The following is a 72,089-nucleotide window of genomic DNA, read 5'->3' on the forward strand; positions in this document are numbered from 1 at the left end:
CACGTAAACAGTAGTACACTGTCTAAAGTAGACTGATGTAGTGTCATACTTGGGAGATAAGATGTCTTGATATGATCAAGTTCAGTTCAGGTAAATAGTAGTACGCTGTCTAAAGTGAACTAATATAGTGTCTTACCTTGGAGATAAGATGTCGTAATATGATCTTGTTCAGTTTAGGTAAACTATAGTATGCTGTCTAACGTGGACTTATATAGTGTCGTAGGTGGGAGATAAGATGTCTTAATATGATCATGTTTAGTTCAGTTAAAATGTAGTACACTATCTAAAGTGAACTTATATAGATGTGTTTTGGGTTTTTGTTTTAGCCATGGTCACTAAAGCATATCAAAGTCCTTCTAAATTATACCATGATGGTGATTATGAAAAGACTCAAGAGAGGAATTATTATAGAATGAAAGCCCACTATTCGTGGAAAAGTCATATAGAGATGGGCACATTTGATGACTACTAAATTATTGGCAAGAGACCAGAAGCAGTTGTGGCTATATGTAACAATGATGGATACCTTCATTTCCATAGTTACCATCCCCAGACCCCTCACTGTTCGGATCTAGAGACTTTGGCCCATTTTATGGAGATTTTCGTGGTGACAATTAACAAGTTGTACAACTTCGAGCTCAATATGGAGGCGGTGGTGAAATGAGAATTTCACAAGTTAGTTTTGGACATAAACTTGCTCAGGAATTGGCGTTTCGATGTACATTTCATGGCTAGGTATCTGTATGAGATGGGATGTAACTATAAAACCATGTTTTATACTAATGTAAAAAAGGCCAAAGAAATGAGGTTTATTCTATTCCCAAGCGTGGTTTATGCGCTTAAGTTCCTGGGCAAATTCGAAAGTCCAAGAGTGGTTCATTACGTGAGGGGAGGCATGTGGATGTATATGTTCGGCGTTAGAGAGCGATTGTGGTAGCTAAGGAAACTAGGTAAAATATAGAGACGACGTGATTCTAGAGACACTTGAAGAAACTCTAAACGTAATTGTGATGATATATCAAAGTGTACGTTAAATCTATAATAAATGATTATTATGGTTATGAAATGGGTCATTGAGATTGTTCTTGTTGGTTCAATGAGATGATTGGAATTATGTATATGATATGTTTGTTTTATTGTAATTTATTTTGCATTCACAATGGTTTTGCAGAATGGTGAGTTGAATTGATTATTTATGCAGGTGTGACCCACTCTGTGATTAGGCCTACACCAGTGTAAGTATATAGTAAGTTTTAGTTTTGTTATTTTATTAGATGAAGTTGATCTAGTACGGTTTGAAGCTAAGGCGTCTTGGTGGAGGAACTAAATGCCTTATTACTATTGAATTGGAAGTTAATGCGCCTCAGTGGAGGAACTACCTACCTTAATTATTGTATTTAAGAATGTTGTATTATTCATTGGAAGTTAAAGCGCCTCGGTGGAGGAACTAACTGCCTTATTGTTTGTGTATATATATGTATAAGTATGATTTGTAACTTATGGCTACTCATACCAGCATTGTTTATAATGCTGACCCGATTTGCATGTTTGCTTATCGGGTGTGTTCATAAAATGAACATAGTCGATAAGTCTTGACAGGATTAGTGTTGAAGAAGGTTGATTACGGTTTGTGATTTGTGTTAGCATCTCATTACATAATATGATTTGTTTTCCCTTAAGGTGCAATAGATTTTTAGTTGAGATAATATTTTGTATTTTCAATTGTAATTATAATTAAATCGTTGTTGAAAGGAAATTTGTAACTTAATCATATTGGTAAGTTTTTGTAATGTAGAGGACTTCTGTTTATTTAAACAAATTTATTAGTTTCAAATTATTGGAATAGTTAAACGGATAATGGGTTTTCGGAAGTTGAGAATGCATCACACCTCGAAAATCGAAGAGTCGGGAACAAATATAGTTTTTCCGATTTTATCGAAATTCGGGGTGTGACACATACTGAACCAATAAATTTCCGTATATAAAAAACACACCTTTTAGGGTTTGGCATTGTAGTGAGGAACCTTAAAAAAAGGGCTAAAAAAAAATGGAGCAAAGTTATGGAAATAACAGATAGATTGCTCAAACCCTTGCTTAAATTGGGTGAAGGATTAAGGAAAAGAAAGTAATGAAAAGGTCGAGTATTTTATCTTAATTTGGGATGAGAACTTAGATGTCAGAGTTTATAAGGTGAGAAGTGAACGTCAGTTGAAATTGAGCTTAATGTTTCCAATGCAAATTCCAATTCACAAAACTTTTCCCCCAAAAATCACAAAAATTAAGTGCTCTGCTACACGAGACATACTATAAGTGAAGTGGTGGGAAGTTACCAGTTGACCACATGTCCGCGTGAAATTAGATTTCTAGAAGTGCCATAGATGTGCATTTAAGTTAGGGATGTGTACAAATGGGTACATGTGTCTTAATCCTAGATGATAAAATAAGAATTAAAACTCCATCGAACGGTGGAAGTTAAATTTTAGGTGACAAGTGAAATACACTTTAAATTCAACAGAGAAAATAAAAATAAGGGTTAAAAATAATAATCGAAGACATAACTAGTATACTGCATAGCAGTGGGGGTGTGAGCGGAGAATCAGAGAACTGGAGATGAAGGGTTGGAGATGGAGAATTGGAGAGGGAGGAGGGCATGGAGGGCATGGAGAGAAGAGAAATGAGGACAGGCAGAAACCAACCAAATCATTTTTTTGGCGACATAACCCCCCTCGGCCCAGAACGTTCGCTCCACTCACTTGATAAACAAAGTTCTGGCAAAGTCCCCATTAACCAAGTGTCTGCATCATATTATAGTTCAAGGAATAACCAATAACAATATGCTATGATAATATAACTAGGCTATATGACATTACTAATTCCCCTCTTACGTTAATACAGAAAACGAATTTTCTATTCATAAAGTAAGCGGTTAGATTGAAATCAGAGTTAGACGAAATGTACATGTCTAATCAATGACAAAATAACAAAATTATAAGCCATTATAGTTAGCCTTAATAGGTCTAAATAGAAAATATTTTTTGTGTTCATTAAGCGGTTAGATTTAAATTTCAAATATATCAAACTATTTTTTATTTTGCTAAACGGGTATATTCAAGTTCAAATGTAGTTATCCAACTTATTTGGTAAGTTCAAACCTTCTCATGGAGACACCATTCAACAGTTATAAAACCTGAAACACAGTAAAGGATGTCATGAAAACTTCCTTGGAAACCAATTAAATACCAGCTGAAACCAAAAACATACAAAGGTGGCATCCTCTTCAATAAGTGACACCAACAACAACAACAAAGGATATGACATTATCCTGGAAATGTATGAAGTGATTGTCAAACGTACTCCACTTCATAAATAAGCAAGCGTTGAAAACGGGATCATTTCTCGGTTCCATTTATAATATGGAAAAGAAATTGAAATCCATGATATCTTTTGCATCCAGCATTGCAAACAATGCACCAATTCCAGGCAATACTATGCACTTCAAACAGTATGGCACGTCGGTCATGGCGTCCTCAAAATCTGTAGATCTACTCTCAACAGACATTGGCATTGTTTTTAGTTGGAACAACAGGATCATATGGTATGACTTCATAGACAGGAAAGTTCTATCATAATACCAAATCCCAACAAGTTGCCTTCACTCTGTTTGCCATTCAAGTCCGACTTCGCCGGAACTCAATTTAACTACTAATTCGTGTGTCTGTTATTTCTTTTGACTAAATTAATGTGTTGTCATAGAATGAATACATATAGTTTTATGAATAAATATCTATCAACTATATTTGATAGTTTTATGAATAAATATGTATCAACTGCATTTCATTGACCAAATGGGCAAATCCCTGGGCCGATGTGGGGAATCACTTGCTGTCACTTCGTTGACCAAATGGGCAAATCACATTGAAGGTACCACCCGATAAAAAATGTTAAAACAGTTATGTGTAACCTTATATCTAACACATCAAGCGTTTTTGCGTTAAAAATGGTTACCCATCTGTTTAGTGAAAAGAATAATGGTTGTTCTATTTTGTTATTCCATGCCATATATATTGTCTTTAGGGCCTTATATGATGTCTTATATGGGTTATGTGTATCAGTCGATTTTGATTGTGAGACATGGCTAACGTCGACCATGACAACAATTTCTTGATTTGTAATAGGTCACAGTGTCCCAGATCAGTTACATTTAGTTTTGGGGGGAAAAAAGTTTGGGAACTGGGATGGGAGCCCTCTCAGTTTTACCTCAACTTCTACTTCCTCTTCTTCCATTTATAATCTGAAATATCTCCCCCTCATTTCAGTCATTGCATATCACTGTGACCAAATTTTGTTGTTAATTTTGTCATCCATATATTTATTCAGATTCATGTATATCATGAGAAACCCTAAAAGGTATGTTTCTTATATACATATGAAATTGGTGAGTATTATTACAGTACTTGAGTTGGATTTAAGTAATCTGATAATATTGACCCAAATATTTATTTATTGCATAACCAATTGTTTGGTAAGTTATATTTGCTGAGAATATTTTCCTTTGTTTCCGTCTGATATTATTTAGTCACTGCTAGATTGCACTGTTGTGATATTAAAGTGCAACTTCAAATGGCAATAACTGTCTTAGTTGTTATGAAATATGTAGAATATATGTGGTTACAATTAAAGGGTATTAGTATGCTTACACATTGGCTTGTTTTGTTTTGAGTACTGGTAAGAAGAAGTGGCCCCAAGCTACTGCTGGGCCAGCCAAAAAGATAACTTCCCGCTGCTGTCCAAAAATGCTTCGTGAGAAGCTGTTCTCAGTGTTTGATGCCGAGGAAAAGGAAAGGTTTTAGTCATCTCCGTTTGGGTTTTTGTAGAGTGTCGTTGGAAATGCGGATGCTACATATCCAAACAGCACGTCCTACACTCATTTTGCCCACCTCAACTGGTTGTAGAGGTTCTGAAAAAGCGAATAGTTCCCGTCACTTACCAAATTGGAGACAAATTCTTAAGTTTCAAGATGTTCGATGTGGCACAACACACCGGGCTTTCCACAGACTCTCCATCCGAATGGTATTACAGAATGAAGCCCAAGAACATTAGTGATTTCATAAAGAGATTTTTTACAGGCACTCGTGGTTCCGTACGTGGTCAAATTCGACTAACAAATATTATGCGAGCTAGGGAGGCGGTGAAGGAAAATGCATTACTTGATGCAAATATGGATGATGATATCCATCACCTCAATAGGCTATACGTGCTTGGAACTTTTCTCTTACTAACTGGGTTGAAAGGAGTCGATGTCATATGGGTTGACATTGCCAAAAATTTGAACAAGTTTGATAGTTTTCCTTGAGGATATCTTGCGTATAAGCTGCTTAAGCAGACGTTGGAGTCGCTATATGTCGCCATCGGTAAACATAACGAGTATAAGGCTGGCCACCCGTATACTGGCACCCTCCATGGTTGTGCCCTAGCATTCACCCTGTGGATATTCCTCCATGTGCCATCTCTAGAAGCGACAAGGTTAGAACCAAATAGCTTCCCATGGTTCATAGGGTGGGTGAAAGCTCCCGAAAAAAGTTGTCGGTGTAGTACATGGGAGAAAAAGTTGAGTGACTTGAAGAAACTACAAGTTCTCACTCCCTTACGTATTCCCTATGAGGTTAGGGAGAAAATCATGGTCAGAGATGCTTTGGAGGTTAGTATTTATGAGGTTATTACTGCTTGTACAATTTTTTAGTATATTATTGACAATTTTCCTATATTTTTATATGCTTATTATGACAGTGGGAGAGGAACGATCCTAGTCAGTCATACAATATCATCACGGAAAATCATGTCATAGCCTGGGAGACAGTAACGGTATAATTTTCACGCCTCAGACGTTTGGGACAATATCTCAACCACGACTCCATTTTCACAATCTTCTGCTTTAAGCACAGGCAAAATCCTATCTTGCATATGTCTGCCCCTTCCTTGATGGAAAGAACCGACGTCAAAGCTCTTCTGAGGCCAGGCATCCCCTTCTCTTTAAAGACAAGCACATAATGAAGTTGTTCATCGACAGCAAGCGCAGAGAGCGTCTAATCATTGGTGAGGTCATGAAACACTTGAGGGAAACTAAGGCACAGATGGAACAGGAGGAAGAAGCAAACCAAGAGATGGAAAATCTTAGGTATGAAATGTTCAAGTTGAAACATTTGCGGTATATGTTGGCTCAGGAGTTTGAACCCATGCCATGGCCTCCTAGGTGCCCTTGTATGTGCCATTCAGATGAAAGCATTTTAGTTTAGTTGTGGCTTCTTTGCCGTTTCTTATTTTGTTTTGTTATGTGTATATGCGTCTTTGTTCTGTTGTTCTAGGTCATTTAACAGTTGTGCTAGTGACTACCCTTATCTTCTTACTAAGTTAGACAACTTTTTTCTGTATATGTCAAGAGTTATTAGTTTATCCATGTGTTCTGGCCTGTGTTAATTTATATTTAATAGTTCATCTTTGATCATGTGTTGTAGTCTTTTTGTGATGAACGAAATCTTACAAGTAGACAGCACAAATGGTGAATCGCGTAGACCATTATAATGTTCTATCTGGTTGATACACTGTCTTAGGATGGGTAATCATAAATAAGTATTGATCATTTTCTTAGAATGAACAAATCCATCATTGATCACACCATTGTCGAGGACTATCAATAGTTTAATAAAACATATCATCATGTAATCTAACCGTAACAAAATGAGTATCCTAATGATGCTCAATAGTACGAATTGTGTTTTCATTAGGCTCAATAGTACAAGTTTTTTTTTTCGTTGGGCTCAACAGTATGAATTTTGCATTAGTTGGGCTCAATTGAGTATCCCTATTCCCAATCTCTGAAGTAAATAAGAATACCCTAACAAAAATTCCCAATTTTTAGGGCATTATCTCTCTCACAATCTCTTGGTTACTGTTTCGAAATGGGTGGAGGGAAAGAAAATGAATCTTCGAACGCGAGGTAAACCTTATATGTCTGTTTTCACATTCACTTTTGGACTAATTAACCTAATTAAATATCGAAACAATTTTGGAATGTTGGAATTTTGAAAAAAAAAATCTGTAGCATGCACACCATGAATTTGTTGCGATTTTATAGGTACAAGGTTGCTTTCTTTGTGCTGATATGGTCCATAGCAAGAGAGACTGTTCTTATTTGCACTACTCATGTGTGGGTGAAAGTTAAACAATATGACTCTATATTTCTGTAAGCAAGGAATAAACAAAGTTCATAGGTTTCTAAAGTGCAGAAGTTAAACTAGATGCAGTGCCTTCAAATGGATTGATCTTCTGGATGAAGAAAGCTATGAAGCCAGCTGTAAGACCCCAAATTATTTTTACATTATTTCATAACAATATTTAGTATTTCGGAATTTTGATATTTATTTCTTGGTCAACGGGCGATTAAATGTGGGCTTGACTTTTTGATAGAAAATAGAAAAGAGGGAAAACAAGTATTTTGTATTTTGAATTTTTGTGTAGAGGTTTTTAATAGTTGGAAAGTTTTCAAAAGAGATATTAATATAAGGTATGTAATAAATAGAATATTTTTAATAGAAAATAATATTTTATATTAGGAATAGAGATAGTTGGTAAAATAGGAAGTTTCAAAAAAAAATTAAGCATAATATATGGTAGATAATTATTGGAATGGAATGATTTATCATAAGTTTAGGGTTTTTAGAAAAACAACGTTTTCTTAAGAATTTAACAATTTTAACTAAAAGAAAGAAGAACGGAGACAGAGCGGATTGTGCAAGCTAGCTTGGGATTGGTTTTCTCGCATAATTTTTCTATATTCTTTTTCACGGTACGAGCGAGGTGAGTAGTTTAGTTTTCTATTTCACGTCTATATAGAGATACAAAGACAACTTTACTGTAGCACAATGTTTTTGTTCATTTTTTTTGCTCCTTCTCTTTTGTTATTATTTTTCTCGTTATTGTTAAAAATGATTCACTGTTGTTATATTGTTTGCTGAACTGCGAAACTCAATTGAACTGTCGAAGCTTTATGGCTGTTAATGGTTGCGTAAGCTAGGCCCAGAGAACAAAGAAATCGTCCCTATATATGGTTTGAATTTTTATTATGTGTATGATGTGGTTTTGGGTTGGTGTATGATTTATGCTTGGTTGTTGCTGTGAAATGTTTGGTATGTATTGACGTTGGTTTGAGTGATGTCGAAGCTTTGAAGAAGCTGTTAATGGCGGCGAGATCGCCCAGCCTAGGATTAGTAATATATATTTGAATCTTGATGTTGTGAATTATGTTTTGATTTTTGGTTGGATGATGTTTGGTGGTGGTGGGGATGATTGGGTGCTGGACATTAGGGTGGATTGAAGCTTTGAATCCGGCGTTAAAGGCAGCGCAAATCCAGATCTAGTTTCGATGAAGATGATTGATTTAATGATTTAAGGTTTCTATTTTTATTAAAGTTGTAGGGGTTTGGATGGGGATTAAAATCGTTAGGATGAGGGTGGCGGACGAGTGGTGGCTGGTGGTGGAGGAGAGCTGCTCACCAGGTGAAGAATACGACCTGTTGGGCCTTAGTTGGGCTTGGGCCTGAACAACTCATTTTGTTTGGTTGGGCTAGTTTCATTTTAGTGGTTTGTGGGCCGGACCAATTTGTTTGTTTTCTTCGGCCGGAACAAAGTTGGTTTGTTTCCTTTGGGCCGGTTTTCTAATTTTATGTGGGCTGGTTCTTATGTCCCCAATTGGATCAAGTTGAATAAATGGGTTGGTTTTAGACTTGTGGGCCTTGGTTTTGGGCTTTTCCCTTTGTTTTGTTTTGGATAATTGGGTTAGGACCATGGGTTGAACTGCTTTAAACATGGATTGGGTTAGGACTATGGGTTGAACTGTTTTCAACACGAATTTGGGTTAGACCTGTTTGGATGACCACCGGTTTAGGACTGTTGATTGTTGGGCTTGACCTGTTAGCTAGTCAACCTTTTGACTGTTGACTGTTGACTTTGCTTATTTTATATATATTAAATTGTATGGACAAGTTAAATGGTAGAATGTTATGGAAGCCAGTATAAACTTGATTGTCATTATCTAAGAAAGATTTGACGTTGATGTTGTATATTTATTGACACGTGACGAGAGTGAAATTTTAAGAAACATGATATTCTTAAAACGTTATAAAAATGTTATGCAATACGTTTTGAGAAATTGTGACATTTTGTTGTATACTGAAAATTTGTTGTTCTGTTAAATAAAATGATATGATAGGATATCTATTAAATGCAATATCTTTGAGAAATAAATGTAAATGCTCCATCATTATAACTGTGAGATGCTATTATGATGTAGTATAATATTTGTGGATATTTCCCAAGGGATTGTGGCTTAGTGCAATAATTTATTTGGCACGTGAAAGAATGAAAGCCGTTATAAGATATATTGAGATATTTCTAAATATTGTGGCTTAGTGCAATAATGTATTTGGCATGCACGTGATAAAGTGAAATAGTTATTAGATATAGATGTATGATACCTAAATAAATTACATAACGAAAATCCTGGAACCTAGCTACCACAACTCATGTGATTGGCCCCTATGAAAGGCGTCTGTGATTTGATTGGCCCTTCTGGCGTTTTAGTGAATCTGAATGGCCCTTTAGGCATAGCCGAATAGTGGCTTGATTATCTCGTTCGCAAACTTTAGAACAAGACACGCATTATATTTTATGCCCAATAGTGACAGTACCCGCGTAATGACGTTCGTGTGGGGGTTACTTGGTATGCGATATCCCGCTTAAGGTAATTACGTACGGAGTGGTTCATTATGTGAGGGGAGGCATGTGGATGTACATGTTCGACGTTGGGAAGCAATTATGGTAGCTAGGGAAACTAGGTAAGACATAGAGACGACATGATTCTAGGGACACTTGAAGAAACTCTAAACAATAATGGTGATGATATATCAAAGTATACATTAAATCTATAATAAATGATTTATTATAATTTATGTTGCGCTCATAATGGTTTGCAGAAGGGTGGGTTGAATTGATTATTAATGCAGGTGTGACCCACTCTATGATTAGGCTTATACCTGTGTAAGTATATAGTAAGTTTTAGTTTTGTTCTTTTATTATTAGATATAGTTGATCTAGTACGGTTTGAAGCTGAGGCACCTCAGTGGAGAAACTAAATGCTTTATTATTATTGAATTGGAAGCTAAGGCGCCTCAGTGGAGGAACTACCTGCCTTAATTATTGTAAGTAAGAATGTTGTATTAGTCGTTAGAAGTTAAGGCGCTTCGGTGGAGGAACTAACTGCCTTATTAATTGTGTATGTTTATGTCTAAGTATATTTTGTGTTTTAATGCTACTCATACCAGTATTGTTTATAATGTTGACCCGATTTGCATGTTTGCTTATCAGGTGTATTCATTAAATGAACCCAGTTGATAAGTCTTGATAGGATTAGTGTTAAAGAAGGTGGATTGCTGCTTGTGGTTCGCGTTAGCGTCTCATTTCAGGATATGTTTTGTTTTCCCTTGAGGTGCAATAGATTTTAATTAAGGCAATGTTGTTTTGTATTTTCTGTTGTAATTATAATTAAAGAGTTGTTGAAAGGAGATTTGTAACTTAATCATATTTGAGAATTTTTGTAATAAAGAGAATTTTTTTTATTTAAAAATTTTATTGGTTTCAAATTATTAGAATAAATAAATAGATGATGGGTTTTTGGAAGTGGAGAGTGCATCACACCTCGAAAATTGAAGAGTCGAGAACAAATATTGTTTTTTCGATTTTGTCGAAATTCAGGGTGTGACAGTTTAGTATTAGAGCATTTGGTTATCTTAGGCTTATGTGAGTGTAAGTGATCATCGGATCATAGTTTATGGGTAGTGTTTAGGAAGTATTATTTTCAAAACTATTTCCGCTAGTCGTTTTATTTTTACAAAGAAAAAAAAATGATACATAAATAAAGCGAGTCAATATTTTTCTTGATTTGTTTGTATGTGTAATATGTATATTTATATTAGTTACTTTTGTAGAGTGCATATGAAATGTTTTTCATTTTCCTTATCATATGAGGAGTAGTTATATTTGTTAGATGTTAATTATTAGCAGTCATTTCCAAAATGATGTGTGCTGTTATAATGTTATTTTATTGTTGGTGTTTATTTTTTCATATGGAGTATGGATTAAGTACGACAACATTTTTGTGAACTTTTTATTTGAGTGTTATATTATTATTCAAGAAATAAGGAGATATTTTAATCTATATTGAATGAGCTGCATTAACTGATGACTTTGTGACATACTAAGTGAGGAACTAATTGTCTATGTGTTGGAGGAACTATCTCGCCCCACTCGTATAATTTTAATTGATGAATATTATTATAAAATATAAGAGATTAATTTGTTAGATGTGATTAGTTAGAAATAGGATAAAATAAAATAAAATATATGTGTATTCCTTTTGAAATGTGTATACTTGTGTATACACGCTTTCTTTTATTATTGTATATAGATGAACTATTACCGTGTGTATATGATGATAATATTGTTTCACCAACAAGACATGCATGTGTAGGTTGTTTTCTTAATGCTGCGTTATTAATGATTAATTAAAACAGTTGTGATAATTGGTAGTCGTAAACCATAGTAGAATTTATGTAAAGGATGTCTTAATATAATGATGATCTTACTTCAACAACAAACAAATTTTTTATTTTGTCTTCTAAGTGTGTTTCGTGCCTATAAATTATGACATGATTGATTAATATTGTTTCACATTGATTTTTACATATTCGAGTATTCTTAAACATATACCTTGATTTTTTGTTCATAAATATTATATTGAGAATATAACTTGTTGTTGGAGATATATTAGATGTGGGTATATATTATCCTAATTTTTTTTTAAAATTTGTATTATATGGTAGCATATCTTATTTTAATTGTCATTGTATATGGAGATTAATTTTTGAACATTTTCACCGTTTAAAATAATTAGTAATAATAATAATAACAATGAACGTCAAGTATTTCTTCTTAATTATTTTGTTTCAGTCTATATAATTTTGATAGATGAATATGGAAAAAAATATATTTTTTTGAATGCGTAGTATATTTGATCTAGTTGTATTCTTGAATTAGGATTCGATGGTTGTTTTCATGTTCATGATTTATATAGTTTTAAATGATTTATTTTTGCTTTCTTGAATGAGAGTAGTATATATTTGATTGTTTATCTTTCTCTCATGTTGCTAAATTATAATTGCATAAACTTGAGTTATAATTCTTTAATATTTTGTTTAACAATGCAAAGAAATAATATTTGTGGATACAATAAAATAATAAAATAAAAGAGTTTCTGATAGCATGACTAAAGTAAATATAAAGTTTATTGTTTGAGGTTGTTACTATCATGTGACATTTCAATAAATTTCACATGCATAATAATTAGTGTAATTCTTCCGTTTTCTATAACTTTTGCCGACTAATTAATTTTATTCTTGTGTGATTAAAATGGGTTAGTGTGTCGAAGTTTTCTTATACTTTTAGATCCATGGTTTATCATAGTGAGCAGTCATGAAATAAACTACAAATTATATGCATTTTGTTGTTTCAATTTTTCTTATGAAATACGTAGTATGTCCGTTGCTTAGATTGTCATCCATGATAATAAGAGAAACTTGATTTGCCTGTTTAGTAAGAAAAAAATATAGTTTATTAGTAAAAGAAAATAAATTTTGATATATTCATGAGAAGAAATTGATGTAAAAAAAATTGGATAAGAGTGTTTTAATGCGTTATTGACGACAATACATTGGTGTTTAGAGTAGTGAACGTTATTGATTCATATTATTATTTGTATTTATTTAGATATTTCCCTTTCGATTTGACTCATACGCTTAATTAAAATATTTGAGATTTTTATTGTAGTTTCAATGACATGAGTGATTTTTGTTTTAAGTGTATTAGGACACTAATTTTCTTTTGTGCATGATAATGAAAAACTCCTTAATGTTTTATGCAGGGATGAACTTACCCCACATTATTGATTAGTTTAAGTAGAATATTATTTTTTGTAGAGGTTGCTACATGTTGATAAAACATAAAAATTGATATAGTTTACCTATGAAATGAACGATAAAACTCAAAACGTAAGTAAACTAAAACTAATCTATGTGCCTATATTTTATCAAATATTCTACTCTCAATCCTATGAGATATAGTGGAGTAGAGTGATTCGTTCCACTCCTAGTCCTTCCACATGTTAATGTTCTCTAAGTATAAGTACTCTTAACTCTAAAGTCTAATGAGAGATTTACGAAGTGGCAACTAGACTACGATGCAACTACCCACAAGATGCAACTAGTCGATTATCAAAATAACTATGGGAATGCTACATTGATTCGATGATAACGAGTTAGAGGGGGATTGATTCCACCGTAACTCAACTTAATCTTATTAACGACGAATCGTCGAAATCCGACTTGAACTGCTTCGCAGAACAATTGGTTCTTCCTAATCCCTAATTACACATGGCATTCCTACCAATTCATAACTAGCATGTGAACGATTAAACCCATTCTCATGGTGAACAAATCATTTCTAGAGTGGAATGGAATTTACGACGACTCTACGATAATCGGAATCAAGCTTTCATCAAGGCTTCTCAACCCCCTCTAATGGAGGTTTAGCCGAGAATCATTACGCAATCATTTCCGATTAAATTAAAACTAAACATAATATAAAGAATTGAATTTACTAATCTAAATTAAACAATAATTAAAATCTAATTAATAACTAAGAATTGAATAACAAGTAATAAATGAAATCAGATCTAACACAAATGTAAATGACAAGAATCGAAATTAACAAACTAGCTATTTTATTAATCAAACTAATTAAGAGTAATGATTCTAAGAGTTTAATCTAAAACAAGAATTGGATTTGAAACTAAACTTAATTAAAAACAATTAAATCTAGATCTAGAAGCTATTCTAATGGCTACTTTCTATTCTAAGCTATTTTTTATTTTTTAACCTCCTATCTACCATTAACAAAGAGCTAAGCTTTTGTTTTTATACTTTCAGATCCAAAAATCGTGCATGGGCTTGGATCCATGTTTTGGGCCAAAGAATCAGGCCCAAAACCCAATTCTTTCAGTCCAAAAAGGCCTCTTCAGCTGCAGTTGGCTTCAACAAACTTTTCGTCTTCTTTTGCTCCTCTGATTGGATCAAGGCTTAGACCATTGGAAAGCTCTTTCCGAGCCGGTCGTTTTGACATAAGGTAGGCCCCATTCCGAGGTCTTAGTCCAAAGATATGGCCTTTGGAAGTTCTCAACGACTTTGTGTGTCAAGCTTTTACCGCGTCGACTTTTCAGCTTTTGACCGGGCTTTAGAAAGGCTTTGTCTTCTTGAATCTTGGCCTTTAATCACGGAACTCCTTATTAACCGACCTTTGCTCCTTTATCTCGCTAAAGTGGCACATTTCTGCACATAATGGACTTAGAAACCTGAAATGCATAAAAGCACGTAATCAATGTTAACTCTTAATTATTACTCACATAATTGGTCTAATAGTATGATTGTTACAGGGTTAAAACTACAGTTTTTGGCTCTTATCAAACCACCCCCAAACAGCATTTTGCTTGTCCTCAAGCAAAGATGAGAAATTAGAATAAGTGACCAAAAATGGAGTTCTATCTACTCTCGTTTCGCTGAGTGCGATTGCATTGACCATATGCAACAAGGCCTTAAACCACTAGGAATTCCCTAGTGGACGAAGTTATAGCCTCGCGAGAGAGTTTTCGGTGAAGGTACTCACAAACTTCATCTATACTACAACGACTAAGAAATAAAGCTATTGTTTCCTTATTCATGCTCTAAATTAACAATACCTCTCACTAGCAATGCATATAGAGTAATCAAGTCGAAACCTAAGCTAATATATGCATAATAATCAGTCATCTACAATAAACATATATACAATGAGTAATACTATGAAATGCCTAGCAGGTTCGTTTTTGAAACTCGGAATAGCGTCCTTAAATAGGTTCTCACAATAATAGTCAAGATACAACACTCTGATTTTTCCACTCAAGTTCGGCTACTCCAGTGTGCAGTGGGCACACTTTACCTTACAATCTCAATGACAACAAGAAAGCCGGAGTCGATCAAACACATCTGCCACTTACTATCACACTAACCTATTCCTAATTGAGCTAGAGGTCTTTATTAGGTGTTGCGGGGATTATGAGATGGTTTAAGAAGGAAAGAAATGGATATTCAAAAAGGACAAGTCTGAGATAATAGAGTTTTCATATTATGTAACTTAGAGAAAACCTTGTTATTTTCTTTTGCTTCTATACTTTGTTTCCATCCTTAGCCATATTTTTTTTCTTTTTCTTTGGCTTTTGACTCCTTTTATTCTATTTTTTTTTTTTTTTTTTAGTTTTTATTTTATTTCTATTTTTATTTTTCTTTTCTTTGGATGGAAACTTCTATTCTTTATTTTCTGAAGCAATTAACTAACTTTTGTTTACACAGGTTTTTCTCTTCTTCTTTCTTCCTCATTCTATTCTCAGACTTATTCTAGATTGGGTAAGTTGAATTTTTTATTTTGTTTTGTTTTTGTAACAGGGTAAAGGATTTGTGGTTTATGAAAGGCTAAAGAAAGGCTCGAGGGGCTTAATTAGCGGAAAATAATTCATAGGTTTGAATTTCTAGCTATATCGATCCAAAAGAGGGCCTAAATTCTCGCTTAGGATATGGTTTAGTGATCAAGCAAGTGGGACGTGTGATTTCTCTATCCGGATTTTACTTCTCCCTTGTGTCATTTCTCAAATGTTTCGGCTTCATATAAGCTTTTTAGGCTATATTCTCACAGGATTTGTAGAATAAGTACTCTAGCCTAGATTTCATAAACTTCATCGCTAACAATCATAGATACTCATGTAATATATTTATAGATAGATGCAAAGATTATTACCTATATATTAACCTAAGTTTCTAACAATTATTCTGATGCAAAAGCTACATGAGACTTCTAGATTGTTAAGAACATAGAGAAGGAAAACAATACCAATATTCATAAGTGTATAGCATGAACTTATTTATTTATATTTTTGAATTTTTGAAATTTTAACTAGAAAACAAATGCATATTATACATATCTATATCCTAACAGATGCATTAATTACACGTGTTTCTATGCCCCCCCCCCCAAAACAAAAAGCATGCTTTGTCCTCAAAGTATTGTAAATAAAGAGGGTAGGAAAAATACCATTGAAACGTGTGAAATTCAGGAACATCTGCAAAATAAAGTTAGAATGTACTAACATAGGAAATAAAAACTGACGCAACTCTATACGAGTTATACCCATTATGGGGTTAACAAGAATGAAATTGCTTGGGACATAAGCAGACACTAACTAGAATGAAAACTTACCTTATCTCCCCGCGATTACTCATCATCATCTTCCTCATCCTCTTCTTCTATAAAGAAGTGAGGTTCCTTTGCGCCCCGCCATGCCATGATAATTTGCCAGGCTTCCCGCCATTTATCATCTATTATTGCTAACGAAATAAGAGCCACTTGGTCTGACGGGTGTAGGGTGCAACCTCGATGAGGTTGTATCCTCCACCCGCGCCAAGTCATTGCACGGAAAGATCGAATAATACTATTGGTGGGTCGCAATGCGATTGTCGGCCGTAATCCAATCCGTGAAACGCGGTACAAAAAATAGGAAAGAAACATAGCATAATACGGGAAACTAGAGCGGGCATAAGAAGGAACTTATGCCTCATGCTATGGGATCGAGCTAAACTAGACATCAAGGTTCGGGGAGGTCCAGGCCCATACGGCCCGTGGCTAAAGCAAGGAAGACGCTGCAAGTGGCATCATTCACAGAAGGAAAAACGCCATTCCCCTAAAATGTTTAGCATGATCCAAAACATAACAGTTCCTATGTTCATGGACAGGCTACCAAAGGTGACATTATAGTCCCCTTGGTCCTCGATACGGAAAATGCTTGCCCCATAGGACTCATGCAAAAACTCATAAAGTGTAGATATACATATTATCTACCCAATAGCACCATGGGTCTTGTATTTCAGTGGGCATAGCAAGTCCAAGAACAAATGCTAGCAAGAACCTGGTAATTTCCATTGGTTCATTATCAATGTTGATGGAGAACACTTGTTCTCCATCTGGTCTTTCAAAGAAAATGCAGTTATCGTAAAAATAAGATGCTAGTGTTGGAGAATAAAGTGCATCCCCCCATAAGCGGCTCCCAGCCAACGTATGTGATTGATAAGAGCCCAAAGCTGTAGTTTTAACCCTTTAACAGTCATACTTTTAGACCAATTATGTGAGTAATAATTAAGAGTTAACACCGACACGTGTTTTATGCATTTCAGGCTTCAAAGTCCATTATGTGCAGAAATGTGCCACTTTAGCGAGATAGAGGAGCAAAGGTCGGTTACTAAGGAGTTTCGTGATTAAAGGTCAAGATTCAAGAAGACAAAGCCTTTCTAAAGCCCGGTCAAAAGCTGAAAAGTCGACGCGGGCAGAAACAGCACACAAAGTCAGCAGAACTTCCGAAAGCCGTATCTTTGGACTCAGACCTCGGAATGGGGCCTACCATATGTCAAACCGACCGACTCGGAAAGAGCTTTCCAATGGTCTAAGCCTTGACACAATCAGAGGAGCAGAAGTGGACGAAAAGTCTGTTGAAGCCAACTGCAGCTGAAGAGGCCGTTTTGGACTGAAAGAATTGGGTTTTGGGCCAGAGAATCAGGCCCAAAACATGGCTCCAAGCCCATGCACGATTTTTGGATCTGAAAAGGATAAAAACAAAAGCTTAACTCTTGGTTAAGGGTAGATAGTTAATGGTAGATAGGTTAGAGTAAAAAGTAGCCATTAAAATAGCTTCTAGATCTAGTTTTTATTTAATTGTTTTTAATTAAGTTTAATTTCAAATCCAACTCTTGTTTTAGATTAAATTCTTAGAATCATTGTTCTTAATTAGTTTGATAAATAAAATAGCTAGTTTGTCAATTTCGATTCTTGTCATTTACATTTGTGTTAGATCTAATTTCATTTATTACTTGTTATTCAATTCTTAGTTATTAATTATATTTTAATTATTGTTTAAATTAGATTAGTAAATTGCAATTCCTTATATTATGTTTAGTTTAAATTTAATCGGAAATGATTGCGTGATGATTCTCGGCTAAACTTCCATTAGAGGAGGTTGAGAAGTCTTGATGAAAGCTTGATTTCGACTATCGTAGGGTCGTCGTAATTTCCTTTCCACTCTAGAAACGATTAGTTCACCATGAGAATGGGTTTAATACTTCACATGCTAGTTATGAATTGGTAGGAATGCCATGTGTAATTAGGGATTAGGAAGAACCAATTGTTCTGCAAAGCAGTTCAATTCGGTTTACGACGATTCGTCGTTAATAGGATTAAGTCGAGTCAAGGTGGAATCAATCCCCCTCTAACTCCTTATCATAGAATCAACGTAGCATTCCCATAGTTGTTCGGATAGTCGACTAGTGCATCTTGTGGGTAGTTGCATCATAGTCTAGTTGCCTTTTCATAAATCTCTCATTAGACTTTAGAGTTAGAATACTTATACTTAGAGAACATTAACATGCGGAAGGACTAGGAGTGGAACGAATCACTCTACTCCACTATATCTCATAGGATTGAGAGTAGAACTCAGTGATCGCCTCGCGAAACTAAGCACCATAAGTAGTGCTTTGGAACAAATCCTCGAAAGACTGTTCCGGTATCAATGTTGGAGATGTCATCTCAAAATTACGCTCTGGAATATCTGCGAATGAACCGGAAACTACCCGCAGAAAACTGGAATTTTTCTGGTCCACGGAAGTCGGTAGCCGAGCGCTCTCAAGATTTGAATTCCAGTGTTTGAGCTGGTCGCCACCTTTGGGCTTGAAAGTGCACTCGACAAAAAATCTGAAAAATTGCAGAGCGAAAAGCGCATTTCGGAGTTCTTGAAACTCGAAAATGAGGCTAAACGGGAATCGTGGGAGTGAAAGGTGAGTGATGGAGGTTAGGTGTAGTGTGAGTTGTGAGTGTAGAATGTATGAAGTTTATATAGGTTTTAAGTTGCTAAAACGGATCGAAAAGTTGTCCAAAAGTTTTTACGGCAGTTTCCGAAAATACCAAGATTTCCAAACCCAAAACGTTTAAAAACAACTCATTTTCTTGATTCTAAAACAAACCTAGTATCTTTTAGGTTGAATTTATGATAGAATCTACCTATTTAATCGAGATTTCATCCTACAATGATACTTATTCATAGATATGCCTAAACGGCCATATTTTCACCTTGACTCCATAATAAATTCTAAGGCGAGGGTCATATAAAAATCATCTTTGGAATAGATAAAACCACCCCCAAACAATTTGGAAAGGTGGGATCAATATTAAACAACCACGCATAATGAAAATAACCGCATTATATTAAAAATTTCATTCGAAGTACATTTCACTACAAAATTCAAATTACGGAAATAAAACTTACATTAAAATAAATGGCAATAATGAAACTACAAATAGAAATAGAAATATCAAACGATACTATCCCTAACCACTCCAGTACTGGTAGTGGAGGGCACACGCTCGGGAGATGGCTCCTGAGCTCCCGATGGGCCAGCACCATTCGTCTTTCGGCGACGACGCTCGTGCCTCGATGGTGTGTCCTCAGAAGGAGAATCCCCGTGAGGTGGGAATCGTGCAAGCATGTCGGTCCGGAACTGGCGCTGAGCTTCTAGCTCGTCCCTCATCTGTTCCCACCTCTCATCCTCTCTCTGGGTACGAATCTCAAAGTTATGATGGATAGTTGCCTGTCGAGTCCGGAGGTCTTCGCAGATAGTGTTGAGCGAACGCATGCCACGATGAATCACAGCCATGCTCGTGATCCGACCAACACCTCTCCGGGGCATCCGTGATCAAAACAAGTCAAGTCCTCCTCATCCTCCGAGGCATTCTGATTTCCCCATCCTCCTCGGCATTCTCGTTTCCACCATCCTCCTCCTCCTTCTTTCTCTATCCTCGGGCAGCCTCCAAACTCGTTGGACACACTCCTTATAGATGCGAGGGTTTTCGTGTAGGGTGATGTAAGACCTATCGACGCCCGAGCCGCTCTCAACTTCAAAGATGATCTTGGTTATCAACACGGGGAGAGGTGCAAAGACTTCCCTACTCCCCTAATCATGCTAGAAAAACTCCAAGATACGTAACTTCGTACTTTCGCTCCCGGAGTATCCATAAGATGTGGAGGCGATTCGAGGCCGATGTCGCGGACCTTCTCCTTCCCCAGGACGTTCCGACCAATCCACTGAGCTGCAGCCAGTTGGTTGGTTCTAAGGGATGCCTGACGAACACAATGCGATCTCGCATTGTAGTTCCCTTCGGTAACTGTCACATTCATCAATGGCTCTACCCCATTATATTGGGACTCCTGCAACGTGACAGTTAGATGGATTCTACGCGGAATGCCTAGAATCTCCACCAACAACCCAGTAGTCACTTCATTCCTCCTCTTTGCCACCGTAACAAAAATCCTAGTCCCCTCCAACTCCCTCGTATTGTAGAACCGTCTAACTAAGTGTTCGTGGTAATAGGCTTTAGTCGAGTACCACAAGCTATTCCAGTCTCTACTGATCATTTCATCACCGTAAAACGGCGCGAAGTGGTCGCCAGTAAAAGCTTGTGATAAACATAAAATGAATAGTTTACCTAGGAAATGAACGATGAGCTCAAAACGTAAGTAAACTAAAACTATTTATGTTGCTATGTTTATCAAAGTTTCTACTCTCAATTCTATCGAAATAGAGTGGAGTAACAAATTCGTTCCACTCCTAGTGCTCTAGCATGGAATGTTTTCTAATCTAATTAGTCGGTCTTAAGTCAATGAGAGCTTTACGAATGGGAATTATACTACGATACAATATAAAAAGCAATATGTTGAATGTCACTACGAAATATATGGAAATACTAATGTTCTTGAATCTAGATAAAGAATTAGGGGAATTGAATCCACCTCGAATCCAACTTAATCACCTAGAATAGGATCTTGTAATCCAATTCTTTACGCGTTCTTACGGTAAGAATTGCTCGCTCTAATCCCTAATTAACATGGCATTTCTACCAATTATAACTAGCATGTGAGGTCGCCCACCCATTCTCATGGCTAAACACTCGACCTTCTAGAATGGAATAGACTCTACAACGCTTCTACACTATACAACTAAGTTTTCATCAAGGCTTCATCAACCCCTCTAATGGAGGTTTTAGCCTTGATTCATCAAACCATCATTTCCCATTGAAATTGAATACAACATATTACAAAGATTCTAACTTTATGAAATTTAACTAAACAATAATCAAAATCTAATTAATAACTAAGAATTGAATGATAACAAGAATTGAAATTAGATCTAATAAATTGTAAATGACAAAAATCGAAATTGAATAATAATAACTATTTTATTTATCTAATTAAATGGCGAACAATCATTCAAGGAATTAAATAAAAATAGGATATGAAACTAATTAAATTAAACTAATTAAATCTAAGGAAAACTAGATCTAGAATTAATTAATGGAGGCTACTAATCTAATCTTTAATCTAGGTCTAACTATCTACCATTAACAAAGAGTGAAGCTTTGATTTTTATACATTCAGATCCAAAAATCGTGCATGGGCTTGGAGCCATGTTTTGGGCCAGAGAATCAGGCCCAAAACCCAATTCTTTCAGTCCAAAAAGGCCTCTTCAGCTGCAGTTCGCTTCAACAGACTTTTCGTCCACTTTTGCTCCTCTGATTGGGTCAAGGCTTGGACCATTGGAAATCTCTTTCCGAGCCGGTCGTTTTAAAATAAGATAGGCCCAATTCCGAGGTTTGAGTCCAAAGATATGGTCTTCAAAAGTTTTGTTGACTTTGTGCACTGTTTCTGCCTGCGTGGACTTTGACTTTTCAGCTTTGACCGGGCTTTAGAAAGGCTTTGTCTTCTTGAATCTTGGCATTTAATCACGGAACTCCTTAGTAACCGACCTTTGCTCCTTTATCTCGCTAAAGTGGCACATTTCTGCACATAATGGACTTTGAAGCCCGAAATGCATAAAAACACGTAATCAGTGTTAACTCTTAATTATTACTCACATAATTGGTCTAAAAGTATGATTATTAAGGGGTTAAAACTACAGTTTTGGGCTCTTATCAACCTGTGGATAACGTGCATTGATAAGAGTGACTGTTACAGGGTTAAAACTACAGTTTTGGGCTCTTATCAGCTTGTTCTGGTAAAATTCGGCGTTGTTGAGGCATTGGAAGTTTGAATACGGTTTGAGGTTTGTAGAAGGTAGGGGGAAGCAATGAGGGATACCTCACTAAAAAGAACGATGGTGGTGGTGGTGGTGGTGTGGTGGCATTTTTTTTTTTTTTTTTTTTTTTTTAATTTTGATTTTTCGGTGGTTTTTGTTGATGGAAATTGGTGGAGGTTGTGGGTGTCGCGGTTGGAGTTGATTTGGGTTGGGTATTGGATTGTGGGCGTGGTAATTTGGTTTTGTTTTTTTTTTTTTTAGGTTTTTGGAAGCTTTGGCGCGTTAATGGCGGTTCCGAAGATGACCGAGACTGTGGAAGGCCAAAAGGTAAGGGCGCTGAAAGTCTTATTTGTCGGTGGGCTGGTTGGGCCCAAGCCCAAATCGAAATTTGTGAATTTTTCAATTTTTTTGCGGAACTTCAAATCAAAATTGCTACTTCGTTACCGGTCCGATTTTTGCGAATGAGATATGGAAATGATAAGGAGAGAATTTCCAATCCAATGATCTATAAAACACTCTATTCTGACTGTAGATGACATATAAGATAGTGGAAAATACCTCGAAGTGCGTGCATGCAGTACGTTATGCGAACGACTAATCTCTAAATTCAAGATTATGTCAACCCGGATCGTAATACAATTAAACGGCCTAAGCAACTGTAATGGGACATAAACATTCTAGTACGAAAACACGAACACCCCACCCCCAAACAAATTTTTTTTACAACGGAGCTCAGAAAATTTGTTTTTAGCAGTGGGTCTTTTAAAGTCAGATTCCCGAGACTTCCTAGATTACTATGTTTATATTATATATATATATATATATATATATATATATATATATATATATATATATATATATATATAGTAATTTTAAAGTATATATATATATATAAAAAAAAAAAAAACAATAAACAAGAAAGACATAATTCACCCCATAGAGAAACATGACTCAAAAATCCGAGAAAAACATGCAAGAGTGGAAAACGTGAATTATGTTAAACGTGGACTTAGGATCCGGTACTTACAGCCACACACTCCGTAGGGAGGGCCCGGTTACCTTAATGGTGCACTCACCAATATATGGAAATGAAAGGAAATGCACCAAACACAAAAGTTGAGTCGTTTATAGTCAGATACTCGAGACTTTATCTAAACATATGTATGAACATGCAGTTTATCTTATATCAACAACCGAAATAGTTGTGGATCATTCCATAAATAAATATCACATAAAACATATCCAAACACAATCAAGCACCAAGATTTCCTATGACGCAACCTAGTGAAATGAAAGTGAAGTCGGTCACCCTATTACGTAACCTAGCATGCACCTTCTTTTTCATTTTTGAACGAGTGGGTGTTCTAGTAAATAAGTTTGGAAAAGTGAATGGTTGTGGAGAATATGGTGGATATGGATAAGTTGTAGAAGGATAGCATGTAAAAAATGAGGATGTGGGTTTAGCACAAAACTCATTCATGGTGTGTGTAGGGACTGTCTCAAATCTGAAAATGAAGGTGTCAAACGCTTTTGTCTTCTGAAGTATTTGTTTACTAGGTGAATTTAAAAAATTATGAAGCACAGAAGAAACAAAAGGATCGAGTGCAAACTCGAGATTCCTTTGAAAGGGTGGAAGGAGGGAAGTCGAGGTGGATGTTGTGGAAAGTAGTTCTTGATAGGATGAATTAACACCTGCTCTAAGAAACTCATCGAATTGCTCATCTAGATTGGTCATATCCTCCTTACTATGATAGTCCTCTACATCTTTGAGAAAGTCATCTATCTCATCCTCATCCGTAATATGTGTATCGACTAGAGTAGGGATGGAAATGTTGGAGTCTGAACTTCTAAAGGAAAGAAATTTGGGCATATGATTATCAGGGAACGTGTTGTTGAAATAATCTCGAGCAAAGCTTTCGATCATGCTAACCTTTCCATCCATAGACGAATCGGGTAACTGTGTCTTTGTTTTAAAAATATTGACTTCAACAAAGAAGATGGCCAAAAGACATGGACATTGAACCATCGCGCAATTAATGAGCGCATTGGCGGTTGCCGTGAAAGGGACGCCCTAAGATGATCGACAGAGTCGTTAATCGACTTCTGATCGAGGATGACAAAATCAGCCGATAGTAAAAATCTTGAACTTTACCGTAACATTTTAGACCACACCCCTTAGGATAATTAATAAACCGATCGCCTAATTGCAACGCCATTTCAGATTGGGTTGCATCTCGCCTAGACCTATTTGTCTATACAAATAAAAGCGGGAGTAAGTTAACACTAGCCCCCAAGTCTAATAACACGGTCCGTCGATAAGAATCTCCTAAGGTGCATTCAGACAAGAGGACTACCGTGGTCCTTGTACTTAACAATTCCATTATGTTCAGATAGAGTTGGGAATTGTTCTGTTAAAAAGGCGTCTTTTGGTATATTTCTCTTATGCCTAGTAGTACACAATTCCTTAAGAAACTTAACATAGTGTGGTAGCTTTTTAATAGCTTCGAGGAAGGGAAGGTTTATAGTTAGATTATTGAAAACATCCCTAATCTCCTCATAATTTGTATTCCTAGTTAACACGGCTAATTTTTGTGGAAACGGTGGTTTCTGTCTATATTTAGCAATAGTATCACCTGGATGTTTAAACGTGGCTTTCTGTTTCTTAGGTTGTGTTGTAACTGGTACCTCTACAGTGGTAGGGTTTTCAGTTTCTATTTCGGTATCTAGTAAAATAGCAGGTGTAGGGTTATTGGTGGGGTAACTATAGGCATAGTTACTTTTGTTATCAACCACTCTGCCTAACGACGGAGTGGTGATGGCCTTTAGCTCACCTACATTTTCATATTCATTACTAGTATTATCGGTTACCTCAAAGGCTGTATTTGTTGTTTTAGGATTAGGTATTTCGTGACTTGGAAACACACCTTTGGGTTGGGCTTTATCTTGAGCCAACTGTTGGGTTAAATTATTAATGGATTGTAGAAGCTGTTGGTTAGATTGAGCCATGGTTTGGAAAAGTTTTTGGCTTACTTGTATGAAGGTGTCAAGAAGATCCGGTTGTGTGGGTGTAGTAGTCACGGTTGGTGTGATTGGAACTATTTCACATGAATTATTTATTGGTGGATTTTGATAGTTATTATTTACCGGAACGATACCTCTATTAGCATTATAATTATTATAACTACCTTGCCTTTGTGCTTGACCTTGTCGAGATTGCACTTGGTTGTTATAATTATTAAAATTACCCTGACCGTGTCCTTGTCGTGGTGGAGCTTGGTTAAAACTTTGTGTTGGCCTAACATATTGATTATTGTACCCTGGAGGTGTGACGTGTTGGTTATTTCTCCAACCGAAGTTGGGATTTTGTCTCCAAGGGGCGTTAGGTTCACTATTAATGGAACAAGCATGTTCATAGGCTATAGGACAGTGGGAGTCGGGATGCTCAGGGCTCCAACAGAAACTACATGGATTTGAATTTACGTTCATGACGGGGATAGGCTTTTGTTGAACAGAAATGGCCTCTACCTTTTAGTGAGTGATTCGATTAGAGTTTTAAGCTCGGGATCGTGTTTAATTTCAAACATACCCGCCTTAATCTGTATTTGATGAACTAGCGGAGCGTGGATATCATCACTACCCCGAAGTTGTTATTTCGCTTTTAGTTTGATCCTCTAAAAATTTATAAGCCTCCGAGGCTCCTTTGCTTAAGAAACTACCCCATTCATTATGTCTAGGACTTCTTTATGGTGGTGTAGAAGTCCTTTGAAAAAGGCACTAACTAACGTGTCTTTCGCTAAGTTATGATGTGGACACTCTATAAGGAGATCGGTGAAACGATTCCAAGCCTCTGAAAATGTTTCATGAGGATTTTGTCGAAAAGAAATGAATCTTGGAAAGCATCTCATCCGCCTTTAGGGGTGGGTAAAAATGTTTCATAAACATTTGAACAAGTTTAGCCCACGAGTCCACAAAATTAGGCGTTTGGGCGAGTTAACCAAAGACGCCTTTATCGGCTAAGGTGAAAGGGAATACCCCGAGTTTAATTTGTTCCGCACCAACCGTAGGATGGTGGAATGTTGTTAGGACTTGTTCAATCCTACCCATGTATCGATAAGGTTTTTCATGGTCTAATCCATGAAAACGGGTAACAAATTAAAATATTTGGGGAATTTGGAAATCCCCACCGGGTCCGCTAGAACGATGCAAGATTTGGGGCTATCGCCAAGGCTTTGTAGAAGTCGAGAGAGGAGTCTCTCTTTCTTCCCCATTATATCGTCGTGTGTGTGTGAAATAGTAGCTAGAGGTGTAGTGGGTGGTATACTAGATAGACTTGTTTTGTTGACGTTGTTGTGTAATTACGCTCGTGTTTTCGTTCACCGGACCTTAATCTCATATAAGGATAAAACCAAATTTAGCTAAACACATCAACACTCCAAACAATTCGATATACTAGTATAAACCTCTAACAGAGATGCAAGGTGCGGAAGAAAGGAATACCTGATTTGTCCTTGCTTCGCTTTTATGAATAGCGCCTTGTTTACGCGTGTTAGGTGTATATAACAAGTTAGAACACTGAAAAACTTGAAAAATGAAAGTTCGAGTCAAAACTGTAGAATTCCCGAAAAATTAGCAAAGGGCGCGGGTGCGCTCTCATAGGGCGCGGTCGCGCTCCGTGTAATTTTCAAATTACAGTGTTTTTAGGGCGAAGTCGCTCCAAAACGGGCGGTCGCTCAAGGTTCCAGCTATAGGAGCAGAGCGCCTCCTTTATAGGCGCCGCTAAGTGTATTTTTGTCCGGAACTTTTCAACGCTGAATCGGAAAACCACAGTATGAATCAAACAAGGGTGGGTGGGTGAAATGGGACTTTAAGAAAAGTACTTACTCTACGAAAACAATGCGAAAGTGAAACTAAGATGGCAGCGGCGCCATTTGATAAAACATAAAATGAAATAGTTTACCTACGAAATGAACGATAAAACTCAAAACATAAGTAAACTAAAACTAATCTATGTGCCTATATTTTATCAAAGATTCTACTCTCAATCCTATGAGATATATTGGAGTAGAGTGATTCGTTCTACTCCTAGTCCTTTCGCATGTTAATGTTCTCTAAGTATAAGTACTCTTAACTCTAAAGTCTAATGAGAGATTTACGAAGTGGCAACTAGACTACGATGCAACTACCCACAAGATGCAACTAGTCGATTATCAAAATAACTATGGGAATGCTACGTTGATTCGATGATAACGAGTTAGAGGGGGATTGATTCCACCGTAACTTAACTTAATCTTATTAACGATTTAATCATCGAAATCCGACTTGAAATCGCTTTGAGAACAATTGGTTCTTCCTAATCCCTAATTACACATGGCATTCCTACCAATTCATAACTAGCATGTGAACGATTAAACCCATTCTCATGGTGAACTAATCGTTTCTAGAGTGGAAGGGAAATTACGACGACTCTACGATAATCGGAATCAAGCTTTCATCAAGGCTTCTCAACCCCCTCTAATGGAGGTTTAGCCGAGAATCATTACGCAATCATTTCCAATTAAATTAAAACTAAACATAATATAAAGAATTGAATTTACTAATCTAAATTAAACAATAATTAAAATCTAATTAATAACTAAGAATTGAATAACAAGTAATAAATGAAATCAGATCTAACACAAATGTAAATGACAAGAATCGAAATTAACAAACTAGCTATTTTATTAATCAAACTAATTAAGAGTAATGATTCTAAGAGTTTAATCTAAAACAAGAATTGGATTTGAAACTAAACTTAATTAAAAACAATTAAATCTAGATCTAGAAGCTATTCTAATGGCTACTTTCTATTATAAGCTACTTTTTATTTTCTAACCTCCTATCTACCATTAACAAAGAGCTAAGCTTTTGTTTTTATACTTTCAGATCCAAAAATCGTGCATGGGCTTGGAGCCATGTTTTGGGCCAGAGAATCAGGCCCAAAACCCAATTCTTTCAGTCCAAAAAGGCCTCTTCAGCTGCAGTTGGCTTCAATAGACTTTTCGTCTGCTTCTGCTCCTCTGATTGGATCAAGGCTTAGACCATTGGAAATCTCTTTCCGAGCTGGTCGTTTTGGTATAAGGTAGGCCCCATTCTGAGGTCTGAGTCCAAAGATATGGCTTTCGGAAGTTCTGCTGACTTTGTGTACTGTTTCTGCCCGCGTCGACTTTTCAGCTTTTGACCGGGCTTTAGAAAGGCTTTGTCTTCTTGAATCTTGGCCTTTAATCACGGAACTCCTTAGTAACCGACCTTTGCTCCTTTATCTCGCTAAAGTGGCACATTTCTGCACATAATGGACTTTGAAACCTGAAATGCATAAAAACACGTAATCAGTGTTAACTCTTAATTATTACTCACATAATTGGTCTAATAGTATGACTGTTACAGGGTTAAAACTACAGTTTTGGGCTCTTATCACATGTCAAGAAACTGCATGCTAATGAGAAATGATATATTTATCTTTTTTTTTTTTAAAGTTAAGCTTAGGCAGACCCCCACCTGTATTGATTCAACTGTTTCATACATAAGTTTGTCCACTTACATCATCATTTGCAATACATTGTAATCTATGATCTAATAGAGGGACAAAATGTACAACAAACTAGATGTGTCATGAAGAGAAGCTAGATAATCCGCAGCTTGGTTCACTTCTCTATAGGCATGAGAGAAGGATATAAAAGTGAACCTAGCTCTTTTCGTATCTATAGTTTTAAGCATGTCAAGACAGAACCAAGGAGGTTTCTCTACCTTGTTGATTGCATTCACGACTCTCAATGAGTCAGACTCAACCTCCACTTCCTTGTAACCTACATCGAGACATCTTTGCAAGCATATGTCGATAGCTTTGATTTCCTGAAACAGTACAGACGCCATGCCTCCACTACCACTGAATCCAGCTAACACTTGCCCCTCTTTGTCTCGTATTACCCCACCTTGTCCAGCTCCATTACTACTCAAGGCTCCATCGGTATTGGCTTTCACTCGATTGCCACTTGGAGTTCTCTAAGCACATTCGATTTGCCTTTGTGTCTTGTATCTGGGTTCAAGATTAAGTCTCTGAAAAAGGTTTCTAGCTCTATCCAAATCAATAATTTCAGGTCTGAGGACATGCAAATAGTTCCTTATATCTCTTACCATTTTCTCATATATCCTCCTTGCTGACTTCGCAATATGCTGAAATCTGCGATCGTTCCTTTCCCTCCAGATATAGGCAACAGCAGCACAGAAAAATACCTTGTATACCTCTCCCATGTCAGCCTCTTTGCATATACACAAAATCGACGACCACTCTCTGTTTGCTGTTCTGTTATCTGTGATAAGACCAAGTATCCGCTTGACTCTAGATATGAATTCCTTGGAGTACGAGCATTCAAAAAATAGGTGCCCTAAGAATTCCTTGTTGTTATTACATAAGCAACAAGCAGAAGATTGTAGGATTCTCATTTGCACAAGTCTGTCCTGGGTCGGGAGACTTTGCGAGAACAGTTGCCATGTAGTGAAGGAGTGTCTAGGTAACACCCACTTACCCCAGACGAGCTAATGCCATTTTTTCTTATCCTTCACTGGTGAAAGAGCCTGATACGCACTGTGTGAGGTAAACTGCCCCCTCAGATGAGGCGTCCACACTACCTGATCTTGTGCGAGATGGATATTGATATCCACTACTCTAATAACCTCCTTTAAGGTTTGTGATTGCATCAGGTTGACAGCGTCATTCCATTCCCCATTGGAAATTATTACACTCACCTTTGCGTTCAAAGGAAAATCCCATTCTGCCTTTGCTTTAGCGTCTTCGATCAAAGGTGATCTTGAGCACCAAATGTCGTGCCAAAATAGCATTTCTTCCCCTTTTGCAATGGAGTATTTGACAAATTTCTTGGCTGTGGTTCTATTGTTCAAAATACTTCGCCACGTCCAAGAACAGTCTCTTGGTACTTTCATAGTCCAAAAGTAGTTGGATTTTATGTGTTGCTTCGAAATCCAATCTACCCAGATGATATCTTCTTTCGTGACTAATTTGAAAATCAGCCCACAATGTGCACCCACATTCCATCTATGGACATTCATAACTCACAGCCCACCTTCTTCCTTTGGTTGGAAAACGGTACCCCAGCTCGCCTGGTGCAGCCCTCTCCTATTATTTGTACCAGTCCATAGGAATTTTGCACAAATACTTTCCACTTGCTCGAGCACTATCTTGGGAAGAATGAAAGTTCTTGCCCAATATGTGTGGAAGGACAACATAATGAACTTTATTAACTGTAATCTACCCGCATGCGATAATACCCTTGCTTTCCAGTTGGTAATCTTCTTAGTGATCTTCTCTACCAAAGGTTGACATTCCTTGATTCCCAGTCGAGCAGAGATAAGAGGAAGTCCTAGGTATTTCACCGGAGGTTTAATCAAGTCAACCTCTAAAATGGTAGCCAAAGCACTTGCTTCTTGATCATTTAGTCCTCCCACTAGGATTGATGTCTTGTGCTTGTTGATCTGTAGCCCAGTTGCACTTCCGAAGATATCCATACATTCTTTCATGGCTTGTATGGATGAAGTCTCTCCCTTGCAGAACATAAGAACGTCATCAGCAAAAGCAAGATGAGAGAGCTTCACCTTCTTACATTTGGAATGATACTGAATAGATCTATTGTTGAGCTTTTCCTTAATCACACAACTGAGAATCTCCATTACTAGTACAAAGAGATACGGAGATAGGGGGTCTCCTTGTCTGACTCCTCTGCCACCATTAAAATATCCTTCCGGCGCACCATTTATCATGACAGAATAAGAAGGAGATGAAATGCACATGTCAATCCACTAATACATGTTTTCAGGAAATCCGAAGGTCCTGATCATTGCCTTGATAGACTCCCCACTGACCATATCATATGCCTTCTAGATGTCCAACTTAATGGTACATCTAGGTGTGTCGTTATTCCTGTCATATCCTCGAAGAAGCTCATGAGACAGAAGAATATTGTCCTGAATAGATCTGCCAGGGATAAAAGCGGATTGATTAGTCTACACCAAATCATCAATAACTATCTTAATCCTATTTGCAATAACCTTAGAAATACATTTGTATATGGTATTACACAAGGCTATAGGTCTAAAGTCTTCAACTTTTGTGGGATTGTTGACTTTAGGGATAAGACATAAGAACGTAGCATTAGCTCCTCTAGGGAATTTGAAGTATTTGAATGCATTAAGAATAGGAAGAGTGAAATCATGACCAACTACTTCCCAGTATTTCTTAAAGAAAATAGGGTTGAACCTATCTGGCCCTGGGGCTGTATTTTCTTTCATCTCAAAGAGAGCATTTTTAACTTCATCTACTGTAACATCTGTTTCCAGAATAGCATTCATATGGTCAGAGATTGTATTTCGGACTTGCAGCTGATTGAAGAAATTCTCTTCGCTTATCTCCTCGGCTTCAGTTCCCAGAAGAGTAGTGTAATACTCAATGATAGTCTTGGTCACCTCTACTTGTCCTACAATAGTAGTCCCTTGAGAATTCTGGAGAGCCCATATCCCTGTTCTGGCCTTCTTTTCTTTTAAGGATTTTAAAAAGAAAGTTGTACATTTATCTTCTTCTAACATCCATTCACTGTCTTGCTTGCATTTGATCTCAGAGATTTCAATACCTACCAGTTCACTATACCTCTGTAGAGCTTCATGTTCCTTCTGTCCCAAGTAAGGGTTCAATAGCTTTGATTAGATCTGCCTTTGGATGTCATATAGATTCTCTCTGGCCTGTTGAACTCTTCCATGGATGTTTGAAAAATTATTCCTTGCCCACGGCTTCAACCTTTCCTTCAGAAGCTTTAGTTTTTGCATTACCACATACATAGGATTGGAGAAAATATTATTTGTCCACACTTCTTGAAGGATGGTGTGAAACTGCGGCTGTTCAAGCCAAAAATTCTTGAACCTAAAAGGGGTCGCCTTCCTCTCAAAATCATTCCAAAAGAGTAAAATTGGCAAGTGGTCAGAAACACCATGGGGCAGAAATTCTGCCATGGAATTTGCAAAATGAACATCCCAGAGACTATTAACCATACAACGGTCAATTTTGGTCATGATTCTGCCTTTTCCCTCCACCTTGTTGTTCCATGTGTAAAAAAACCCATTGAATCTCAGATCGGATAATTCAGTTTTGTGCAGACATTCCACAAAATCCTCTGCTTCTCTTGGGTGCATTGGACTACCACCCGTTCTTTCTTCCGCTTTGGTAATGTTATTAAAGTCTCCTGCTATACACCAAGGCAAGTTCACTGAGCTTTTGATGGTAATTAAGTCTCTCCATAAATTCAGTCTGAGATATTTGGAATTTCTGGCATACACTGCAGTTAAAAGGAACTCCTCATTAGTAGGCTTGAATCTCCCCTTGCAATGAATGTACTGGTCAGATTCGATATCTTATTAATTTCGATCAGGAAAGGGTCCCAGCATATCCAAATACACCCAGAAGGATCATGATTGTAGTTATTCATATGCTCCCATAGCAGACAACAAGTGTTCCTAATGAGATCATACTTATCTTGCCTGACTTTGGTTTCAAGCAAACAAAAAACATTAAGCTTCTTCTCTACTCTGACCTTGTTTATTTCTCTCGTTTTCGCAACCTCATTGGCACCTATATTTATCTTGTGTTTAAGTGACAGTAATAATTTGTTTTAATATAGACAGTTAAATTGTAATAGATTTTGTAAGGGCATGAGGACATATATTCTGGATTTTTTTTTTAAATAATTAATATCAATGTTATCTTGGTTAAGTTTAATCTATGTACATTCTTGTGTAGGTTCTAAGTTAATAACTATCATTACTTGTTCGTATAACTTACCTTACTTCCGAATCTCGAGACGATATCCTTTTGAGATGTGTATAGTTGTAAGACCCCAAATTATTTTTACATTATTTCATAACAATATTTAAAATTTTGGAATTTTGATATTTATTTCTTGGTCAACAGGCTATTAAATGTGGGCTTGACTTTTTGATAGAAAATAGAAAAGAGGGAAAACAAGTATTTTGAATTTTGAATTTTTGTGTAGAGGTTTTGAATAGTTGGAAAGTTTTCAAAAGAGATGTTAATATAAGGTATGTAATAAATAGAATATTTTTAATAGAAAATAATATTCTATATTAGGAATAGAGAAAGTTGGTAAAATAGGAAGTTTCTAAAAAAAAATTAAGCATAATATATGGTAGATAATTCTTGGAATGGAATGATTTATCATAAGTTCAAGGTTTTCTTAAGAATTAAACAATTTTAACTAAAAGAAAGAAGAATGGAGACAGAGCGGATTGTGCAAGCTAGCTTGTGATTGGTTTTCTCGAGTAATTCTTCTATATTCTTTTTCGCGATACGAGCGAGGTGAGTAGTTTAGTTTTCTATTTCACATCTATACAGAGATACAGAGATAACTTTACTGTAGCACAATGTTTCTGCTCATTTTTTTTTTCTACTCCTTCTCTTCTGTTATTATTTTTCTCATTATTGTTAAAAATGATTCACTGTTGTTATATTGTTTGCTGAACTGCGAAACTCAATTGAACTGTCGAAGCTTTATGCCTGTTAATGGCTACGCAAGCTAAGCCCAGAGAACAGAGAAATCATCCCTGTATATGGTTTGAATTTTTATTATGTATATGATGTAGTTTTGTGTTGGTGTATGTGACACTCGCTCCTTTTTGTGTGTATGAGATGGTATATGGATGATGGTCGTTAAACAAAATAAAAGTGTATCAAAACCTAATTATCCCTCAATAAGTAAATGATGAGTAGAGTATCGTTCCACTTTTAAGTGTATGTTTATATGAAGGACAGGACTGGAAAGGGCGTTTGAGGGATTAAAAACTATGATTATAAATATTATAGATTCTAATGCTAAACTAAACTAAACTAACTAAACTATTGAGAATATATAAGAGAGGGAATTCAAGAGATTAGAATCCACTGATACCTTTGATCTATGACATTTTGCTTCATGGTTGTTTTAACAAATAGACTACAATTTGCCAATCGAGCGAGTGCTGATGCCCTCTTGGACGAAACATCATTAACGAATTACTCTATTTAAGGTTGTTCCTATGTTTATGCTATTAATATCTTCTTTCCCTTTATGTGAGCTTGGGTAGCTATTCAATGAATCACCATCTAAGGCAAACACAAGGAATACTTCCCTTACTCTAAAACACTACACAACTAGAAGAAAAGTAGAGAATAATAGTATAATATTCAATTCCAATAAATAAAACTCTATTCTAGCATTATATTCAATTGTAATAAATAAAAGCATGTCACTAGCAAATATTCAATTGTAATAAATAAAACCCTAAACTAGCATGATATTCAATTGTAATAAATAAAAACCTTAATCTATACTTCCATCCCTTGGTCTGGGCATTGGAACTAATAACTAAAAGCATAAAGAACTAACCTGATTGAAGAACACCATGAACCAGAATAATCATTAAACCTTAAGCACCAGCTTCATCTCCTCCCTTGAAGGAGAAGATTAGCCTTCCATAAAGAAAGAAGAACACGAAGAACGAGAAGAAGAAGAGTCGAAAAACATAAGACTAGAATGACTAACTTATTAAGACTCGGCTAGTTAAAACCGAATCTTTTATTAGTAATCTCTCTCTGCCTCAAGTTCTGGAGACAAGAGTATATGTGAATTGGCAAATTACATGAGGTACTTAGGTCCACTATTTATAGGGGTTACAATGAGTTCTAGAAGCATTCCAAACCGTGGTTTGTTTCCTAGTACAAATCAACTTCTTTCAAAGTCTAACTTTGTCTCCAAATCTGTGAAGGAATTGGCTCTGATTAATGGAGTTCTCGCATGTGGACGCATGAACCCGGCCCGTCACGGACTCCACGATAGTCAGCGCCTCCGGACGCCGAGACTCTATTTTTCCTCTTTTGCTCCATCCTTATTTTCTCTTTTGCAGGCTTTGGTCCAAGCAACGAATCCTTTTGCCTTGGGCTTCCAAATACGCTTTAAAATAGGTCCAAGCACATCTTTAATAGCTTCAATCCTAGGCCTTCTCCATGATTGTCCACAGGCTTCCCATGTTATCCTTAATGCTCCGAATTGCTCTGTTTTACCCCTTTTTATCTAATATTCTACAAAACTCTATTTTTCACCTGTAGAATCATAAAACATAACTTACAAACACTATTAGTCCACTAAGATGGCTAAACAAGAGGCATAATTGAGGGTTAAATTGCACTTTTTGAGCATTTATCACAACTCCCAACTAGCCTATTTCTAGTCTCTTAGCAAATAAGATAAAAAATATATAAGTGATCAAAATCACATCCTAATAACAAAAATAAAATCCTACCTCACTTTCGTAGGCATTGCGATTGCATTTACCATATGCAATAAGGTTTTAAACCTTTAACTTCCCCAAAAAGGATGAGTTATAGTCTCGTGAGGGTTTTCAAGTGGTATACCCACAAAATCAATCAATAGCATGCTCAAGAATGATAGTATTTTTCAGTGAGAGAAATTCCTTACCCACTTAGTGCTTACTCCAACAGATAGTCTCCATTGCTAACTACATTACTGCAAAGACTCATAGATTATGATAGGAGATAGTAAATATTGACAAAATTCTCAATCAAGGCTTATGTGTGTACTTAGTCAATCTCCTATACTCTCCTATCCAAGAAACGGAATCCCTAGTTTACCATAGGCAGATAATCTCGACTTTCAATCCTCACCGGTCATACTCTCAGAAAAGAATTTCTCAGAAGATGGTCTACTATTTTACCTCATGTATGTGGGGGAGAGAATAATGATTACGAACATCCCACATACTGTTAGTAGTATACTAAAAAGCAATGCTTTGAGTATAAGTGGGAGATTGATAGGGTTATATAATAAAAGCATTACTTTTGTATTAACTCTAATTCTTTATATTTTGAATGAGAATCATATGGGCAAATGTTATGCATATTATATATGTTATTAGTTATATGCATATGTCTAATACTTTATGTTGTAGATGATATGGTGTGAACACACAGAAGATCATATCATTAGTACCTTATCAAGTATAAGTAATCGTTCACAACCTAGATGGATTTGGACAAACCATTAGTACGGTTGTAGTATAATCTGGTATTAGTCTATCTGGACTATAGGATTACACTAGTACACTTTGTGTGTATTGAAAAGGACCAAGTGAGGTTATTTCTCTTTATACTGACTATGTAAGAGAACAAACGCCTCTGTTATTATGGATGCTTGTCCTCTTAATTCGGATATAATAACGGGCACTTAAGTGCATTGTACATTGCTTTAAATCATCAATGAGTGAGATTCATTTGTGAATCAACAAACTCGATGGATTAGGTAATGACATTATATGTAAGGTGTGTTGTTGATTATAGAAGGAATCCGTGTCATGCAAGAAGTCAGGTTGATGATGTCCCCTTGAGAAGCTCAAAAAGATTGTCATGTAAACCCTGCAGGTGGATTTATTCCGACATGACAATGAGGTTGAGTGGTACTACTCAAGGACAAAAGAAGTTGATTAATGTAGTTGTTAGTAACTTGACTTAATCAACGGACATTCGATATCTTAAACATGGGGAGATTAACGAGCATATAATATATAGCCCATAAATGCTGACATGTAATTTGGGATTAGGGCGGTAGTGCATCAATGACCTTTAGTGGAATAAGCCATTTGTTGACGGACTTGGGCCGTGTGTTCTGGGCGAACATGAAAAGCCCAAGCCCGTCAGGAGGCCCAACCCTAATTTCTCCTCATGGTCCCTGTTGTAGGCTATAAATAAAATAATCTCTCTCTGGCCGAAATTCACTATTCACCTAGTTTAGAAAAAGAGGCAAGGAAAGATAAATCCAAAAATTGGATTTAGCTTTGTGAGAAAGAAGGGGATTGGTAGATCGTTGTCCACACAATGACCAATCTATTCTAAAGGAATACAACAGAAGATCAAGGGGTTGATTGTTGATAAGGATTCATAAAGCTTGGATTCTTATGGTTATCAAAATCAGATCTAAAAGGTTTGTTCTCTATCCAAATCGTGAGAACCCATTGATTCCGCTGCGCGTGGTTCTCGTTGTTTGTAGAAATATGAGTTCTGAAAATAACGTTTCCTACACATACTACATTGAAAAACGGACTTCTGAATGAAAGTAGTCCCAAAGAAAGAATGTCAATCACATTTGAAGTGTCGGGTCCTTCACTTTAGCATCCTCTCACCAATTCTAGACTTTGTATCATACTGTAGTGATAAGTCATGGGTTGTAACTTGGTTTAGGTATTGGTTTATGAAGGAAAGGTAAAAAGGATTCAAAGGTTGTTTCTAAAAACACTAAGGGTTTTGCTTCTTTCTTTGGAATATTTCTTCAAATTTTGTATTGTAGAGAAAATTCTTCCTTTGTCTTAGCTTTTCCATCCATTCTGTTCAACTTTTTTTTTTTTTTTTTTATAGCTCAATGGTATATCCTTGATTAGTACTGGATATGCTTGTTTTCCACTAGCTTCTTTCACTTATAACAGAATGATGGTTTTCATTGTATCTCTCTGGTATTTCCTTGTAATCTTCCTTTTGTGCTATTTCTTCCTCTTTGTGCCCCTCGTATTCTCAGAAACATATAGGTATGGTTGATAAATGTTTTTGGCTATACTCCTTGTCTGGAGTTGGGTAAAGGGTTTTGGAAGGAATCGCTTGATGTAAGGCTCAAAAGGGTTTAACATGATGGTCCTACTATAGGAACCATTATTTCAGAATGAATATTTCTACAAACCGTGAAAACCATGAGTAGCGGAATTAATAGTGTTCACGATTTTGGATAGAAAACATACCTTTAGAATCGGCTAAGATATCTCTGAGAATCCAAGCTTTATGAAATCCGAAATCAACCCCTTGATCTTCTGTTGTATTCCTTTCAATAGATTGGACGTTGTGTGGGCAACGATCTACCAACCCCCTTCTTTCTCACAAAGTTAGAACCAAAATTGGATATATCTTTCCTTGCCTCTCTTTTCAATCTAAATGAATAGTAAAAATGGCCAGGAGAGAAAGGTTTCTATTTATAGGCTACAACAGGGACCATGAGGAGAAATTAGGGTTGGGCCTCCTGACGGGCTTGGGCTTCCCATATTCGCCCAGAACACACGGCCCAAGTCCGTCAACAAATGTTTTATTCCACTAAAGGTCATTGTTGCACTACCGCCCTAATCCCAAATTACGTGTCAGCGTTTATGGGCTCCATATTATATGCTTGTGGATCTCCCCATGTTTAAGATATTGAATGTCCGTTAATTAAGTCAAGTTACTGACAACTACATTAATCAACTTCTTATGTCCTTGAGTAGTACCACTCAACCTCATTGTCATGTCGGAATAAATCCACCTGCAGGGTTTACATGGCAATCTTTTTTAGCTCCTCAAGGGGGCATCATCAACCCGACTTCCTGCGGGTCACAAATTCTTTCTATAATTAACAGCACACCTTACATATAATGTCATTACCCAATCCATCGAGTTTGTTGATTCACAAATGAATCTCACTCATTGATGATTTAAAGCAATGTACAATGCACGTAAGTGCCTGTTATTATATCCGGATTAAGAGGACAAGCATCCATAATAACAGAGGTGCTTGTTCTCTTATATAGTCAGTATAAAGAGAAACAACCTCACTTGGTCATGTTCAATACACACAAAGTGTACTAGTATAATCCTATAGTTAAGATAGACTAATACCAGATTATACTACAATCGTACCAATGGTTTATCCAAATCCATCTAGGTTGTGAACGATTACTTATACTTTATAAGGTACTGATGATATGATCTTCTGTGTGTCCACACCATATCATCTACAACATAAAGTATTAGACACATGCATATAACTAATAACATATATAATATGCATAACATTTGCCCATATGATTCTCATTCAAAATATAAAGAATTAGAGTTAATACAAAAGTAATGTTTTTAGTATATAACCCTATCACCTACTAGGTGGGATAAAGGCTGGATGGGTTCACTACTTGACTTATTAGTATGATACTCTGTTTTGAATAGACTACAAGACCTAATGGCTATCTCCCCAGTTGATGTCACTTCGTGATTAACCAAATCAATGAATAATGAGACTATATTACAATGATATAAATAACTGAAAGATGTTGAGTCACTAAGACTTGGATTTTTCATAAGAAATCTCCAAAGAATGGGTATAAAGCTCAAGTCTCATGGATTAAGTCTAAAAAATCTACTTCCAGTTTACTAGGGGTTAAATCTCTCTTCTAGCAAAAGTACACAAAACTGACCAAGTATTATAGTGTTGCCTTGATAAAGAATTCTATCAACAAGAACTATGTCTGAGCATAATAAATTGTCTAAGCGGTAATGAAATCAATAATATCAACTATCTATCAAACTCAATACTAAGTAGTATAGAATATATATCCCAGACTCACCATTAAAATTCATTTTTCTCATTCTGCTGATATAGAAACAAAAATATTTTTGTTTTTGAAAAATAATTTTTGAAATTCATTTCTCAAGTACACCCTCCCCCAACTTAACATATGCATTGTCTTTAATGTATAGAAATTAAGTAAATGAAATGAATGAGAAAAAGGGAAGATATTACCATTGATGCCGAATATCAAAATTAATCCCAAAAATAAGAACATTTCCTTTTACCAAGATTTTTTTTTTTTTTTTTGTTAGGTCTTTTTAAGTCAGATCCCTAAGACTATATATTATATCATTATCAACTTGGAGTGAGGAGATCAGATTTTCTTACCCAAATCTGACGAATGTTTGGAGGACGAGGAGGTCTCACCTTGTTCTCCAAAATACTACTTGATATGCTGGAAAGATTGTTAGTGAAGTTGCTTCTCTACCTTGAACTATTTCAGGTCTGATGATTGTGTGATAGGCCTTATGGTTCCTCTGTGTAGAAGATTGACGAAAATCTTTCTTTCTAACATGACAATAGTATCTAATGTTCCCTTTACCACCATAGTAATGATAATGGATGTCTGTCTGACTGCGCTCAAGGTGGGTGGTAGACTAGTTCACATACTTCTCTCGTTCAGACAATGGTGGTGTAGAAGAAGCTTTAGCAGTGCAATTTGTCTTATCAATATGGTCCACTTTCTGTTTTAGAAGACTCATTTCAATTTCTAGATTCTGTTGTTTTTCCAAAACTTCTTTAAGCTGATTTTCTAGCAAATGATTTTTCTGGGTAGAACTCTATTATTCATCCTGAAATGTAGAGTTCATATTTTCAAGATATGATACTCTCTTTGTCAATTTTCCATTATGCTCACATAAATCCTGAATTTTTTGCAGAGATTCCAAGAACATGGCTAGCAACGCCTTTGTGGTGGGGTTCTCAGGTTCATCACAGTTTTCTGTAGATTGAGCACTCTCAATTGTATCTTCAAATGGGCAGAATTCTTGTATCATGCTATCAAGGAAGTACACCTCTCCACCCTCGGCGTCATCACAATCCTTATACAACAGGTGAAAGATATTTATGTCCATGGACATCTTACCAAAGTTGATCTTCATTTAACCATTGTGACAATTTATCAAAGCTTTTGCGGTAGCAAGGAAAGGTCGGCCTAGAATAATTGGAATTTTATCAAAGGCCTCCTTGGTATCTATCACAATGAAATCCACTAGATAGTAGAAATCGGCTACTTGAACAAGAACATCCTCAACTATGCCTCTAGGAATCTTGTTAGAACGGTCAGCTAACATCAATTTGACTTTTGTAGGCTTTAGGTTCTCCAGGCCTAACGCTTGGTACACATGATATGGCAAGAGATTAACACTAGCACCAAGGTCTAAAGAGCATTGTCTTGCATGAATTTTTTCTTCCTGATCTTTGCATGATATTGCTGATGGATAATGATGTTCCTTTTTCTTAGAAAGCTTGGACATGACTTCTCTTTATGTTGCATGGATAATAGATGTTGTTTTTCCAAATTAGAAACTTGATCACTTTGGAGGATATTGATGTACTTCAAATGCATCCTTCATCTTAAAATTTTCTTGCTTTTCCTTCAAGAAAAATTTGGCATATGATGGTCCGCTTCTTCTTTTTCTTTGGCTTTGAAAGGGGATATTGATGTTATCTTTCTCAAATGCATCCCTTCATCATTTGAAAAATTTTCTTGTAACAATGTCATCATGAGATTGCTAGAACATTGACCGAGAGTAGTGACATGATCATGTAGGTGACTCGACTTTAGCCTCTAGAGACTCCATTCTAGAACATTGTGGCTTTGTCTTTACGAGATTGCTAGAGATTAGTCGACTTTTAGCCTCTAGAGACTCCAATAAGCTCTAGAACACTTTCAAATTTCTGATTTTTCTATGACAGTGATAAAACATAAAATGAATAGTTTACCAACGAAATGAACGATGAACTCAAAACGTAAGTAAACTAAAACTATCTTACGTGTCTATGTTTATCAAAGATTCTACTCTCAATCCTATGAGATATAGTGGAGTAGAGTGATTCGTTCCACTCCTAGTCCTTCCGCATGTTAATGTTCTCTACGTATAAGTATTCTTAACTCTAAAGTCTAATGAGAGATTTACGAAGTGGCAACTAGACTACGATGCAACTACCCACAAGATGCAACTAGTCGATTATCAGGACAACTATGGGAATGCTAGGTTGATTCTATGATAAGGAGTTAGAGGGGGATTGATTCCACCTTAACTCGACTTAATCCTACTAACGACAAATCGTCGTAATCCGAATTGAACTGCTTCACAGAACAATATGGTTACTCCTAATCCCTAGTTACACATGGCATTCCTACCAATTCATAACTAGTATGTGAATGATTAAACCCATTCTCATGGTGAACTAATCGTTTCTAGAGTGGAAAGGAAATTACGACGACTCTACGATAATCGGAATCAAGCTTTCATCAGGGCTTCTCAACCCCCTCAATGGAGGTTTGGCCGAGAATCATCACGCTATCATTCCCAATGGAATTCAAACAAGACATGACATAAAGATTGAAACTTTGCTTGTTTAAACCCAATTAAAAACTACTAATGCAATAATTGAATTAAACTAATAATGATAATTAATTGAATCTACGAATTGAAATTAAACAATTAATGGAAATGAAACTAACTTATGGAGAACAGTATTGTCTTAATCTAATAAATAATAAAACAATGATTCAAATACTAAATTAATAATCTACTTGTTCTAAAGTAATTAATTTAACATGGAACTAGATCTAAACAATTGTAAATGACCTGAATTGAAATTGACAAATAGCTATTTTATTAATCAAACTAATTAAGAGTAATGATTCTAAGTGTTTAATCTAAACAAGAATTGGATTTGAAACTAAACTTAATTAAAAAAAATTAAATCTAGATCTAGAAGCTATTCTAGTGGCTACTTTCTATTCTAAGCTACCTTTATTTTCTAACCTAACTACCATTAACAAAGAGCTAAGCTTTGGTTTTTATACTTTCAGATCCAAAAATCGTGCATGGGCTTGGAGCCACGTTTTGGGCCAGAGAATCAGGCCCAAAACCCAATTCTTTCAGTCCAAAAAGGCCTCTTCAGCTGCAGCTGGCTTCAACAGACTTTTCATCCACTTCTGCTCCTCTGATTGGATCAAAGCTTAGACCATTGGAAAGCTCTTTCCAATCCGGTCGTTTTGACATAAGGTAGGCCCCATTCCAAGGTCTGAGTCCAAAGATATGGCCTTCGGAAGTTTCTAGCGACTTTGTGTCTTTTTTTACGCCAAGCGTCGACTTTTCAGCTTTTGACCGGGCTTTAGAAAGGCTTTGTCTTCTTGAATCTTGGCCTTTAACCATGGAACTCCTTAGTAACCGACCTTTGCTTCTTTATCTCGCTAAAGTGGCACATTTCTGCACATAATGGACTTTGAAGCCTGAAATGCATAAAAACACGTAGTCAGTGTTAACTCTTAATTATTACTCACATAATTGGTCTAAAAGTATATGCATTCTGAGGGTTAAAACTACAGTTTTGGGCTCTTATCAAACCACCCCCAAACAGCATTCTGCTTGTCCTCAAGCAAAGATGAGAAATTAGAATAAGTGACCAAAAATGGAGTTCTAAACTACTCGTTTATTTGAAAAGCGATTGCATTGACCATATGCAACAAGGCTTTAAACCACTAGGAATTCCCTAGTGGACGAAGTTTATAGCCTCGTGAGAATTTTTCCATTGAAGGTACTCACAAACTTCATCTATATACTACAACGACTAAGAAATAAAACTATTGTTTCCTTATTCATGCCCTAAATTAACTATACCTCTCACTAGCAATGCATATAGAGTAATCAAGTCGAAACCTAAGCTAATATATATATAATAATCAATCATCTACCATAAACATATATACAATGAGTAATACTATGAAATGCCTAGCAGGTTCGTTTCTGAAACTCGGGATAGCGTCCTTAAGTAGGTTATCACAATAATAGTCAAGATACAACACTCTAATTTTTCCACTCAAGTTCCACTACTCCAGTGTGCAGTGGGCACACTTTACCTTACAATCTCAATGACAACAAGTAAGCCGGAGTCGATCAAACACATCTGCCACTTACTATCACACTAACCTATTCCTAATTGAGCTAGAGGTCTTTATTAGGTGTTGCGGGGATTAGGAGATGGTTTAAGAAAGAAAGAAATGGATATTCAAAAAGGACAAGTCTGAGATAATAGAGTCTTCATATTATGTAACTTAGAGAAAACCTTGTTATTTTCTTTTTCTTCTATACTTTGTTTCCATCCTTAGCCATATTTTTTTTATTTTTCTTTTCTTTGGCTTTTGACTCCCTTTTATTCTATTTTTGGAGTTTTTATTTTATTTCTATTTCTATTTTTCTTTTCTTTAGATGGAAACTTCATTTCTTTATTTTCATAAGCAATTAACTAACTTTTGTTTACACAAGTTTTTCTCTTCTTCTTTCTTCCTCATTCTATTTTCAGACTTATCTAAATTGGGTAGGTTGAATTTTTTATTTTGTTTTGTTTTGTAACAGGGTAAAGGATTTGTGGTTTATGAAAGGCTAAAGAAAGGCTCAGAGGGGCGACTAGCGGAAAATAATTCATAGGTTTGAATTTCTGGCTATATCGATCCAAAGAGGGCCTAAATTCTCGCTTAGGATATGGCATAGTGATCAAGCAAGTGAACGTGTGATTTCTCTATCCGGATTTTACTTCTCCCTTGTGTCATTTCTCAAATGTTTCGTTCATATAAAGCTTTAAGCTATATTCTCACAGGATTTGTAGAATAAGTACTCTAGCCTAGATTTCAGAAACTTACTGCTAACAATCATCGATACTCATGTAATATATTTATAAATAGATGCAAAGATTATTACCTACATATTAACCTAAGTTTCTAAAAATTATTCTAATGCAAAAGCTACGTGAGATTTCTAGATTGTTAAGAGCATAGAGAAAGAAAACAATACCAATATTCCTAAGTGTATAGCCTAACTTATTTATTTATATTTTTGAATTTTTGAAATTTTAACTAGAAACAAATGCATATTATACATATCTATATCCTAACAGATGCCTTAATTACAAGTGTTTCTATGCCCCCCCCCCCCCCCAAACAAGAAGCATGCTTTGTCCTCAAAGTATTGTAAATAAAGAGGGTAGGAAAAATACCATTGAAACGTGTGAAATTCAGGAACATCTGCAAAAGAAAGTTAGAACATACTAAAATAGGAAATAAAAACTGACGCAACTCTATACGAGTTCTACCCATTATGGGGTTAACAAGAATGAAATTGCTTGGGACATAAGCAAACACTAACTAGAATGAAAACTTACCTTATCTCCCGCATTACTCATCATCTTCCTCATCCTCTTCTTCCATAAAGAAGTGAGGTTCCTTTGCGTTCTGCCATGCCATGATAATTTGCCAGGCTTCCCGCCATTTATCATCTATTATTGCTAACCTATTAAGTGCTACTTGGTCTGACGGGGTGATAAAAGTAAAATGAATAGTCTACCTACGAAATGAACGATGAATTCACTCCGTAAGTAAACTAAAACTAAACTTTTACTAGATATTTATCAAAGCTTCTTGCACTCGATGCGAATTGCACTAAGTGGAGTAGGAAGTTCGTTCCACTCCTAGTTCCTTAGCATGGATTGTCTTCTAAGTCTAAGAAATCAGTCCTAAGTCAATGAGAGCTTTACGAAATGTTATGCTAACAAGACGCGTTATTTTAAATAACTAGATATAATAAATAACAAGATAAAATATAAACTAAAGATAATCTACGAAGCTACGGAAATACGATTGTTGACTCTAGATAAAGAAATAGAAGGGAATTAAATCCACCTCGAATCCAACTTAATAACCTAGTATAGATTGTCGTATCTCGATTCTTACGTTTTCACGGCAAGAATTTCGAGTCTAATCCCTAGTGTTCATGGCATTCCTACCGGATACTAACTAGCATGTGAGGTCGCCCACCCATTCTCATGGCTTAAACACGACCTTCTAGAGTGGAATAGATTCTACTACCAATTCTATACTAACCACTAAGTTTTCATCAAGGCTTCATCAACCCCTCTAATGGAGGTTTAGCCTTGAGTCATCAAACTAACATTTCCCATTGAATCTAAACTAAGCATAATGTAAGAAATTGAGATTTACTTAATTAACAATAATGAATCTAATTTAATGGCTGGAATGGAATAAGAACAAGAATTTAAATTAGATCTAGAATGGAAATGACAAGAACGAAATTGAATAATAACTATTTTATTTATCTAATCAATCAAGAACAATCATTCAAGAATTTAATTTAAAACAAGAATTGTAATGGAACTAAAACTTAATTAATTAATTAAAACTAGATCTAGAATTCTATATATTAATTTAGGTCTAACTAGCTACCATTAACAAAGAATGAAGCTTTTGTTTTTATACATCCAGAGAAAAATCGTGCATGGGCTTGGAGCCATGTTTTGGGCAGAGAATCGGGCCCAAAACCCAATTCTTTTCGGGTCCAAAAGGCCTCTTCAGCTGCAGTTCTCTTCAACAGACTTTTCGTCCACTTCTGCTCCTCTGATTGGGTCAGGGCTTGGACCATTGGAAAGCTCTTTCCGAGCCGGTCGTTTTGACATAAGGTAGGCCCAATTCTGAGGTCTGAGTCTAAAGATATGGTCTTCGGAGTTCTGGCCGATTTGTTGCTCCTTTATCTCGCTAAAGTGGCACATTTTGCACATAATGGACTTTGAAGCCTGAAATGCATAAAAACACGTAATCAGTATTAAGTCTTACTTATTATTCACATAATTGGTCTAACAGTATGATTATTAAGGGGTTAAAACTACAGTTTTGGGCTCTTATCAAACCACCCCAAACAAACATTTTGCTTGTCCTCAAGCAAAGATGAGAAATTAGAATAAGTGACCAAAATGGAGTTCTAACTACTCTCATTTACTGAAGTGCGATTGCATTGACCATATGCAACAAGGCCTTAAACCACTAGGAATTCCCTAGTGGACGAAGTTATAGCCTCGTGAGAGTTTTTCCATGAAGGTACTCACAAACTTCATCTATACTACAACGACTAAGAAATAAAACTATTGTTTTCTCATTCATGTCTCAACTATCTATACCTCTCACTAGCAAATACATAAGAATAACCCAAATGGAACCCCTAAGCTAATATATGCATAATAATCAATCATCTAAAATAAACATATAACAATGAGTAATACTATGAAATGTAATAGCAGGTCCGTTTCTGAAAACTTCGGAATAAGCGTCCTTAAGTAGGTCCTCACATAAATGTCAAGACAAAACCACTCGATTTTTCCACTCAAGTTTCAGCTACTCAAAAGTGCGGTGGGCACACTTTACCTTACAATCTCAATGACAACAAGGAAGCCGGAGTCGATCAAACACATCTGCCACTTACTATCACACTAACCTATTCCTAATTAAAGCTAGAGGTCTTTATTAGGTGTCATGGGATTAGGAGATGGTTTAAGAAGGAAGGAAATGGATATTCAAAAAGGACAAGTCTGAGATAATAGAGTCTTCATATTATGTAACTAGAGAAACCTTGTTATTTACTTTTGCTTCTACACTTTGTTTCCATCCTTAGCCATATTTTTCTTTTTCTTTTCTTTGGCTTTTGACTCCCTTTATTCTATTTTTGGAGTTTTGATTTATTTCTATTTTTTTCTTTTTCTTTGGATGGAAACTTCTTTTCTTTATTTCCTGAAGCAACTAACTAATTTTTGTTTACACAGGTTTTTCTCTTCTTCTTTCTTCATCATTCTATTCTCAGACTTATTCTAAATTGGGTAGGTTGATTTTTTTTTTTTTTTATTTTGTTTTGTTTTTTTGTAACAGGGTAAAGGAATTGTGGTTTATGGAAGGGCTAATGAAAGGCTCGAGGGGCTTAATTAGCGGAAAATAATTCATAGGTTTGAATTTCTGGCTATATCGATCCAAAAGGGCCTAAATTCTCGCTTAGGATATGGCATAGTGATCAAGCAAGTGGGCGTGTGATTTCTCTATCCGGATTTTACTTCTCCCTTGTGTCATTTCTCAAATGTTTCGCTCATATAAGGCTTTAGGCTATATTCTCACAGGATTTGTAGAATAAGTACTCTAGCCTAGATTTGAGAAACTTCATCGCTAACAATCATAGATACTCATGTAATAAATTTATAGATAGATGCAAAGATTATTACCTACATATTAACCTAAGTTTCTAACAATTATTTCGATGCAAAAGCTATGTGAGACTTCTAAATTGTTAAGAGCATAGAGAAAGAAAACAATACCAATATTCCTAAGTGTATAGCATTTTTTTTTTTATTTATATTTTTGAATTTTTGAAATTTTAACTAGAAAACAAGTGCATATTATACATATCTATATCCTAACAGATGTCTTAATTACACGTGTTTCTATGCCCCCAAAACAAGAAGCATGCTTTGTCCTCAAAGCATTTAAATAAAGAGGGTAGGAAAAATACCATTGAAGCGCGCGGAAATTCGGGAACATCGCAAAACAAAGTTAAAACATACAAATATAGTAATAAAAAACCGACGCGAACTCTATAAGAGTTCCACCCATTATGGGGTTAACAGTAATTAAATTGCTTGGGACATAACGCGGACACTAACTTAACTAAAAACTTACCCGCACCCCAAGCATTTACTCGTCATCCTCCTCTTCTATATGAGGTTCTTTTCGCGATCCCCGCCATGCCATAACAACTTGCCACGCCTTCCGCCGTGGTATCATCAACTAGTGCTAACCTCTCTAGTGTTATTTGGTCCGATGGGGTGTAAGGGCAACCAAATGTGGTTGCAGACCGCCATCCCGCCAAGTCATGGCTCGGAATGATCTTACCACCGCGATTGGTGGGTCTCATGATTTCGACCCTTTCCCAAACTGCGGTAATCGCGGTATGCAGAATATGGGTAGGCAAGCGCCGCGATAATGCGCAAACCAAGACAGCATAAGAAGGTACTTATACCTCAAGGTATGGCCTCGCTTCAGAGTAGCAACTAAAACTTCGGAATGTCATACCGACGACGTCCCCCCTACTAAAGCAAGGAAAACGTCACCCAATGATATTATTGGCAGAATAAACCGCCGTTCCCCTAGAATGTTCATCATGATGAACAACATGGTTCAGGCCTACATTCAGCGATAGGCTACTCGTATTTATGTTATATTGGTCTTGGTCCATGATATAAAAAACCCCCCCCCCATAATACTCATGGAAATAGGCATATTCATATAGGTATGAGTTATCCGTCATATATCCCCACGTGCATATGTGGTCGTAATGGCAACCCGAAACCAAAGCTATCAATTGCTTACTGAATTTCATAGTCGTGCCATCAATAGCAAGGGAAAAATTTTTGTTCTCCTTCTTGGGTACAATAAAAAGTAATATTATTATAGAAGAATTCAGTTAGCTTAGGTGAAAAAGAATCGTCATCACTCACCGTAAGATGCCGCCATCCTAAATCGCGACGATCCGCGGCTTAACGATGCTCCATAGGTATCGGTTCCCATCAAGTCTTCAAATGACTGTTCGGGAATCACTATAGGAGGTGTCATCTCAAAACTACTCAGAGAACAGCTGCGAAAACCTGGAAGAAACCTCAGAAAATCGAAATTCCCTGCGGCTTACGGAAGGAGGAGGCGGCGGGCCAGATTATAGCGCGAAGTCGAATTTTTAGGTTTTGGAATTACAGGTGTTTGAGCTGGTCGCGCGGCTGCTTGGCGTGGCTCTGAGATTTTTCGATTTACAGTGTTTTAGGGCGAGTCGCGCTCTGCTTGGGCGCGGGCGCGCTCTGACAAAAAAAATTTATGGAAGTGTATATAGCAGCAGCGCTTAACCGGGCGCTGGCTTCGTAAGTGCGTAACTTGATGTTTACAAGAAAAACAAGCTGAAAAAGCTTGGAGTGAAAGGTGAGAGATGATTGTGGGGTGTAGTGTGGGTTGTGAGTGTAGAATGATGGAAGTTTAAATAGGTTCTGGGTTTCCAAAACGAATCGGCAAGTTGCCAAATTGTTTTAAGGCAATTTCCGGAAATAGAAATCTGCCAAACCCGAAAACGGAAACTAACCATAGTTTTGATTTCCTAACAACCCTGGTATCTTTAAACTTGGTTTAGAATAGTAACTTCTAAACTCTCCTACATATCATGCTACCACTACAAAAATCATAGATATGCCGATATCCGGCCTAATTTTCAACTTTGACTCCAAGACATCCTTACGAAAGATGATCAAAATAAATTATATTAAAATAATATGAAATCCAAGCAATCTAAAACAAACAACTTAATATTTAAATCTAACTACTGAAATAAAATTCCACTAACAAAACAATAAAAACAATGAAATAACAGGACACAACCGATGGTGAACACCTAGGCGCAGGAAGAAGATGGTCCCCGAGATGGAGACCGGTTCGTGGTGAAGAATGGCTTGAGCCATCCGCCCGGCGGCGACGACGCCATGCCTCTCGACTTCACCGAGACGGACTCATCCACGAAAGTGGCATACGTCGTAGCATCTCTATCCCTGAACAACAAGCGTATGTGCTTCCATCTCGCCTTTGAGTATCGCGATAATCGGGCTTGGTGATTCCGTGGATAATCTCCAAGTTAGACAAGATATCTTCCTCGACTTTCGAGCATTTCAACTCGCCCGAAAGTTTGTTTGCTTATTTCAATTACAATTTGTCTATGTCGGATATCTTCACAGATACGATAACCGCGATCGCAAAACCAGTTTGCAAAGATTATCATTCGCTCTAAATTAGAAGTTTGACTATCGAAATTATCCTCAACCAACCATGTCATATCTTCGCCTTCATTATTCGACTCAACTTTATTCTCTCGCGCAGACAACGCCAAGTCTCTTGGATGCATTCCTTATAAATACTTGCATTAGAATGCAATTTGATCTTAATAGGAGCAGATTTAGCGACAGCTCTAAATGAGAGCATAATCTTAGTGATCAATACGGGAAGAGGCCATGCTCTTTTCCCACTCCTCTAATCACATTCAAAATTACATCGAGGATGCAGAAATTACACTCATTCGCTTGCAAAATCCAGAGAACGCGATTAATCGAAGTCCGATGTCGCTGACTTTGTCTTTCCCGAGGACGTTCCTACCAATCCACCGAAGCTACCGGTTGATTGGTTCTCGTGGTCGCCCCGCTTAAACGAATGAGATATATATTGTATTCACCCTCTATGACCGTGATCTTTCATCAAAACAGGAACTGCAAGATATCGATTCCCGAATGGTCGATCCAGGTTGGTTTACAGCGTGATTCCTAATAGCTCAGCCAACAACCGGCCTCAAGCATTTCCCTCCTCGCTCCTCGCTATCCTAATGAAAATCCTATTTCCCTCCAATTCTCGTTTCTTATAAAACCGTTTCTACCAAATCATAGTGATAGAACTCATCCGTCAATACCACAGTCCGTTCCAATCCCTCTTAATCATATTGGCGCGTGAAAATGGTGCGAAATGGTCGGCCTCAAACGCTGTTCGCAACATTCTTCGTCAGAAGCGCCATTGAAGTTTCTTAGATAACTAATGGTTTTTGTAGCCTGTGGGGGAGGCGAGTTTGATAAAAAAAAAAACAACGAGAAACAATGGTGGTGGCGGTGGTGGTTACGGTGGCAGGTTTAAAAACTTGAATTGGTGGGTGTTTTCTTGGTGGAAACGGTTGGAGATTGTGTTGGTGTTTCACAAAGGGCGTGGGTGGTCTTTCTATTTTGATGTATTCTATTTTTTTTTTTTTTTTTTTTTTTTATTTTGGTTGCTAGGGTTTGAATTTTAAATTTGTGACAAGCGGTTGGAGAAGATGAACTCGCGATTGGGTTTTTGGAAAGGGAGGCGCGGGCGCGCTGTAGGTGAGCGCGAGTTGGCCCAAAGCCCAATTCGATTTTTCGACTTTCGTCGATTTTCAGCGCAACTTCAAACTAAATTTCCCGCTTCGTTATCGGTCCGATTTTTGCGAATGAGATATGGAAATGATCAGGAGAGAATTTCCAATCCAATGATCCATAAACTACTCTATTCCGACCGTGGGTGACATATAAGATAGTGGAAAACGCCTCGAAGTGCGTGCATGACATGACGTAAGTTATGCTTAACAAATGAACACTAAATTAGATGACGCAACCCCAATGAACTATACTAATGGACCTAAGCAACATAAAAAGGAAGGTTCGAAAGCAATCCGATGCAAGGATCGATCGCCACAAACCCCAAAACAAATTTTTAAACACAAAATTTGTTTTACAACGTGGGTTAGATATATTTAAAGTCGATTCCCAAGACTTGTTGGATTGCTATGTTTATGATTTTTAAGAATTTTTATTTTATTTTTATTTGTTTATTATAAAGAAACATTTAAAAACAATAAATACATAATTCACTCCATAGAGGAACATGACTCAAAAATCCGAGAAAACATGCAAGAGTGGAAAACGGAACTATGTGAACCGTGGACTTAGGATCCCGATACTTACAGTACCACACACTCCATAGGGAGGGCCCGGTTACCTTAATGGTGCACTTACCATTAAATGGAAGTGAAAGGAAGTACACCAATGACAAGGGTCATTCCTCATATATAGGGTCCCGTGAAAAGGACTTCCTCTATATCGAGGGGACAAAAGTTCGTGAAAATGTTTTAATAATCGTTGACCGCTAACTTGAAAGGTACTTTTGTCCTTGGGATTTACCAAGGTAATTGCCCCGTAAGGGGTGACTTCAAGAACTGAAAAGGACCGCACTAACGGGTTTTTAGTTTTCGGGAAAATATGTAGACGGAGTTGTAAAGCAAAAACCTTTGTCCCGACCACAAACTCTTTGGCGCAAGATATGCTTATCATGAACACGTTTCATGTTAGCTTTATAATCCTTCGCGAGATCGTAAGAATCGCCACGGATTTCTTCAAGCTCATTTAATTGTAACTTGGCGCTTGACACCTCATCAATATTGTAGTTAAGGCTTTTATAGCCCACGAGCACGGTGCTCTAATTCAACGGGCAAATGACATGGTTTCCCAAATACAAGTCTAAAGGGAGACATACCTATAGGAGTTTTGAAAGCAGTTCTATATGCCCATAAGGCATCCGATAGACGCTTCGACCATCTTTCCTATCGTGGTTTATCGTTGTTTCTAAAATCTTTTGATTTCCTATTAGAAACTTCTACTTGTCCGCTAGTTTGTGGATGATAAGGAGTTGCTACTTTTGTGTGTAACTCCATACTTTTTCACTAGGGATGCAACAACTCTGTTGCAAAAATGTGTTCCACCATCACTAATGATGGCTTTAGGAATGCCAAACCCATTTAAAATATATTCTTTAATAAAAAAATACCACGGTCTTATGGTCATTGCTACGCAAGCTAGGGCCTCTATCCATTTAGACACGAGTCCACGGCAACTAGAATATAAATATAACCGTGGGAAACAGGAAAGGGCCCATGAAATCAATACCCCAAACATCAAAAATTTCTACTATCAAGATTGGATTTAATGGCATCATATTACGCCATGGATTCACGCCCAAGTTGTTGGCAACTAATACACGCCTTGCAATGCACTTGGGCATCCTTAAAAAGGGTAGGCCAATAAAATCCACATTGAAGAACTTTAGCGGCTGTTTTCATTCCACTAAAGTGGCCACCACACTCTTTGTCATGGCGTAACATAGAACTTCATTATATTCCCATCGGGAATGCAACGAATTTAATAACTGATCCGCACAACAATACTTAAAAGGTAGGGCTCATCCCAAGAGTATATCTTGACTCGCCAAGAACTTCTTACGCTCATTTCTTGTCCAATTATAAGGCATAACATCAGCCGCAAAAATAAACATGGCGATACCATGGTGAAAAAAAATAGCATACGATGCTCATCGTGAAAGAGTCCGGTATGGACTCGTAATCACTACTATCGCCATTTGTAAGTCTAGATAAGTGGTCGGCAACTACATTTTCGACCCCTCTTTGTCCTTTTTATTTCTAATGTGAACTCTTGCGTGAGAAGAATCCATCGGATTAATCTCGCTTAGCATCCTTCTTTGCAAGAAGGTACCTATGTCTTTGATGGTCCGTGTAAACTAAAGTTTTAGAACCAACCAAATAAGGACTAAATTTATCTAAAGCATAAAATGACAGCTAAGAATTCTTTTTCAGTAGTTGTATAATTCCGCTGAGCATCGCTTTTAATGTTTTACTAGCATAATAAATAACAAATGGACTTATTATCTAGTTTCGTCCCAAGACAAAGACTAACCGTGATAGTCACTAGCATCACACATGAGTTCGAAAAGGTTTAGACCAATCAGAGGTCAGATAATAGGTGCAAGTGGTAGGGCGGCTTTTAAGGTTTCAAAAGCCTGTTTACAGTTAAAATTAAAATCAAAGATTGCATCCTTCAAAAGCAGGTTAGTTAAAGGCCTAGCTATTTTTGAAAAATCTTTAATGAAACGCCTATAAAACCCCGCAGATGGCCTAGAAAGGTTTCTAATCTCACCGGACAGTCCGCGGGTTTAGGTAGGGTCGCTATCTTATCTAGTTTGGCTTTATCTACTTCGATGCCATCACTAGATACAATATGACCTAGTACTATGCCCTTTTGACCATGAAATGACACTTTTCCCAATTTAAAACGAGGCTCTTTTTTTCTTCACACCGTCAAGACCTTTAGACAAAGTTAGACAAACATTCTGTAAAGGAGTCTCCATAGATAGAAAAATCATCCATGAACACTTCCATAAAAGCTTCTACCATGTCACTAAATATATGAAGCATACATCACCGGAAGGTACTGTGGGCATTACAAAGGCCAAAAGGCATTCGCTTATAGGCATATGTTCGGGCGGACATGTGAAGGTTGTCTTTTCTTGGTCATCAATATCAATAATAATCTGAAAAATAGCCGAGTAGCCATCCGTAAAACAATAAAAGGCATGACCAGCTAGACGCTCTAGCATCCGATCTATAAATGGTAAGGGAAAGTGATCCTTTCGTGTCATAGCATTTAAACGCCTCAGAATCAATACGATTCTCCATTTCATAGGACCTCGAGTGACAACATAGTCACCCTTCCCGCTACGCACCATGGTAACTCCCCGATTTCTTAGGAACTACATGAATGGGACTTACCCATTCGCTATCGGAGATTGGGTATATAATACCCAAGATCGAGTAATCGCAAGACTTCTTCCCTAACCACCTCTTTCATGGCAGGGTTCAAGCGACGCCGAGGTTCATGAAGAAGTCTTCGCTATCCTCCAAATGGATACGATGAGTGCAAACATTGGGGTCAATTCCTTAATGTCGGCTAGGGACCAACCAATCGCAGCATCGATGTTCCCTAATCACCCTTATTAAACATGTCTCTTCATCCTTAGTTAACAGAGAAGATATAATTATCGGGTGACTACCATCCGGATCAAGTTGAATATATTTTAACCCGGGAAGAGGTTTAAGACCGTGTGGACGGAATGTCCATCGATGTTTCATAAGTGTCCTTATTCAGGTGAATGAAGACTTGCTTAGGTAGCAAGTCTTCGTGAATCGCGATATGGAGCAACCGACGGTCTACAATTGGTGTGGACTCCAGATGGTGTTGACTTCCTCTAAGTAGGAGTCATTTATAAAATCTGAAGTTCCAAAAGAAAGGAATTTGTACATATTGTTTTCGTGAAAACGGTTGTTAAAATAATCTTGAGCTAAACTCTCGATCATGCTAACCTCCCCATCTACGCATTTAACGGGTAATCGTTTCATCATTTTAAAACATTTTACCTCGACGTAAAGATGGCCAAAAGATAAGGACATCTTTCCATCGCGACAAATTTATAAGCGCATTGGCAGTTGCCAAGAAAGGGCGCCCTAAAATGATCGGTACAGAGTCATTAGCTTAATTTCAGATCGAGGATAACAAAATCAGCCAGGATAGTAGAAATCCTCGAACCTTAACAAGCACGTTTTCCACTACACCTTTAGGATACTTAATTGACTCGGTCCGCTAATTGCAACGCTATTTTTGTAGGTTGCATTTCGTAGACCTATTTGTTTATACAAGTAATAATGGAGTAAGTTAACACTCCCCCGTGTCTAATAAGGCGGTCGCCGTGGTGGGAATCTCCTAAGGTGCATTTTACAAGAGGGATCTAATTGTGGTCCTTGTACTTAACAATTCCATTATTTTCGGATAAAGTTGGGAACCGCTCAGCTAAAAAGGCGCCTTTAGGTATGTTGGTCTTACCTAGTAGTGCACAACTCTTTAAGAAACTTAGCTGGTTAGGTAGCTTTTTTAATAGCTTTCGAAAAAGGAAGGTTTATCGTTAGATTCTTGAAAACGCTCCTAATTTCCTCAAAGTTTGTATCCCCGGTTAGCATGGCTAATTTTGAGGGAACGGTGGTTTCGCTTCTATATTTCTCGTGATATGGCTCTACTTTGTCGGTAACCTTGGCTTTCGGTTTCTTTGGTTGTGATTTAACCGGGTACCTCTACCGCGGGTAGGCTCCTCGCTTCTATTGCGGTATCTAGTTCGATGTCCGGTGTAGGAGTAATCGATGGGGTAACTATAGGCGAAGTTACTTTTGTTATCAACCACTCTTCCGTAATCCGGAGAGTGGTGATGGCATTTAGGTCACCTACGCATTGTAGTTTCCGCACTAGAATTACCGCTTACCTCAAAGGTCCGGGTTTGTCGTTTTAGGGTTTGGTATTGCTTGTCCCGAAACACGCTTTTTTGGTCATTTTCGCTTGGGCTAACCGTTGTATGCCCCGATTTATGGATTGTAAAATCTGTTGGTTTGATTGAGTCATTGTCCGAAAAGTTGTTGGGTAACTTGTATAAAGGCGCCGACACGATCCGGTTGTGGTAGGTGTAGTAGTCACGTGGTGTGGACCGAACTATCTCTCGCTGATTATTTATGGGTGGGTTGTGATAGTTATTATTATTAACCGAACGATAATTTATTGGTATTATAATTATTATAATTATTCGACCTTGTGCTTGACCTTGTCGTGGTCAAGGCTTTGGTTGTTATAATTATTATAATTCCTTGACCTTGTCCTTGTCCTTGTCCTTGCCTAGGTGGAGCTTGGTTGTTATAATTATTTGCTTGCCTAACGCTTTGATTATTGTACCTCGGAGGTGTTACTTGTTGATTATTTCTCCAACTGAAGTTGGGATGTTGTCTCCACGGGGCTAGGAATAGGATAGTTATTAATAGAGTAAACATTATCTTGTTCCGTGGTTGTTGTTCATAAGCTAGAGGACAATAATCGCCGTGGTGCCTCGACTCAAACAGAAATTACATGGGTTGGAGTTTACATTCATGACGGGATAGGCTTTGTTGAGCGTAAATAGCCTCTACTTTTTAGTTAGAGATTCGATTAAATTTTTAAGTTCGATCGGTTTTCTTCTCAAACATACCGGGCGGCCTTTACCGTTGAAGAAGAACTAGCCGAAATGGGGATATCATCACTACCCCCAATTATTATTCCGCTTAGTTTGGTCTTCTAAAATTTGTAAGCCTCCCGAGGCTCCTTTACTTAGGAAACTACCCCCATTCATTATGTCAAGGACTTCTTTATGGTGGTGTAGAAGACCTTTGAAAAAGGCAACTAACTAACGGTCTTTAGCTAAGTTATGATGTGGACACTCTATAAGGAGATCGGGTGAAACGATTCCATGCCTCGTAAAATGATTCATGAGGATTCCTGGCCGAAAAAAATGAATCTTTGAAAGCATCTCATCCGTCTTTTAAGCGGGTAAAAATGTTCCATAAACAATTTGAACAAGTTTAGCCCACGAAGTCCACGCAATTAGGAATTAGGGCAGTTAACCAAGACGCCCTTTATCGGCTAATGTGAAAGGGAATACCCTCGCTTTAATTTGTTCAAGACCTACCGTAGGATGATGGAATGTTGTAAGGACTTGTTCAATCCTACGATGTAGCCGATAAGGTTTTTCATGGTCTAACCCATGAAAAACGGGTAACAAATTAAATATGTTTGGGGATTCAAAATCCCCCAATCGGTCCGCTAGAACGATGCACGATTTAGGGCTATCGCCAAGGCTTTGTAAAAGTCGGAGAGAGGAGTCTCTCTTCTTCAGCCATTATGTCGTATGGGTGTGTGGATAGTAGTTAGAGGTGTCGTGGGTGGTACTAGATAGACTTGTTTGTTGTCGCGGTAATTACGCTTTTGTTGTTTTGTTCGACTGCACCTTTAATCTCATGCAAGACTAAGTTGAGCTTAACTAAACATGCAACACTCCAAACAATTCTCGATATACTAGTAGAAAACCTCTAACCGAAATGCGCTAGGTATGGAAGAAAGGAATACCCGATAAAGGCCCTTTTTCGCTTTTATGAATAGCGCCTTGGTAACGCTTGTTAGGTGTATATAAGAGATTAGAACACTGAAAAATATGAAAGATCAAAGTTTGAATCAAAACCGTGGAAACTGAAATTTTAATCGGGCCAAGGCCAAGGGCGCCGGTCGCCCCGAAAGTAATTTTCAGATTACAAGTTGTTTTAGTATGGTCGCGCCCAAATGGGGCGGTCGCAAATGGGAAGTCGAAGTTCCAGTTGTTTGAGCTGGTCGGTCTTTTGGTATGATGCATGCGCCAATGGTAGATTTAAATTCCAAGAACTTAGCTGGTCGCTCTCCTCATGCATGGGCCGCCCCCGTATTTTCTCGTGGAATTTGTCAACTTGAAACGGGCAGCCACAAGATGAAACAAACAAGGGTGGGTGGGTTTAATGGGACTTAAAAATGACTACTTCTACTATGAAAACAATGCTAAAGTGTAACTAAGATGGCAGCTAATTTCATTTGATAAAAGTAAAATGAATAGTCTACCTACTAAAATGAACGATGAATTCAATCCGTAAGTAAACTAAAACTAGACTTTTACTAAGTATTTATCAAAGCTTCTACTCTCAATGCTAATTGCACTAAGTGGAGTAGGAAGTTCGCTCCACTCCTAGTTCCCTAGCATGGATTGTTTTCTAAGTCTAAGAAAGAAGTCCTTAAGTCAATGAGAGCTTTACTTAAATGTTATGCTAACAAGACGTTATTTTAATTTAAATAACAAGATATAATATAAACTAAAGTTAATCTATGAAAGCTACGGGAATAATGCATTGTTTGACTCTAGATAAAGAAATAGAGGGGAATTAAATCCACCTCGAATCTAACTTAATAACCTAGTATAGATTGTCGATCTCGATTCCTACGCTTTCATGGCAAGAATTTCGAAGTCTAATCCCTAGTGTTCATGGCATTCCTACCGGATACTAACTAGCATGTGAGGTCGCCCACCCATTCTCATGGCTTAAACACGACCTTCTAGAGTGGAATAGATTCTACAACCAATTCTATATTAACCACTAAGTTTTCATCAAGGCTTCATCAACCCTCTAATGGAGGTTTTAGCCTCGAGTCATCAAACTAACATTTTCCATTGAATCTAAACTAAACATAATGTAAGAAATTGAGATTTACTTAATTAAACAATAATGAATCTAATTTAATGACTGGAATGGAATAAGAACAAGAATTTAAATTAGATCTAGAATGGAAATGACAAGAACTTAAATTGAATAATAACTATTTTATTTATCTAATCAATCAAGAACAATCATTCAAGAATTTAATCTAAAACAAGAATTGTAATGGAACTAAAACTTAATTAATTAATTAAAACAGATCTAGAATTCTATATATTAATTTAGGTCTAACTAGCTACCATTAACAAAAAATGAAGCTTTTGTTTTTATACATCCAGATACAAAAATCGTGCATGGGCTTGGAGCCATGTTTTGGGCCGAGAATCGTGCCCAAAACCCAATTCTTTCGGGTCCAAAAGGCCTCTTCAGTTGCAGTTCGCTTCAACAGACTTTTCGTCCACTTCTGCTCCTCTGATTGGGTCAAGGCTTGAACCATTGGAAAGCTCTTTTCCGAGCCGGTCGTTTTAACATAAGGTAGGCCCAATTCTGAGGTCCGAGCCTAAAGATATGGTCTTCGAAGTTCTGTTGATCGCCGCTTCCTTTATCTCGCTTAAAGTGGCACATTTTCGCACATAATGGACTTTGAAGCCCGAAATGCATAAAACGCGTAATCAAGATTAACTCTTACTTATTATTCACATAATTGGTCTAACAAGATGATTATTAAGGGTTAAAACTACAGTTTTGGGCTCTTATCAAGAAACATGACTAAAAAATCCGAGAAAACATGCAAGAGTGGAAAACGTGAATTATGTTTAAACGCGGACTTAGGATCCGGACTTACAGCCACACACTCCGTAGGGAGGGTCCGTTACCTTAATGGTGCACTCACCAATATATGGAAATGAAAGGAAATGCACCAAACACAAAAGTTGAGTCGCTTATAGTCGATACTTAGACTTTATCTAAACATATGTATGAACATGCAGCTTTATCATATATCAACAACTAAAATAATGGTGGATCATTCCATAAATAAATATCACAGAAAATATATCCAAACACAATCAAGCACCAAGATTTCCTATGACGTTAAACCTAGTGAAATGAAAGCTTAAGTCGGATAACCCTAGTACATAACGTGAAAGCATGCACCTTCTTTTTTTCATTTTGAACGGAGGGTGTCCTAGTGAATAAGTGTGGAAGAGTGAATGGTTGTGGAGAATATGGTGGATATGGGTAAGTTGTAGAAGGAAAGCATGCAAACAATGAGGATGTGGGTTTAGCACAAAACTCATTCATGGTGTAGTTAGGGGACCGCCTCAAGTCTGAAAATGAAGGTGTCAAATGCTTTTGTCTTCCGAAGTATTTGTTTACTAGGTGAATTTAAAAGATTATGAAGCACAGAAGAAACAACAGGATCGAGTGCAAACTCGAGATTCCTTTGAAAGGGTGGAAGGAGGGGAGTCGAGGTGGATGTTGTGCAAAGTAGTTCTTGATAGGGTGAATCATCACCTGCTCTAAGAAACTCATCGAATTGCTCATCTAGATTGGTCATATCCACTTTACTATGATAGTCCTCTACATCTTTGAGAAAGTCATCTATCTCATCCTCATCCGTAATATGTGTATCGACTAGTGTAGTGGATGGAAATGTTGGAGTCCGAACTTCCAAAGGAAAGAAATTTGGGAAAATGATTATCGTGGATCGCGGTTGTTGAAATAATCTCGAAAGCAAAGCTCTCGATCATGCAAACCTCTCCATCCATAGATGAATCGGGTAATCGTGGTTCTTTGTTTTAAAACATTGACTTCAAACAAAGAAGATGGCCAAAAGACATGGACATTGAACCATCGCGCAATTAATGAGCGATTGGCAGCTGCTAGGAAAGGACGCTCTAAGATGATCGACAGAGTCATTAACGACTTCAGATCGAGGATGACAAAATCAGCAGGATAGTAGAAATCCTGAATTTTACCGTAACATTTTCGACTTTACACCCCTTTAGGATACTTAATAGACCGATCAGCCAATTGCAACGCCATTTTAGTGGGTTGCATCTCGCCTAGACCTATTTGTCTATACAAATAAAACCGGAGTAAGTTAACACTAGCCCCCAAGTCTAATAACGCCGGACGCAGATAGAAATCTCCTAAGGTGCATCAGACAAAGAGGGATCTAACCAGTGGTCCTTGTACTTAACAATTCCATTATGTTGAGATAGAGTTGGGAATTGTTCTGTTAAAAAGGCGTCTTTTGGTATGTTGGTCTTACACCTAGTAGTACACAACTCCTAAAGAAACTTAGCATGGTGTGGTAGTTTTTTAATAGCTTCGAGGAAGGAAGGTTTATAGTTAGATTCTTGAAAACGCCCCTAATATCCCTCATAATTTGTATCCCTAGTTAACATGGCTAATTTTGTGGAAACGGTGGTTTCGCTCTATATTTAGCAATGGTATCACCCGATGTTTAACCGTGGCTTCATGTTTCTTAGGTCAGGTCAGAATCGGTACCTCTACGCTGGTAGGCTCTTCAGTTTCTATTTTCGTATCTAGTAAAATAAAGGTGTAGGGTTACTGGGGGTAACTATAGGCATAGTTATTTTGTTATTAACCACTCGCTAATCGAGAGAGTGGTGATGGCCTTTAGCTCACCTACATTTTCATATTCATTACTAGTATTATCGGTTACCTCAAAGGCTATATTTGTTGTTTTAGGATTAGGTATTTCGTGACCTAGAAACACACCTTTGGGTGGGCTTTATCTTGAGCCAACCGTGGGTTAAATTATTAACGGATTGTAGAAGCCGCCTGGTTAGATCGGAGCCATGGTTTGAAAAGTTTTGGCTCACTTGTATGAAGGTGTCAAGATGATCCGGTTGTGTGGGTGTAGTAGTCACGGTGGGTGTGGATCGAACTATTTCGCGGAATTATTTATGGGTGGATTTTGATAGTTATTATTTACCGAACGATACCTATATTAGCATTATAATTATTATAAATACCTTGACTTTGTGCTTGACCTTGTCGAGGTTGCATTTGGTTGTTATAATTATTAAAATTACCCCGACTCGCCCTTGTCGTCGGGTGGAGCTTGGTTAAAACTTTGTGTTGGCCTAACATATTGATTATTGTACCCTGAGGTGTGACGGTTGGTTATTTCTCAAACTAAGTTGGGATTTTGTCTCCAAGGGGCTTAGGTTCACTATTAATGGAACAAGCCTGCTCATAGGCAATAGGGATGGGAGTCGGATGCTCGTGGCTCCAAATGTAAACTACATGGATTTGAATTTACGCTCATGACGGGATAGGCTTTGTTGAACGTAAATGGCCTCTACCTTTTAGTGAGTGAATCGATTAGAGTTTTAAGCTCGTAATCGCGGTTTAACTTCAAACATACCGTGGCCTTTAATCAGATTTGATGAACTAGCTGATGTGGATATCATCACTACCCCCCTTGTTATTTCGCTTTAGTTTGATCCTCTAAAAATTTATAAGCCTCGGAGGCTCCTTTGCTTAAGAAACTACCCCCATTCATAATGTCTAGGACTTCTTTATGGTGTTGTAGAAGTCCTTTGAAAAAGGCACTAACTAACGGTCTTTCGCTAAGTTATGATGTGGACACTCTATAAGGAGATCGGTGAAACGATTCCAAGCCTCCAAAAATGATTCATGAGGATTTTGTCGAAAGAAATGAATCTTGGAAAGCATCTCATCCGCCTTTAGGGTAGGTAAAATGTTCCATAAACAAATGAACAAGTTTAGCCCACGAGTCCACGTAATTAGGGCGCTTTGGGAAGTTAACCAAGACGCCTTTATCGGGCTAAGGTGAAAGGGAATACCCTCGAGTTTAATTTGTTCCGCACCAACCGTAGGATGGTGGAATGTTGTTAGGACTTGTTCAATCCTACGCGATAAGCCGATAAGGTTTTTCATGGTCTAATCCATGAAAAACGGGTAACAAATTAAAATATTTGGGGATTCAGAAATCCCCAATCGGTCCGCTAGAACGATGCAAGATTTGGGGCTATCGCCAAGGCTTTGTAGAAGTCGAGAGAGGAGTCTCTTCTTCGCTTGGCATCAGGTCGTAATGTGTGTGAAATAGTAGCTAGAGGTGTAGTGGTTGGTATACTAGATAGACTTGTTTGTTGACGCTTGTTGGTAATTACGCTCGTGTTTTGTTCGACTGCACTTTAATCTCATACAAGGCTAAAACCAAACTTAGCTAAACACATCAACACTCCAAACAATTCGATATACTAGTATAAACCTCTAACAGAGATGCGAGGTGTGGAAGAAAGGAATACTTGATTGGCCCTTGCTTCGCTTTATGAATAGCGCCTTGTTTACGCTGTTTAGTGTATATAACAAGTTAGAAACACTCAAAAACTTGAAAAATCAAAGTTCAAATCAAAACCGTAGAATTCGAAAAATTAGCAAAGGCGCTGGTGCGCTTCAGGGCGCGTCGCTACTCCGGTAATTTTCAAATTAAAGTGTTTTAGGGCTGGTCAGCCCACATGGGGCTGGTCGCCAAGTTGTTCAGCTATAGGGCTTGTGTGTGCTTCCTTCGCTGGTGCGCCAAAGTAATTTCTCGCTGAAATTTTCAACGATGAAACAGAAAGCCACAGTATGAATCAAACATGGGTGGGTGGGTGAAATGGGACTTTTAAGAAAAGTACTTACACTACGAAAACAACGCGAAAGTGAAACTAAGATGGCAGCGGCACCATTTGATATAACATAAAATTGACTAGTTTACCTACGAAATAAAGCGATGAAACTCTAAACGTAAGTAAAACTAAACGATATTTTAAGTGACTATATTTTATCAAAGAATTCTACTCTCAATCCTATGAGATATAGTGGAGTAGAGTGATTCGTTCCACTCCTAGTCCTTCCGCATGTTGTGTTTTCTAAGTATAAGTATTCTACTCTAAGTCTAATGAGAGATTTCGAAGTGGCTACTAGACTACGATGCAACTACCCACAAGATGCACTAGTTAACTATTAGAACAACTATGGGAATGCTACGTTGATTCGATGATAAGGAGTTAGAGGGGGATTGATTCCACCTTAACTCGACTTAATCCTATTAATCCATTTAATCATCGTGAATCCGAATTGAATCGGCTTTCAGAGAACAATTGGTTCTTCCTAATCCCTAATTACACATGGCATTCCTACCAATTCATAACTAGCATGTGAACGATTAAACCCATTCTCATGGTGAACTAATCGTTTCTAGAGTGGAAAGGAAATTACGACGATTCTACGATAGTCGGAATCAAGCTTTCATCAAGGCTTCTCAACCCCTCTAATGGAGGTTTAGCCGAGAATCATTACGCTAATCATTTCCGATTAAATTTAAACTAAACATGATATAAAAAAATTGAAATTTACTACTCTAAATTAAACAATAATTAAAATCTAATTAATAACTAAGAATCAATAACAAGTAATAAATGAATCGATCTAACACAAATGTAAATGACAAGAATCTAAATTTAACAACTAGCTATTTTATTAATCAAACTAATTAAGAATAATGATTCTAATAGTTTAATCTAAAACAAGAATTGGATTTGAAATTAAACTTAATTAAAACAATTAAATCTAGATCTAGAAGCTATTCTAATGGCTACTTTCTATTCTAAGCTCCTTTATTTTCTAACCTAAAAATCTACTATTCTCTACTAAAAAATCTACCATTAACAAAGAGCTAAGCTTTGGTTTTTATACTTTCAGATCCAAAAATCGTGCATGGGCTTGGAGCCATGTTTTGGGCCAGAGAATCAGGCCTAAAACCCAATTTTTTCAGTTCAAAAAGGCCTCTTCAGCTGCAGTTGGCTTCAACAGAATTTTCGTCCACTTCTGCTCCTCTGATTGGGTCAAGGCTTGGACCATTGGAAATCTCTTTCCAAGACGGTCGTTTTGACATAAGGTAGGCCCCATTCCGAGGTCTGAGTCCAAAGATACGGCCTTCGGAAGTTCTCATTGACTTTGTGTCAAGTTTCGCCCGGTCGACTTTTCAGCTTTGGACCGGCTTTAGAAAGGCTTTGTCTTCTTGAAACTTGGCCTTTAATCATGGAACTCCTTAGTAACCGACCTTTGCTCCTTTATCTCGCTAAAGTGGTACATTTCTGCACATAATAGACTTTGAAACCTGAAATGCATAAAACACGTGAATCGCTTGTTAACTCTTAATTATTACTCACATAATTGGTCTAAAAGTATGATCTGTTATGGTTAAAACTACAGTTTTGGGCTCTTATCAAAACCCCTTTAAACAGCATTTTGCTTGTCCTCAAGCAAAGATGAGAAATTAGAATAAGTGACCAAAAATGGAGTTCTAACTACTCGCTTCACTGAGTGTGATTGATTGACCATATGCAACAGGCCTTTAAACCACTAGGAATTCCCTAGTGGACGAAGTTATAGCCTCGCGGAGAGTTTTCCAGTGAAGGTACTCACAAACTTCATCTATACTACAACGACTAAGAAATAAAACTATTGTTTCCTTTATTCATGCTTTTAAATTAACTATTCCTCTCACTAGCAATGCACATAGAGTAATCAAGTCTAAAACCTAAGCTAATATATGCATAATAATCAATCATCTACAATAAACATATATACAATGAGTAATACTATGAAATGCCCAAAGCAGGTTCGCTTTCAAAACTCGAATAGTGTCCTTAAGTAGGTTCTCATAATAATAGTCAAGATACAACACTGATTTTTCCACTCAAGTTCCGCTTACTCCAAAGCAGCAGCCAAGTAACACTTTACCTTACAATCTCAATGACAACAAGGAAGCCAGAGTCAATCAAACACATCCGCCACTTACTATCACACTAACATATTCCTAATCGAGCTAGAGTTCTTTATTAGGTGTCATGGGATTAGGAGATGGTTTAAGAAGGAAGGAAATGGATATTCAAAAAGGACAAGTCTGAGATAATAGAGTCTTCCGATTATGTAACTAGAGAAAACCTTGTTATTTACTTTTGCTTTTACACTTTGTTTCCATCCTTAGCCATTTTTTTTTTCTTTTTCTTTTCTTTGGCTTTTGACTCCCTTTTATTCTATTTTTGGAGTTTTTATTTTATTTCTATTTTTATTTTTCTTTTCTTTGGATGGAAACTTCTTTTCTTTATTTTCTGAAACCATTAACTAACCTTTGTTTACACAAGTTTTTCTCTTCTTCGTTCTTCCTCATTCTATTTTCAGACTTATCTAAATCGGGTAGGTTGAATTTTTTATTTTGTTTTGTTTTGTAATGTGGTAAAGGATTTGTGGTTTATGGAAGGCTAAAGAAAGGCTCGAGGGGCTTAATTAGCGGAAAATAATTTATAGGTTTGAATTTCTCGGCTATATCGATCCAAAGAGGGCCTAAATTCTCGCTTTTAGGATATGGCATAGTGATCAAGCAAGTGGACGCGGTGATTTTCTATCCGGATTTTACTTCTCCCTCTTGTGTCATTTCTCAAATGTTTCACTTCATATAAGGCTTTTAGGCTATATTCTCACAGGATTTGTAGAATAAGTAATTTCTAGCCTAGATTTTTAAGCTTATCGCTAACAATCATAGATACTCATGTAATATACTTATAGATAGATGCAAAGATTATTACCTTCATATTAACCTAAGTTTCTAACAATTATTCTAATGCAAAAGCTACGTGAGACTTCTAGATCGTTAAGAGCATAGAGAAAGAAAACAATACCACTATTCCTAAGTGTATAGCATAACTTATTTATTTATATTTTTGAATTTTTAAAATTTTAACTAGAAAACAAATGCATATTATACATATCTATATCCTATCAGATGCCTTTAATTACACGTGTTTCTATGCCCCCTAAACAAGAAGCATGCTTTGTCCTCAAAGCATTGTAAATAAAGAGGGTAGGAAAAATACCATTGAAAACATGTGAAATTCAGAACATCCGCAGAAAACAAAGTTAGAACGCACTAATAAAGGAAATAAAACCGATGCAACTCTATATGAAGTTCTACCCATTATGGGGTTAACAAGAATGAAATTGCTTGGGACATAAGCGCAGACACTAACTAGAATGAAACCTTACCTTATCTCCCCGTGATTACTCATCATCTTCCTCATCCTCTTCTTCCATAAAGAAGTGAGGTTCCTTTAGGCCCCGCCATGCCATGATAATTTGCCGCTTCCCGCCATTTATCATCTATTATTGCTAACCTATTAAGGGCCACTTGGTCCGACGGGGTGTGGTGCAACCCGATGAGGTTGTATCCTCCACCTTTGCCAAGTCATTGCACGGAAGGATCGAATAATACTATTGGTGGGTCGCATAAAGGTCGACCGTGAATCCAATCCATGAAACGGTACAAAAACAGGAAAGAAACATAGCATAATACGGAAACTAGAACAGGCATAAGAAGGAACTTATGCCTCATGCTATGGGATCGAAAGCTAAACTAGACATCAAGGTTTGGGAAGGTCATGACACATACGCCCCGTGGCTAAAGTAAAAGGAAAATGCCGCAAGTGGCATCATTCACGTAAGAAAACGCCATTCCCTAAAATGTTTAGCATGATCCAAAACATAATAGTTCCTATGTTCATGGACAAAGCTACCAAAAGCGGCGTTATAGTCCCTTGGTCCTCAATAACGGAAATGCCCCCCCATATGACTCATGCAAAACTCATAAGTGTAGACATACATATTATCTACCCAATAACACCATGGGTCTTGTATTTCAGCCGGGCATAGCAAGTCCAAGAACAAATGCTAGCAAGAACCCGTAATTTCCATTGGTTCATTATCAATGTTGATGGAGAACACTTGTTCTCCATCCGGTCTTTCAAAGAAAATGCAGTTATCGTAAAAATAAGATGCTAGTATTGGAGAATAAAGTGCATCAGGTCTTACCATAAACGGCTCCCAACCAACGTATGTGATCGCTTCGCGAAACCAAGCACCATAAGTAGTGCTTTGGAACAAATCTTCGAAAGACTGTTCCAGTATCAATGTTGGAGATGTCATCTCAAAATTATGCTCTGGAATAGCTGCGAATGATCCGGATACTACCCGCAGAAAACTGAAAATTTTTCTGGTCCAGGGAAGTCAGGGCGCGAGTGCACTCTCTTAGGGCGCGAGTGCGCTCAGAAGTTTTGGAAATCCAGTGTTTGAGCGCGGGTCGCGTTCAGCTTGGGCGGGAGTGCGCTCTGACAAAAATTCAGAAAAAAGTTGCAGAGCGAAAAGCGCCTCAGAGCCTTGCTGAGCGCCGAGTTCTTGAAACTCGGAAAATGAGCCGAAACGAGGGAATCGCGGGAGTGAAAGGTGAGTGATGGAGGTTAGGTGTAGTGTGAGCTGTGAGTGTAGAATGTATGAAGTTTATATAGGTTTTAAGTTGCTAAAACGGATCGGGAAGTTGCCAAAAAGTATTTACGGCAGTTTCCGGAAATCCTAAAATTTCCAAACCCGAAAATGGAAACAAATCATTTTCTTGATTCTAAATCAAACCTAGTATCTTTTAGGTTGAATTTATGATAGAATCTACCTATTTAATCGATATTTCATCCTACCATGATACTTATTCATAGATATGCCTAAACGGCCATATTTTCACCTTGACTCCGCAATAAATTCTAAGACGAGGGTCATATAAAAATCATGCTGGAATAGATAAAACCACCCCCAAACAATTTGGGAAGGTGGGATCAATATTAAACAACCACGCATAATGAAAATAACCGCATTATATTAAAAATTTCATTCGAAGTACATTTCACTACAAAATTCACATTACGGAAATAAAACCTACATTAAAATAAATGACAATAATGAAACTACAAATAAACATAGAAACATCAAACGATGCTATCCCTAACCACTCCGGTACTGGTAGCGGAGGGTTCACGGTCCGGAGATGGCTCCTGGGCTCCTGATGGGCCAGCACCATTCGTCCTTCGGCGACGACGCTCGTGCCTCGATGGTGTGTCCTCGGAAGGAGAGTCCCCATGAGGTGGGAATCGCGGCAAGCATGTCAGCCTCGTGAACCGGGCGCCGAGCTTCTAGCTCGCCCTTATCTGTTCCCACCTTTCATCCTCTCGGGTGTACGGATCTCGGTTATGATGCATCGTTGCCTCGCCGAGTCCCGGAGGTCTTCGCAAATAGTGTTGAGCTTAACGCGATGCCACGATGAATCACAGCCATGCGTTCTGCGTCGACCAAAGACCTCTCCAAGGCATCCGCGATCAAAACAAGTCAAATCCTCCTCATCCTCTGAGGCATTCTGATTTCCCCCATCCTCCTCGGCATTCTCATTTCCACCGTCTTCCTCGTCTTCTTCTCTATCCTCAGCCAACCTCCAAATTCGTTGGACACACTCCCTATAGATGTGTGGGTTTCGGTGTAGGGTGATGTACGACCTATTAGACGCCTGAGCTGCTCTCAACTTCAACATGATCTTGGTTATCAACACAGGGAGAGGTGCAACAGACTTCCCTACTCTCCTAATCATGCTAAGTAAAAACTCCAAGATGCAGAACTCATACTTCGCCGCCCCGAGTATCCATAAGATGTGGAGGCAGTTCAGGCCGATGTCGCCGACCTTTCTTTCCCCAGACGCTCGACTAATCCACCGAAAGTGAGCCAGCTGGTTGGTTCTAAGGGAAGCCTGACGAACACAATGCGACCTCGCATTGTAGTTCCCTTCAGTAACTGTCTCGTTCATCAATGGCTCTACCCCGTTATGTTGGGACTCCTGCAACGTGACATCCAGATGGATTCTAGGCGGAATGCCTAGAATCTCAGCCAACAACCCAGTCGTCACTTCCTTCCTCCTCTTCGCCTCCACAACAAAAATCCTAGTCCCTTCCAACTCCCTCGTATTGTAGAACCGTCGGACTAAGTCCTCGTGGTAATAGGCTTCAGTCGAGTACCACAAGCTATTCCAGTCTCGACTGATCATTTCGTCATCGTAAAACGGCGCGAAGTGGTCGCCTGTAAAAGCTTGCTCTGGTAAAATTAGGCGTTGTTAAGCCATTGGTGTTTGGAATGTAGTGGGGTTTTAAATGGGATGTGGTGGTGGGATTTGAATCGACCGACTGAAGCAAACAGTGGTGGTGGTGGAGTGGTGGCGCAGCGGTTCAAAATTTGATATTTTCAGTGGTTTTTGGTTATTTAATTTGGTGGAGGTGGTGGTGGAAAGCTTTTAGGTTAGATTTGAAATAGATTTGAACTGTGGGCATAGGTAAATTTAGTTTTCTTTTTATTTTTATTTTTTTTTAGGTTTTGTTTGAAGCTTTGTTAATGGCGGTTTGTAAAAAAAATGATGAACTGATGGTGAACGTAAGGGTGCGGGTGCGCTGTCGATGGGCGCGGGTTGGGCCCAAGCCCAAATCGAAATTTGTGAATTTTTCGGTTTTTTCGCGAAACTTCAAATCAAAATGGCCGCTTTGTTAACGGTCCGATTTTTGCGAATGAGATATGGAAATGATCAGGAGAGAATTTCCAATCCAATGATCCATAAAACACTCTATTCCGACCATGGATGACATATAAGATAGTGTAAAACGCCTCGAAGTGCGTGCATGACGTATGTTATGCGAACGACTGAACTCTACATTCATAGATTGTGTCAACCCGAATCGGAATACAATTAAACGGCCTAAGCAATTCTAATGGGACATAAAACATTTTAGGATCGGAACATTTAACACCCCACCCCCCAAACAAATTTTTTTTACAACAAAGCTTAGAAAATTTGTTTTAGTAGCTGGTCTTTTAAAGTCGATTCGAGACTTCCTATATTACTATGTTTATTCTTTAATATATATTTATATATTTTTAATTTTAAAAAGAAAAACAATAAACAAGAAAGACATAATTCACCCCATAGAGAAACATGACTCAAAAATCCGAGAAAACATGCAAGAGTGGAAAATGTGAATTATGTTTAAACGTGGACTTAGGATCCGGGACTTACAGCCACACACTCCATAGGGAGGGTCCGGTTACCTTAATGGTGCACTCACCAATATATGGAAATGAAAGGAAATGCACCTAACATAAAAATTGAGTCGTTTATAGTCAGATACTCGAGACTTTATCTAAACATATGTATGAACATGCAGTTTATCATATATCAACAACCGAAATAATTGTGGATAATTCCATAAATAAATATCACAGAAAATATATCCAAACACTATCAAGCACCAAGATTTCCTATGACGCAACCTAGTGAAATGAAAGCGAAGTCGGATAACCCTAGTACATAACGTAGCATGCACCTTCTTTTTCATTTTTGAACGAGAGGGTGTCCTAGTGAATAAGTGTGGAAGAGTGAATGGTTGTGGAGAATATGGTGGATATGGGTAAGTTATAGAAGGAAAGCATGTAAACAATGAGGATGTGGGTTTAGCACAAAACTCATTCATGGTGTAGTTAGGGACTGTCTCAAGTCTGAAAATGAAGGTGTCAAATGCTTTTGTCTTCTGAAGTATTTGTTTACTAAGTGAATTTAAAAGATTATGAAGCACAGAAGAAACAACAGGATCGAGTGCAAACTCGAGATTCCTTTAAAAGGGTGGAAGGAGGGGAGTCGAGGTGGATGTTGTGCAAATTAGTTCTTGATAGGT

General features: G+C 37.4%; 1 pseudogene; it reads left to right on the forward strand.

The window, feature by feature from the left end:
* The first annotated feature begins 26,156 nt into the window (after nt 1–26,156).
* On the forward strand, nt 26,157–26,251 carry LOC147487633 (small nucleolar RNA R71; annotated as a pseudogene).
* The last annotated feature ends 45,838 nt before the right edge of the window (nt 26,252–72,089 follow it).

Source organism: Coptis chinensis, chromosome 7 (genome assembly GCF_015680905.1).
Source record: "Coptis chinensis isolate HL-2020 chromosome 7, ASM1568090v1, whole genome shotgun sequence".
In the NCBI taxonomy this organism is placed as follows: Eukaryota; Viridiplantae; Streptophyta; class Magnoliopsida; order Ranunculales; family Ranunculaceae; genus Coptis; species Coptis chinensis.